Genomic DNA, 72,089 nt, shown 5'->3' with positions numbered 1-72,089 from the left:
GCCCGAACCTCTCACTCACTCACTCACCGACCGACCCCTCACTCACTCACTCACCCACTCAACTACCTACAGATACACACCGATATGATTGAATTGCATGTCACCTATATGTACAGTTAAAAAGAGTTAACGAGACCTATCAACATAATATTTGAAAAATATCAAGGAAAAATATTATCATTATACTTATGAGAGCTATATCATTCAGTCTGCTCGATATGGGAGCCCCATGGAAGCACATCATACACCAAAGACAAGGCAGTTTGCTTCATGTTATAAATAATTCAGCCTAAAACAATGAGTGTAATGATAACAGACATGGCGACAAGGTCTGTAGGACCCGATGTTTACGATATCAAACAGTTCATGGTATCTAATTCCACAACTACCTTTTAGTAATGAGCAACTTTATCATAGGCAGGGATAGGCTGGGTTGTGACCTTAGGGCTGTGAATATGTTGTGAACTTTATGTTGATTAAACAATTACCTTCAGAGGACAAATCTCTCAAAAGCAATGGACATTTGTCTCGTTAAAATGGTAGTACTATGGTATCCCGAAAATGGGATAAGATAATTAACAATATTTTTATCAAGAAATAAATTGTTGAACACATGGCTAGATATTAAATTACATGTATATCTGTGGTCGAGTGAGTGAGTGAGTGAGTGGAAGGGTTAGTGAGTGAGTGAGTGAGTGAGTGAGTGAGTGAATGAATGAGTGAGTGAGTGAGTGAGTGAATGAGTGAGTGAGTGGAAGGGTTGGTGAGTCAGTGATTGAGTGGAAGGGTGAGGGAGTGATTGAGTAGAATGGTAAGTGAGTGCAGGAGTGAGTGGAAGGGTGAGTGAGTGAGTGAGTGAGTGAGTGAGTGAGTATACTATTCGAACTCACATATACCCATCGAACTCGGGCCTTAGCGTGACGCACGAACGCTTTAACCCACTACCAGAATTAAAAAGTAAATAATTACCATTTTGTTCTCTAGTCATCGATGTAATGACATTGGATCATGGACACTTGCGATGAATCGATAGTCGATCAATCGTAACACCCCTATACTTCGGCAACGAGAGCAATTCCAATAGCTCGCGACGGAACTGGTTGAACCTCAGACATTGAGGCCTTTGACAAATAAACTGTAAACATATACGTCCATATAATGACATGAATCATGCATGTTTATTGTCCCCCAAGGGATTTATTTGACTAAATGTTGGAAGTGCCTGTGAATGTATCGGCGTATCGTGGTGGACCGGCGTGACAGACACATTTGTATTTACATCAACGCCTAACAACCGAAGAACAAATCTTAATGTCATTTGATTAGGGCTCCACATCAACATTTCGTTGATTTAATTGCTCTAAATACAAATTCGTGTAATGAATTTCGCATTTTACGAGCGAACAGCACTTTTTTCAAACGACCAAGGGGATTCACTATAAATATAAATTGACATACACGTCTGTTTTGGTCCCGATAATTCAGTTGATTCCACAGAATTGATCCATAATGCACATAAACGATCCCCAATGCTGGTATTTACGACGTATAAACATTTTCCACCTCATTTTTCCCTAGTGTATGGCGATGCGAGCTTCCTTATACGATCAGTGATTATTGATAGCTGGCCCTCCTACTGCAAATGGTGTGGCATTAATGCGCTTTAACATGTCAAGTAATTGATCCGTGAGGTTTAGCAAGGAAGAAAAGATGAGATTGATTTTGCAGCCACTGTTATGCATGCAACTTCGTCTGATGAAATGGGCGAACAACTTCATATTTTCATATTTTGTTTTAAATGGACGGGATCCAAAAACAGTTCGTTATACGTCAGTTCGTTATAAACGCAGTTAAGTGTATATTAGAGACTTATAATAAAATTTCAAAAATATAAATTGTCATTAAAATGCACACATGACATATAAATGTTAATTAAAAAATAACAATAGTGTTTCGTTATTTTTATTAACAGCTTCTTATCTAATAATAAATCTTGAAAAACACAATAGCCTGCAGCCTGGGTTTGAATAAACGCGATTCAATGATCATGGAATATGTTTATTAACCGGACTAGGAAATCGATACTTATATCAGTCAAATCGAGTCAAATTTCATTTTTTCTGAACGTAATTAGGCTATGTTCACCGCGCGTTAACACATTTTCATAGCCATAGAATCAATCAAGTAACATACTTTGATATCTGGCAACACTAAAACGATTCCAGTAACAGCCACACAACATGCGCCTGTATTGGTTAACTGACCAGATCGCACTGATTCATCACATGTACTTTCACAAACACACGCCTGTAATCAAGGCCTGTAATCATGTAATTATGTAACCAAATTAATTTGAATAAGCCATGGCTCAGATATTTGTCCCCTGGCTTAGCCAACTCACCCTGTCCTGAAAACCTTATCTGAAAGCAATTAATGGTCACCAGGTCATTAGAACGAACGGGGAATGACATGTGATCTTGTGTACATATCGCCTCATCTCAATTAGTCATTATCATTAGTGTTAGGGACAGCTGGTGCCAGCATATTATTATACATGATGATGAGTAATGGTCATTTTTCATAATCTCATTATCGGGACGCTTCACAGTGAATTGAAAAAGATCTCACAATGTGTCGAAATATTAAAACCTATCCTGTTACTGTTTACGAAGGGACATTTGCTCAAACGACTGACGAGGAGATAAACACACATATTTTTATTACAATTCTTGAATGTGTAATAATCTAGCTGCATATAAATTATGGGATTTTACGTTTATTTTGGTATGGCTTGTTGAAATATTGACGTTTGAGGATTGCTTTTCGTACAATAAAACACTGCAGGGAGAATAAACCATGAGGGGCCCCGAGTGGTTTATTCTCCCTGCAGTGTTTTATTGTATGATAAACAACGACCACGAGTCGTTTATTTCTTATATGAGATATCAACAACCTTTTTAAGGATGTCAGTAAATTGTACATGGCATTTACCCGTATTTAAATAATGATGACTCCCTGAATATAATCCGACCTCGGCAATGTCAGAAAACTCATTTTTATGTACAGGGGTGGGGCATGGTTAGTTTGGTATTCTCACAATTTTTGCGTCGATTATCTGCACATTTTCTCCCAATACCCATTGTCATATCTCTCCCAATATTATGTGCGATCGTTCGGCCATTGTGTTCATCTGCGTGATCCAACTACGGGGGGCAACTCACACTAGACACTCCCCTCTAAAAAATAACGTCGCCCAATTTACGACGTCTTAAGTTTCAGGTGGGTTACGGCTGGTATTTCCTGCATAGTCCCCACGCCGATTATCTGTACCCTTTCTCCTAACACCGATTGCCATTTCTCCCACATTCCGGCTATTGTGTTCATCTGCGTTGCCCAGCTACATCAATGGAGACAACTCACACTGGACACTTCCCTCTCAAATATAACGTCGCCCAATGTACGACGTCATCAAGTTGAAATAAACCACGCTTCGCCCTCAATGTTCTTTGCGAACCGTGAAGATCCGGGGTGGAATAGGTCTTCAGCAACCCATGCTTGCCGTAAAAGGCGACCATGCTTGTCGTAAGAGGCGACTAACGGGATCGGGTGGTTAGGCTCGCTGACTTGTTGATGCATGTCATCGAGCCCAATTGTGTGGATCAATGATCATGATATCAATCACTGGATTGTCTAGTCCAGACTTGATTATTTACAGACCGCAGTCATATAGCTGGAATATTGCTGAGTGAGGCGTAAAAGCAAGCAAGCAACCAACCAACTCAATGTTCTTTGCGATTAATCGCGTAGCAATATAAACACATACACTATTGAAGTATGGAGAAAACGTATGTGATTTGGCCTTTAAATCGTTACAGCATTTACAACGTTAGCAGAGACGGGCTGCAACTAATGACTTGAATAATGCGAGGTGAACGAGATACACTGCCTCGTATCGCTACACGCTGGTGCGCAATCGGAGTGGAAACCTCTATACCGTATCTTTATTATGACAGGATTTGTATGGATGAGCCGCAGGCGGATCTTAACTTCAGAGTTGATCAGTCTACAGCTGCCTCTGCATTTTAATAATACTGCAGTTCATTACATCTTCCTCTACGTTTCTTAAAGGGGCCGAGGAATTCCATGAGAATTGGTCGATATGAAACTCCGACATTACAATTTTAGTGCAGAGAACGCAAGATCACGCTTGTACCGTAATTGCAATATTTGTCAATAATGTTGTACTTTGACGACGTGATCATGGTGTTAAACACTTAATATAATTATTTAATGAAGTAAAAGTACTGACGATTTAGTGTCGTAAATTCGTGATGATGTGTGAACATGATGTATGGATGCTTTGTGTTGGTCAAGTGCAGTGCAGTAGTGTATGCAGTGTATGCCTTTTGGGAGGTAGATATTGCTTACGAGTCGGATGGGACTGATAATAATAATAATAATAATAATAATAATAATAATAATAATAATAATAATAATAATAGTGCATTTATATTGCGCCAGATTCCATTCACCAAGTGGATGCTCATAGCGCTACACTATTTTTACCCCGGTCAATGGATCAGTGAGCACTCGATTTTCATTCTCAGCTCCCTGGGGAGTATACAACCCAAGCTGCCTGTGAGGAGCTAGAAGGTTAACAGCCACATTACCATCCTACCGGGTACCCACTCACTGCTGGGTACTGAATTTATACAATATATCTATTTTAGTTATCGTGGACACAAATCCGGTCCTCTCTAATGTCTCATGGGCACAGTTCTGTTTCCTCTAATGTCTCATGGGCACAATTCTGTTTCCTCTAATGTCTCATGGGCACAATTCCTTTTCCTCTCATGTCTCATGGGCACAATTCTGTTTCCTCTAGTGTCTCATGGGCACAATTCCTTTTCCTCTAATGTCTCAAGGGCCGAATTCTGTTTCCTCTAATGTCTCATGGGCACAATTCTGTTTCCTCTAATGTCTCATGGGCACAATTCCTTTTCCTCTAATGTCTCATGGGCACAATTCTTTTTACTCTTATGTCTCATGGGCACAGTCCTGGTTCCTCGGATGTCTCCTGGACACAATTCTGTCTCCTCTCATGTCTTATGAACACAATCCTGTCTCCTCTCATGTCTTATGAACACAATCCTGGCTCCATCTTATGTCTCCTGGACACAATCCTGGCTCAACTAATGCCTCATGGACACAGTCCCTGCTCCTCTAATGTCAAATGAACACAATCGTGGCGCCTCTTATGTCTCCTTGACAAAATCCTGGCTCCTCGGATGTCTCCTGGACACAATCTTGGCTCCTCTGATGTCTTATGAACACAATCCTGGCTCCTCTGATGTCTTATGAACACAATCCAGGCCTCTCTGATGTCTCCTGGACACAATCCTGGCTCCATCTTATGTCTCCTGGACACAATCCTGGCTCAACTAATGCCTCAAGGACACAATCCTGGCCCCTCTAATGTCTTATGAACACAATCCTGGCTCCTCTGATGTCTCCTGGACACAATCCTGGCTCCTCTGATGTCTCCTGGACACAATCCTGGCTCCTCTCATGTCTTATGAACACAATCCTGGCTCCTCTCATGTCTTATGAACACAATCCTGGCTCCTCTTATGTCTCCTGGACACAATCCTGGCTCCTCGGATGTTTCATGGACACAATTATATCGCCATAAATACATGTCCTACAATAATATCAGTAATGTATTCAGGAGCGTTTTGCTAGTACCAGCTGGCTTGGGGCTAGGGTTAAACAGAACAGTTCTCGCATTAAAGTAACCCCACAGGGTACTTCATGAGAGACAGGGTTGTGTGTTGTAGGCTGTAATGTCGGAGAGGCTTTGAATTGTCAATTATTCCATGTTTTGGCAACACAAAAAGTGTGTGATTCCACGGGGCAGCAGCACAAGCTCAACACAGACTGTGTGTCGGGCAACACTAGATCCCTGATGTATGTTTGTTGTAAATGAGGTATCATACGACACCACTACTTAGATGGTGCCATGGTACGCACATGATGGCTCCCCACACAGAGGTCCAGCGGTCTCCAGCCAGTCAGCCACTTTGTAGACGAATAAGAAATATTTATCATCATTGACTAAATGGCATATAGAACCAAGAGCGTTGGGACAAGTAAGACAAACAGTGGCAGCTCTGATATTTTAATCACAATTACATTCACATTTAAAATTATTGAACATTAAAAGCACAATACTATTACGCAATTTCTCTCAGGAAAATTGTTGTACATGGGAAATAACTAAAGCAAATGGTTCTTAACATACTGGATGCTGTATGTAGGCAGAATCGTGAACATGATACAATCGACGAGCCACAGATTTGAAGAATTATAATATTCAAAATGATATTCTGGTGAATCCACGAACGTATATTCGTCTGTCGATTCTGAGAAGCTTCATCAACCCAGGGTGGGGAGGCGCTGGTGTAGCCTAGTGGTTAAAGCGTTCGCTTAACCGCGCTAAGATCCCGAGTTTGATTCTCAACATAAATTTAGTTACAATCTGTGAAGCCCACTTCTGATGTCCCCCGGCCTGATATTGCTGGAATCGTGCTGAAAACAGTGTTAAACCGTACTGACTTTCACATTCGCAAGGAACTATTAATTGTTCCATTCACTGGCCAATGGATCATCAACTACGTTGCGCTACGTTTAAACCTAGATCTTAAAGCATGTTTGGTACGATATAGGACTGTAAAAGAGGGTTGTTAATCCATCCTGTCGATATTGCCTCTTTGGAAAGTATTTATTCGCTATTGTTACACATTAATATGTACCCTGGGACTAATATCCCCGAGACAACGTCAAACAATTATAGTGAGAGTCATCTTCGGGGATAATACCAGCTAAAACCTCGTCCCTAATGTTTGTCAGATATGTGGCACCATGAACATATATGCACCATCATAAACTCATATGAATACTAAACATATTCACGATACATTTTTTGAGATCACATCACAAACGTCCCCGAAAGTACTTTGATGCGTCTGTGAAAAGAACAGACCTGAAACCAGCTGATCTTCGTTTGTTACTTAGCGGGGGCACGGGTGGCCATGTCGTCTAAGGCGCCGCGATTCGCTGTGCAGAGTTGCGTCCCTGGGGCACGCCAGAAAACTATGATTGTGGGTTCGAATCCTGGTTCGCCCCGATTATGTTTCTAGGTTTGTCAGCACCATACCCGTGCTCGTGGGTTTCACCGAAGTGGTAAACGTCTGAGACCTGCATCACTTCGGGCTTTCCTCCGACATTAAGCTGACACGCCGCGATATAAGTGTAATACTGTTAAAAGCGGCGTTGAACCCAACTCACTCATTGTTACTTAGCCTTTTGTAGCCTCTGTTGGAAATGTATGGACTGCTGTAACAGTTGGTTACATATTTTATATTATATGGGATAGAATATATATTTTCTTTTGGCAAGTGTGGTTTGTTTGTTTGTTGCTTAACACCGCACGGGTGGTAAGCTCTTTACAATTAATAGTCTATGACGACATATCTTATTTGACGTCATTCCTGCGTCATTGACTATGGCGGCATTCTGGACAATATTCTAATAAGTAATCTTCAGACTTTGCAGTGACACATTTTTGTGGCCAGGTAACGTGTTATTGTTATTGTTATACAATATTATTAAGCTTATTAAATTCTCTTAACGGTGCTTCAAAATGAATGACATTGATTCATAGATCTGAAATTATTTACGGCAAATGTTCTTAAAGTTTAAGTTTTTTAAATAAAATAGTTGTCACAATTTTGATGTTCCGAAAAGACTTGAGTTCTTGAGCCAGGGTATCCTGCAAGACACTTCACCTCGATCCATCAAATCGTCCAAGAAAAACTAAAATGATCACGTAGGACTTCGACTAACGACCTTCGGAGCAGATCATCAAAACTTACAGTCGCTCATTCCACAGTGTGAACCGGGGTAGAATAGGTCTTCAGCAGCCCATGCTTGCCGTAAAGGGCGATTATGCTTGTCGTAAGAGGCGACTAACGGGATCGGGTGTTCAGGCTCGCTGACTTGGTTGATGCATGTCATCGATCCCAATTACGTGGATCGATGCTCATGATGTCAGTCACTGGATTGTCTGGTCCAGACTCGATTATTTACAGACGGCAGTGATATTGCTGGAATATTGCTGAGTGCGGCGTTAAACAACAAACCAACCAACCAATCATTCCACAGTGCCTTCACTGAACTCCATTATAACTCAATACAATTAATTACTGAATGGCATCACTCAATTCAAAGGTGAATCGAAGTCAAGGTCAAGCACAATCATCAGCTAGTGGTTTCTGGGAGGTTGCAGCGTCCTCAAGCTGTTGGTAATAGTCATTCCATCACGTGTTTTAATAAAGACTATTTTCCTTAACTCAGCTGTGAGATGTTCACAAATCAATCCGCGCCAGCAGTTGATTGCATCTCGTGGATGGGCCTTGTAGCCTTGGAGGGGATGAGTCACTATTGGAAACCTCGGGAAGATGTAAGGCCGCATCTACCTTGGAGTATCAGAAGTGTAAGGTACAGGGCTTAGGCGACGCCTCCGTATGGATTCAAGGAGGCCTTATGAAACTTTAGTCAGATCATCATGACTGATGTCACCCACGAAATGTATTAAGTGTCAAATGGAGATTTCAATCGTCAAAAATTAATTTTCCTGTTATTGTGTGATGATTCTTTTTGGTCTGTTCACGCCCTTCCATGTATCTTGTATTCTCAAAGCAGCGTGCGTATGGGTCAATCTGACATGTTCATCCATTAAATGTGATTGTAGAAACGATAATGAATATAAGAAGATATTAGTAATTTGTGTCAATGTATTGACTTAACCTGTAGTTGCTTGTATTCCGTAGAGGTGAATGAATGTGTCTTGTGTCCAGTTTCAGATATAATTATGTTAGAATGTCCATTAAAAAATATGGAATAATTTGTACCTGTAACAAAGCGATCAGAATCGCATTAAAATTCCATTACCTGATCCATGGCGTCAAGGGGATGTCATTTCCATTCATAGAGATAATACCATGCTGCCTTGGGAGCATTAGCATGACGTATTGCAGCAGTAACATAGCAGAGCTGTTGTGAGATAAGATCATCATTTTTACAATTCATTTTAATCTTGACATTTTGCATTATTTTACTCACTATACGGAAATTAATGTTATTTTTATAGAATGAGTACATGAGTAATTGTAGCCCTTTTTAAATGACTGAATGGTATCTACTTCAGTTGAAACACGATACGAATGTCTAATTTAAGGTTAATGTTATTGCGGAGTGTTTAATATCACGGACACATGCTTATGATTCAGCCAGAATCGTACAATGGACTCTGCTTTCAGACGAAATTTTGTATGATCATCGACAGAAATGGGCTTCACACATTGTACCCATGTCGGGAATCAAACCCGGGTCTTAGGCGTGACGAGAGAACGCTTAAACCACTAGGCTACCCGACCATCCCCAACATCAGTGACATACGGTTAATATACCTTCTTTAAATAACGTAATAATAATAGTTGGAACAATAACGCCCTTATAACGTTCATTCACGTATCACATTGGTTTCACAACCTGGTTGCACGTATTTAATATAAAGCATATAAATGATTTAAGCACAATGTGTTAAGTCGAAAGGCGAACGGCGATGTAGCTATTTTTGGACAACTTATTTAGATTTGATAATCAACTTACATATATAATTTACAAAAAGAATCCATCATGTATAACGAGGTACATTAACTATTTAGATAGAAAGTTCTTATCAAACTTCCTTCTCCGCAGTATTTTTTGCCCATTACCACTGCTGTGTGGTAGCTATGTTATTTATTCCTTTGCATAGCCAGCACAGGAAATGTTGATAGAATTCCGCTCGTCAACATGACAATGCTGGTAATAAAACTCGATGAAACATGAGTTCCGGCGGGGAATTGATTGTGGAACTAAAATGCATCGAGGAAACAGACACCTGAACGTACATGTATCAGGCATTCAAGAAAAACCTGTTATTTGAGAAAGGAAACGCCGCACGTTGTGTCTACAGTTCAACACGACACTTCCTCACCCACATGTAGTTGTCAGTCGACTGATGCACTGAGGAGGCCTATTCCTTGTCTTATGTAACTAATCAGCGGTTCTCACAGTGAAATGTTTGTTTGTTTGTTGTTTAACGCCGCTCTCTGCAATATCCCAGCTATGTGACGTCGGTCTCTTCGATTCACCTTTGAATTGAGTGATGACATTCAGTATTTAATTGTATTGAGTAATAATGGAGTTCAGTGAAGGCACTGTGGAATGATTGGTTGGTTGGTTTGTTGTTTCTTCCATCAGTTCATCCGTTTGAAACTTGTTTTCAAAAGCTTTGAGTACTACTCTACACTACTTTTGCGATGTGAGTTTGTTTGTTTGTTGTTTAACACCGCTCTCTGCAATATTCAAGCTATGTGACGGCGGCCATTAGTTGCAGCCCGGCTCTGCTAACGTTGTAAATACTGTAACGATTTAAAGGCCAAATCACATACGTTTTCTCCATACTTCAATAGTGTATGTGTTTATATTGCTTCGCTATTAATCGCAAAGAACACTGAGTTGGTTGGTTGGTTGCTTTATGCTATATGACGGCGGTCTGTAAATAATCGAGTCCGGACCAGATAATCCAGCGACTGATATCGTGAGGATCGATTCACACAAATGGGATACGATGACATGCATCAACCAAGTCAGCGAGTCTGACCACCCGATCCCGTTAGTCGCCTCTTACGACCAGCATAGTCGCTTTTACGAAATACATGGGTTGCTGAAGACCTATCTACCCAGGATCTTCACGGGTCGTATTATACTGCAGTTTTGGTAATATTTGTGTTGTATTGCAATGCTGATAATCAGGTGTATGCATTCTATTGCAACGTTGGTAATCAGCCGTACGTACTATATTGCATTGTTGATAATCAGGTTATGTACTGTATTGCAATGTTGATAATCAGGTGTATGTATAATGTTACAAAGTTAATTATCAGGGTATGTATTATATTGCAAGGAGTATCTCGTTTCATTTAAAGTAGGTGATCTTTGTGTCGATGTTATGTTCTCAAAAACGAAATAATTGCTGACACGACGAAGATCTGTTCATAACTTTTCTCTTGTTGATTATGTTTGTTCATTTCGAGACCTTTACCGAGGGACTTCAGGGACTCAAGAAAGAGTGGGAAAAAATGTTTATGTTCTGTAAAGTATACATATTTCAACACTGCCAGCGTTATCTAGTGTGGACTGAACGTCTGCGGAGTTGAAGATCTGTGGTTTGACCCCCCGTCGCGTCATGCCAAACGATGTTAATAGATGGTACTTGTTGTTACCCGGCCTTGCGCCAGATATTAAGGAACATAAAAAAAGCCGTGAATATACTGTGTCTGAGTGGTGTACCTATGGTAAACTGTGGCATTAGTCCGGACTAGCACACACAAACTCGCGCGCACACGCGCACGCACGCACGCACACACACACACACACACACACACACACACACACACACACACACATGCATCGCTATATAAGAGCAATAATCTTAACCCCCAATTCGCTTCACCTCACCGCACATTTCAACATTAAGGAAAAACCCCAACAGGAAGAAATTAACAAGTGTATATATACATTGTATAAATGTATGAATAAATAATTACGATACATATACTGAATGACATAATAAAAAAATTCTCCTTAAGTCTCTAGCATGTTTAACAATGGAAAACTTTGGACAAATGTTATAATATATCCATATTTTGGCCTGATTCTACCTCGTCGTTAGTACTTGCTTTCTAAAAAAACAACCAAGTCCGTTATACGAGCTGGGGGTTACTTTTGAAATAAAACTGACAAAACCCTTTCTCTGATTGTACGGTTAAGGCCATATCGTGAGCATGTGTTTATGAATCACTATCAATTAGGGATGATACCAGGTGTTCGCGAAAAGGCGTATCCTGCCTCTCCGGCGGCACACGTCACAAACACATGAAAAGGCAAGTCATCTGTTCACACGCAAAAACATAAAGTACAAGTCAAAAATAGGGAATTGCATTAGGCATTAGTTTTGACAGTGATGCGTCAACTTTGCAATTTCCTCCACATATCTACCATAAAACATTTTGAAAGCTTTACTTGGGCCCGGATTGTTGTAACCTTGATCAAAACACTTTTGAGCAAGAAACGCCCTTGACGCTCATTGAAATCTGCGTAGAAAGTGCATGCTCCCTTGTTCCTAACAAATGTGAAATGTAAACACCAAGGGCAGGAGCTGTGGGAATATTGCTCGACATAAAGGGAAAGGTGGCAATTGGAAAGTTAAAGTCATCCCTTTTGTCATACAGTCTTGAAGAGAGTATTACGAACCCAGCGCGGAAGGAGCATTGCCAAGTTAAACGAACTGCCAGACAGTGTGGATTAATTTCAGAAGAATGTCCCTTCAGAAGACTCTCCTTGATTACTAAATCAAAAGCACAGACAGGACAGGAAGTAACACGAGTGTACTATATCTAAAGGCGGACAAAAATGTGGTAGCTATTTGAAGAGGATTTATCACACATTTCCTTTAACGATTCCGAGGCATTTCGCTTAAGGTATTTTATGCAACATATCAAGTTAAGTAGGCTATTTATCATTGAACGGTCACATGACATCCATCATGGCGACTATATCCCTACATGTATTTACAAAATTAACATGTTGATTTCATAACCAGACCAGGCTATAAGGAACAAGGTAAAACCTTTTGAGTGAGTGTGTGAGTTGCGTTTCACGCCACTTTTTACAGTATTACACCTATCACGGCGTGTCAGCTTAATGCGGGAGGAAAATCCGAAGTAATGCAGTTCTCAGACGTTTACCACTTCGGTGAAACCCACGAGCACGGATATGGTGCTGACAAACCTAGAAACATAATCGGGGCGAACCGGGATTCGATCCCACAATCATAGGTTTCTGGCGTGCCCAAGGGACGCAACTCTGCACAGCGAATCGCGGCGCCTTAGACGACTGGGCCATCCGTGCCTCCTAAAACCGTTTGAAGTGGATACAGAAGTGGATATTTTGTCATGCAAAATACGTAAATATTCATACGTTTATAAATTATTTGGGCTTATTATTTTGTTCACATTTTGTATATATATGGAGACCGTTGAGTAATAGATTCCGACAAAATCCCAAAGCCGTAGGCCCAAGGGCTTTGTTCTTTGACTTTGGTCATTGGTCACGTGGTTTGGCAGCCATATTGGATTCAAGGGTTTCACAGCGTCTTTCGGGTACCTGTCTTTAAATGCAAACAACGTTTGAGTCCACTGCATGAAATGCTTTCAAACTTTCTGAGAATTGCCTCCATATAGAACACAACAAAGAAGCCTTTTTTGGATATCCTTTTTAGTTGCGGCAACATATATTGAATTTTGATTTTGATCATTTTTTTCACCGAAATTTCACTTAATAGATCATATCTTGTAAGGTTTTCCACAGAAACTATTGATAGTTTACATGAAGTTAGTGTGCCATATGTACCTCATGTTTTGTTCTTTGGCTTTGGTCATTGGTCATGTAGTTTGGCAGCCATATTGGATTCAAGGTTTTCACATTGTCTTTTGGGTACCTGTCTTCAAACGCAAACAACTCCGATTCTTCTGCACGAAATACTTCCAGACTATTACGTATTTTCTGCATTAAAGACTTCAACTGAATCATAAGGATGTGTTTATGAGCGTATCCTGCTCGTCCCGTGAGGATCCGGGGTAGAATCGTAAAAGGCGACTAACGGGATCGGGTGGGCAGGCTCGCTGACTTGGTTGATGCATGTCATCAATCCCAATTGCGTGGATCGATGCTCATGATATCAATCACTGGATAGTCTGGTCCAGACTCGATTATTTACAGACCGTCGTGATATAGCTGGAATATTGCTGAGTGCGGCGTTAAACAACAAACCAACCAAATCGTCCGGCTGCACATGGTCACAAACACATGCAAAGGAAATTAAAGTGTTAACCTCAAAAGCAACACGGAAACACGTGATGAGTCAAACTTGGACATGTCCTCCACATCTTGACTATAAAACCATTTGATGGTTTGCAGATGCCTTGCCTCTTGTTACCCTGATCAAACAATGTGTGCAAGAGTCGTATAACGCTCTTTGAAATCTTCGTAGAAAGAGCATGTTCAATTGTACGTTGTGAAATGTAGAGACCAATGGCTTGAGCTGCTGGAATATTGTGAGACATAAAGTAAAGTTGACTATTGAAAAACTGAAGTCATACCTTTTTGTCATACAATCTTGTGGAGATTTTTTTTTATCAATCTGAATGGTTATGCATAGATCTACGTATGAACCTGATCAGGCGAGCACGGGTTTGGTGCTGACAAACCTAGGAACATGATCGGGGCGACCCGGGATTCGAACCCACAATCATGTATGTCTGGCGTGTCCAAGGTACGCAACTCAGCACGAGTTTCGGCGATTTAAACGATATGGCTACCCGTGTCCCCTTGATTGACACTGAAAGACAACCCTTGTCAATAGAGACTACCTACGTATATGGCGATGTGTCAATAAACTTTGTTGAGAAAATGTCCCAAGATCTTTACACTGTGTGAAATGTTATTTCATTGATTTGTTAATCAAACTGATTAATTCTTGTAAAAAGATGTCTCTGTCTTGATTATTTATACTTTTTTAAACATAAACTATACCAGATATCACTTCATATACATCTTTCAAAACGTGCGAAGCATGGATGTTTTTGGGTAATAATTAGAATACCCCACCTGATACTCGTGGTAATGGAAAATATGTCCCTCGCGAATTTGATGTATTTTGTTCCCAGCTAAAGGTCGTAACGAAGTATAAGTTAAATTCATCCGGGACATATTTTCCGTTATCAGTCGTATCTCGTGGAGTATTCTCTAAAGGTTTTATACATTCTCTACAATATAAATAAGAAAACTACGCAATAATTAACAAAGAACAATACAGAACGAAGCGTGGTTGATTTCACGATAACACATTGTTCTATCATGACGTCATTTCTCGAGATTCGAACAAGCGCTCGCAACTTGATGACGTCGTAAATTGGACGACGTTAATTTTGAGAGGGAAGTGTTTTGTGAGTTGTAACCCTTAGGTGTAGCTGGGCAACGTAGATAAACGCAATGGCCGAATGATCGCTTCCAAAAACAGGAGACATATGACAATCGGTATTGGGTGAAAAGGTGCAGATAAGTGGGAGTATATGCCGAAAATACCAACCGTAAACCACCTGTTCGTAAAATGAGGCCGGGTTTATTTAGGAAGTCATTATTATTACAATTTGGGTAAAAATCTTTGCTTGTACATAATATCAACATACTTAAAGAGGTTGTACATAATGTCGAGATCTCATATAAGATTTGTTTGTTTGTTTGTTTGTTTGTTTGTTTGTTGCAATATTCCAGCTATATGACGGCGGTCTGTAAAATAATCGAGTCTGGACTAGACAATCCAGTGATTAATATCATGATCATCGATCCACGCAATTGGGATCAATGACATGCATCAACCAAGTCAGCGAGCCTGACCACCCTATCCCGTTAGTCGCCTTTTACGACAAGCATAGTCACCTTTTACGGCAAGCATGGGTTGCTGAAGACCTATTCTACCCCGGAAACTTCACGGGTCTATATAAAGAATAATTGAAATATACACACCGACCACATATAAGAAATAGTTGTGGTCGGTGTGTATATTACAATAAAACACTGCAGGGAGATTGCGCCACTCATGGTTTATTCTCCCAACAGTGGTTTATTGTACGATAAACAACTCTCACTCATCGTTTATTTCGTATACATTAGATAGTCCTTTCTGTTCTCACATATCCACTATACTAAAGTGATTCAAGAAACCTTTAATATTTTGCCATTACTATGGTACGAGACAATTCTTCTGGGAAATCAAATAGTATTTGCTATGATGTCTGCTGAAGTGCAAGAAAATGCATTACTCGCCAGCTTCATCATTTCGCTCAACTGTGCATAAACTGCTTGGAGACCATTTGATTGGATTATCTGCTCCTGGGAATACGTCCATTACTAACTAAAGATGTCAACAGGGCTACTGTTAAGGCGGCGAATAAACGTTGACCTATTTGTGCGAGATATGGCAACAAGGGAAACGTATGTTTTACAGCATTTTACGACACCAGAGTGTCATCACTAATTTTCAGTGATACATTCATATAATTTTCGCCGCAGTGTCCTTTTGCGTCCAATGGTGTCTGGCAGATGATCGAGACTTACCTTTCTCTGGTTTTGACGGTTTATATTTGTTCCAGTGTTTACACAATACATACAAGAGTAAGTGAGCTTTGTTTAACACCACCTGGGACAGTATATCGGTTATAACACTTCGGTTCAGTTTAATGCAGGACGACACATAAAAAAAAAGTAGTACTCCATGCTGGACTCAATCGATAGGAAGATAGATAGAAAAAATAATTCACACATTTTCTGAAAATGCCTTTGCACGTTTTATGTTATTCCATAAAAAACGAAAGTTGTAGAAAATAACAAGGTTGTGAACTTTTTATCTCACAAACTTATGAAGTTAAAATATGAGTTTGATGTTTTTAAGATCTTCATCTATCGAAATTTTGATTTCAAAACGATGTGAATCATTCGATTTTTTTGCATCTTTTAATTATTAAGATTGAATCCTAAAGTTTTGTCAACGTGCAATGCTCGGAGTCACAGGGATAAGCACCTGTGGACAAGTTCCCAATTTTCTTTCTATTCACCACAGTTGCGTACGTTTTTTTGTATGAATCTGCAGTGTCGTCAATAAAAGCAACGAAAAAAACCCGTCCCTTAATCATAATAAATCTTTGCTAAAAGAGTCCAACGTACAAGTCCGACATACAATCAGTGTGTGTTTAGGAATCTCCCTCAAATAGTGATGCCACAGGTGTTCGTGAAAAGGTGAGTGTTTATATATAGAGAACCACAGGTGGCTATTAATGCTTTCCAGCTCCGATTCAAAATGTCTCAAATGTAATTTACAAAAATCTAATCTAATTTTACAAGGCCTTTCACGTACATGTACACGGCGAAGTAATCGTATGAAATATCACCGATTGGGCATTTGTTGTTTGAGTGCATGATGTTTCTGTTTGAGAGGATGGTCCAAATTATACAAACATATCGTAAGGGTTTTTTTTCCATTGGGGGCGGTCGGATAGCCTAGTGCTCAAAGCGTTCGCTCGTCACGTTCGATTCCCGACATGGGTACAGCGTGTGAAGCCCATTATGGTGTCCCCCGCCGTGATATTGCTGGAATATTGCTAAAAGCGGCGAAAAAGCATACTCACTCACTCACACACTTTTTCCATTTGATTTATTATTTTTCTCATCCGTGATTAGAGATGTTAGAAACTGATATACCGCCCATTACCTTTGAAGAACATTTCTTTATTATGATGAAGACACTAAATGTGAAAATCGCTCAAAATCTACCTGTATTGGTGTTTAAATGGCTTAAAGAGCACGCTTCGCATAGGATATTTATGATTAGAATTTGACAAACGTAAAATGTGAGGTGATTCTTTCCCTCCCATAAGGACCGCCTCCGTGGTTTAGTGGTGGAGCGTCCGCCAGGGGAGCGGAAGGTTCGGGTTTCGATCCCGATCGCGTTATACCAAAAGACGTTAAAAGATGGTACTTGTTGATACCCTGTCTGGCGCTCGGCATTAAGGGGCTAAAACAAGGACTGGTCGGCTCGGAGTCAGTATACTGTGTCTGAGTGGGGTATTCATGTGAAACTGCGGCATGGTATCTCAGTGAGCTAGCACTATAAATCGGCATCAGTCCGGACTAGTACAAGCAGCCACACACACACACACACACACACACACACACACACACACACACACACACACACACACACACACACACACACACGTGCATGCACGTCGCTATATGAGTGCAATAAACATACGTATCCTAATTTCTTTTATAGTTTACTCTACATTTGTAAGCAATCCTTGAAATGAGGAAAAAAGGTAACAAAACTCTCATAGTGAACTATTTTACTGAGGACAACAAGACCAATCAGTTCAGTGTTCTTTTGTATCTTATTTCGTTGAGGAGAACTTTACCCTGAATGTCAGACGGAGGCAAGGGGTGCGATGCACTGTCAATTCTTGCATCTACCTCTTCCATACAGAGAGTTTTTACGAAAGCGTAGAACACTATTATAACTTTGCTCATCCAACATTTACGGCATAGTAAGATCATGGAGATATTCTATTGCTTCGTCTCTTGAGATACACGTGTTACATATCATAAAAGACGTACTTAAATGTAGATAAAATGTGTCTTTTTAAGAGAAATGTGAGTGATTGATCTTAAGTTTTTAACACACAGACCAGGTAGATATCAACACCACAATGATTCAGAACCCCACTAAATGATTGTCGTATATTGTGTACTTAAATGTGGTTTTAGGGCGGTCGTTTTGCTATAACTGTTTTGTAAAAGGGGTCCTGCACATAGAAAGAGTATGTCGCCAACCTCCCACGAAGATGCATCAGCCACGAAGTAGACAATTAAAAGCGCCCCCAACGAAGCAGACACTGAGATACAGCGGCGACGAACCAGACACAGGGTTGCACTGGTCCCGAACCTGACACTGATATGCGTCGGTGATACCCAGACACATACACGCATCTGCCAAAAACCAGTCACGGCCACGAACCAGACATGTACGAGATGCTTCGGCCATGTACCAGGCACGGAGATGCGCCGGCCACGAACCAGACATGTAGAAGATGCTTCGGCCATTAACCAAACACGGAGATGCGCCGGCCACGAACCAGACATGTAGAAGACGCTTCGGCCATTAACCAGACACGGAGATGAGCTGGCCACGAACCAGACATGTGGAAGATGCTTCGGCCATTAACCAGGCACGGAGATGCGCCGGCCACGAACCAGACATGTACGAGATGTTTCGGCCATTACCTAGACACGGAGATGCGCCGGCCACGAACCAGGCACGGAGATGCGCCGGCCACGGACCAGACATGGACCTGTATCAGTCATGAAGCAGATGCAGAGAAGTATTGGCCACGAAGCAGATTCAGAGAATTATTGGCCATGTAGCAGATACAGAGATTAATTTGAAAAGCAGAAGGTACAGAGAATTATTAGCAACGAAGCAGGTACAGAGGGTTATTGGCAATTAAGCAGAAACAGAGGCTTATTGCCATTGAAGCAGGTACAGAGAGTTATTGGCCATGAGGCAGAAACAGAGGCTTATTGCCATTGAAGCAGGTACAGAGAGTTATTGGCCATGAGGCAGAAACAGAGGCTTATTGCCATTGAAGCAGGTACAGAGAATTATTGACCATGAGGCAGGTACAGAGATTAATCGTCAATGAAGCTGGTACAGAGAGTTATTGGCAATTAAGCAGAAACAGAGGCTTATTGCCATTGAAGCAGGTACAGATAATTATTAGCAACGAAGCAGATACACAAGTTTATTGTCCATGAAGCAGAAACGGAGAATTAGTGGCCACGATGCAGACACAGAAGATGATTGGCCATTAAGCAGACTCACTCCTGATCAGTTCCGCTGGGGCAACAATCATTTAGAGATCAAAGCTCGCATACAAAGAGTCCGCTACGTTCGTGTTTTACAATATCCATATATCATCACCTCTTTGTGTGAGAAATACAAATATGCGAAAACATTGGCATTGCATGACAGACAACCAGTTACTTGACAAGGCAAAGTTGGAGAAAACTTTTTGTTTTCCCACTATGATACGATGTGACACTTGTCGCCACATGAGGTGATATTTCAACTTGAAAAAGAACTCAGCTGTTAAAAATAACCCATTGCGTTTCTTATTCCAAGAAGAGGTTACTTTGTAACTTTGTAATTCATTTACACTTGATAACCAGTGTTCATTATAGTGAATGATCTCCATTAACCGTCGGCAGTATTTCATCCACAGTAGTGAGTGAGTGAGTATTTTTTACGGCGATTTTAGCAATATTCCAGCAGTATCACGGCGGGGAACACCAGAAATGGGCTTCATTGTGGAGAATCAAACCCGGGCGATCGGCGTGACGAGCAAACGCTTTAACCGCTAAGCTACATTCAGTCATAATCAGACCGAATAGGCGGCATATGCATTCAAAGTTAAACATGAGTTTTAGACCTTCAAGTTGTCCTTGTGTGCAGGATTTCATGGAATAGTAAGCAAGTTAGTTTGATTTAACGCCATCTGAACAGTAATTCAGTTAAATCAAGCGTGGAGTAAAGTCCGAAGTGATGCCGACTTTTTACGTTTACCACTTCGGTGAAACCCACCAGTGCGGGTATGGTTGGTTGGTTGGTAGGTTATGGTTGGTTGGTTGGTTGGTTGGTTGTTTAACGCCGCACTCAGTAATATTCCAGCTATATGACGGCGGTCTGTAAATAATCGAGTCTGGACCAGACAGTCCAGTGATTGATATCATGAACATCGACCCTCAATCCACCAATTGGGATTGATGACATTCATCAACCAAGTCAGCGAGCGTGACCACCCGATCCCGTTCGTCGCCTCTTACGACAAGCACGGTCACCTTTTAAGGCAAGCATAGGTTGCTTAAGACCTATTCTACCCCGAATCTTCACGGGTCGCGGCATTGGTGCTGACAAACCCACGATCATATGTTTCTGGCACGCCAAAGTGACGATATAAACTATGAACACTATGCATATTACAGCAACTGAGACTAACGATGAACGAAAAAAATTAACCATGGCAATATATATTTGGAGACAAAATAAATGATTCAGACCAATACTTTTTGTGGTCTCCAGAGACACACAAAAGTTGTCGAGAACAGATAAACACGGTACCCTATCCTTCATGGATTGTGTTTGTTTGTTTGTTGTTTAGCGACGCACTCGGCAATATTCCTTCTATGTGACGGCGGTCTGTAAATAATCGAGTCTGGACCAGACAATCCAGTGATTGACATCATTAGCATCGACCCACGCAATTGGGATACGATGACTTGCATCAACCAAGTCAGCGAGCCTGACCACCCGATCCAGTTCGTCGCCTCTTACGACAAGCACAGTCGCCTTTCACGACAAGCACGGGTACTGAAGACCTATTCTACCCCGGATCTTCAGATCTTACGTATTTCCGGAATTACGAACTCGTTAACACTGTAACAGAGTTGTCATAACACACCCATCCTCCCACTCAAGTATCAACCACATGACCTCCCGTGAAGTTGTTTCCTTGTCGTTGTCATCTCTCTGTACTTGATGACATTGTTCTGAAGCGTTAATAATTGATGTTCAGTTCACCGAGTCTGTTGTAACTCTGTTACTCTGAATGTGAAGTTGTTAATTTTGTCTTCTGGGATACCGCGCACTAGACACCCCATGAGATAGGTGTAACACAATGAATTAATGTCGCAGGTGTGCACTAAGCACAAATGTTATTACCTTCTGTAAGGAAACACAATGTTGCTTTGGGCAGTCCCAGTTGCAATTAAAGTTACTGATCTATGGACATATCCATTTTAGTTTTTTTTTAAAACAAACAAGTCTTGTACGTAATAACATTAAAGGGAGGCGAAAAGACAGGCTTTTTGTAAGATATGATAAAGTTAACAAATTCAGGGTAACCAATGTGGTCATGTCTGATCTGGGTTGTTTGGTATGTTGTTTTACGCCGCACGCAGCAATATTCCAGCTATGTGACGGCGGTCTGTAAATAATCGAGTCTGGACCAGACAGTCCAGTGATTAATATCATGAGCATCGATCCACTCAATTTGGATCGATGACATGCTTCAACAAGTCAGCGAGCCTGACCAACCGATCCCGTTAGTCGCCTTTTACGGCAAGAATGGGTTAATGAAGACCTATTCTACCCCGGATCTTCACGGGTCTATCCGATCTGGGTCAAGGACATGTCAAACATGAAACGTTTTCAAAGAACTTGTCGGTGATGTTTTCTTCACATTGACCCTCATCGTGTTTTGTCTGTTTCATCGACGTCATGTATTTAGCTTTGTCCAAACCATTGTTTGGTAACAACGCTCAAAATGCCGCATCGTTCAGAATAATGTACGCGAAACGCATTACGTTAATGGGTTTTCAATGCCGTATAGAATATAGATTCTTGACTAAACAAACTGCACTATAAGTACATATGCACACTACAACAGTGAGATGGGGTCAGTCTCCAATACGTCCTGATAAACAGCCTTGATTAACTGGGCACTATTGGATCTGAATATCTCTTCTAACAAGAAGCTGGAAATCTCTGCAAGAGCCTATCTTCTTGTGCATACTTATTCTCTTTTCAAATTATCCCTGGAAGCTGATTTAAAATCCATTCGTCTACTATGCATTGAGCGGAAGTCATTTAAAGGGCAAGTTAATAAAAATAGGAACATCTTCTCGAACTAAACGGAAAGGTGATTACTGTGGTTCTTTCAAGTCGTTTAAATGGTTATTAAACGTTACATTGTGCGCCCACGTTAACGCGTAACCGAGTAAATCCAATACCTAACAACGCAACAACAACGATTGTGCTCGCCGAACGACTAAAACAGTAAACATGATGTATCGGCTTTTTATATGACGTCATGAGATGAGGTGAAATGGGGTTTAACGTCGCGTCAAAGATTATTGTACTTATATAGCGACGTGCATGCACGTATGTGTGTGTGTGGCTGCTTGTACTAGTCCGGACTGATGCAGATTTATAGTGCTAGCTCACTGAGATACCATGCCGCAGTTTAACATGAATACCCCACTCAGACACAGTATACTGACTCCGAGCCGACCAGTCCTTGTTTTAGCCCCTTAATGCCGAGCGCCAGACAGGGTAACAACAAGTACCATCTTTTAACGTATTTTGGTATGACACGGCCGGGGATCGAACCCCGGACCTTCCGCTCTCCGGGCGGACGCTCTACCACTAGACCACGGAGGCGGTCCTATGACGTCATGAGTACCAACGTTATGATCGGTTCGTCCATGTTCTGTGCAGTCTGACGATGTTTCAGTTTTGAAGTATGCCAATGATCCCTGAAACATGTATAAAGACTCAAAACCACGTACAGTAAGAGGCGACTAAAAGGATTGGGGGTCAGGCTTAGTTGATGCATGTCATCGTATCCCAATTGTGTAGATCGATGCTCATGACGTCAATCACTGGATTTTCAGGTCCAGACTATTTACAGACCCACGTCAAGTAGCTGGATTATTCCTGAGTGCAGCGTTAAACAACAAACAAACAAACAACTACGTACCGAGTTATTGGTGAAGGAGAATATTTCGGAATATTGCGATTTCCTAGATATATCGCGTTTACACTGACATAAACGCGGCATGTTAACTCCACTGTTCAAATATGTCGTGTGTTATGTTACGCTTGATAAATTACACCACAGTATACGATATTATCACCTGCATATAGAAGAGTAAAAGATGTAATCAATTGGATCTTATACTCAGCAAGATTTCCTCGTTGTGAAGCATCTTCATTGTGCTGGCGGATGAAGGGCTTTTTTAATTCCGTGCAAAAATATTAAGTGACCTGGGTGCCGTTGTACAAAGCAATCTTAGCGCTTAGGTGATCGTAACTCCCATACCTTAACATAGACTTAAGACAGTCCCAGCGCTAAGGTTGTTTTGTACAACGGCATCCACCAGCAGAAGTACCAATACACGTTTGTCAATGAAGAAGGGGGCTCTATGTTGGACGTGTGCCTACGTGTGTACTTATCTAAGGCTGCATTCATTGTATCGACGCACTGACCACCCCATTTTACAAAGGCGGCGACTGTTTGCAATTGTGTGGATCGATGCTCATGATATTAATCACTTGATTGTCTGGTCCAGACTCGATTATTTACAGACCGCCGTCATATAGCTGGAATATTGCTGAGTGCGGCGTTAAACAACAAACCAACCAACCTATAAGAACCTACAAATGGAAATATTTATGTCAACTGTTTTGGATTCCACTACCAAGTTAAAATGGACTGACCAGATGACGAAGAACTTTCTAGTTGTGGATCTCCCGAAATAGACGCGGTACTATCAACATGTGTCATTTCCTTTAAGAAAATGTTGCAATTTTGCGAAAACGTGCATAATTGTTGACTGACCAGGAGCCCCTGGAGACAAATGTAAAAATATTTGGTCGATCACAATTAATATTATTACATTAAAACTAATCTTACACCCTAACTTCTTCAGTCGGATTATGTTTCCTTGTAACTGAGGAAATGGTATGATGAGTGTCTTGACAGAATCTCAATGTTGCTAAAACGTAAAAAATAAGGCCTCTGACCATTAAATTACTAACTTAGTAATCAACTCGACAAGCTATACAGTAAGTACTTAATCAGGTTGGTGATCAGGTCAGGTTGTCGTTGTGTCAGTAAGTTAGATGACTGCCCCTGAGAACTTTTAAATGTTAACTTAGTTTTACATGAGAATCAAATTAGGCGCGTGTCATTTTATTGAAATATGAACATCTATTCCCATTGCTTAAAAATCTTGACGTTCTGAAAATGCCAAATGATAATAATCATTTTATAGACTAAATTTAATGAACTTCGGTAAATCTATTTTTTTCCTCTTGGTTGCAAGTCCATAAGTGAAATTATATGACTTCCATGAAGATTTCCAGGTTATTTTGACGCCCAAGCAAATGACAAATCTATTCCCGTGATCATAAGAAATCTCTGCCGAAAGAAGAGACCGTTCTATGATTTCGATTGTATCATGGACATGCATTATGCCTTTATGAATAGCTATCAAACAGTGATGATACCAGGTGTATCCTGAGTGTACCCTGCGCAACCAGTGGCACCCGTCACAAATACATGCTAAGGCAAGCCTTATGTTCATCTGAACAAAAACGTGAACAAAATATGCAATTGTTCAATGATGTCCTCGACATGTCTACCATAAACCTTTTGAGTGACTTACTTATGACTTAGACGATGTAACCAAAATCAAACATTTTTTAGCAGGAACCGTTTGACGCTCTTTGAAATCCTCGTAGAAACAGCATGCTCGATTGTACCTCAAATGTTTAGGAATATAATCATTCAAGCCTGGATCTGCTGGAATATTACTCGACACGAAGGGGAAGTTGATGGTTGGAAAGTTGAAGTCATCCGTTTTGTCTTGCCAATTCATTGGGATAAGTGTATTTTTCTGAAAACTTGCGAAAAAAAACAATTCCTGAACCAAGCTGAATACAAACAGGCAATCTATTAACTATTCTAGCATAACATTTTAAGATCATACATCACCGCGAAAGAAACTAGCTGATTACAAACAGGCAATCTATTAACTATTCTAGCATAACATTTTAAGATCATACATCACCGCGAAAGAAACTAGCTGAATACAAACAGGCAATCTATTAACTATTCTAGCATAACATTTTAAGATCATACATCACCGCGAAAGAAACTGTGTATTTATATGCACTTCTGTCATAAACTCTAACGGTATACTCAAAGTGTGGCAATACATTTCAGACAAAACTTGTGAAATGTAGACACCAAAAGGGTCTGTGGGAATATGGCTGGACATACAGTCTTCACTAACTTATATTGTAATAATTTCTACAAACCTTGCGGATCATAGAAACTGAATTGCCAAGGGCGATGTCAAAATTTCAAATATGACAGTAATTACACTGGACATAGACAAGAATTATGGATCATAATCTTTCTTTAAAGCAGCTAAGACTTCATGGAGAATATTCCTAACTCTGTCGTCAGAAAGGGAACTGATTCTTCTGCAGTGTTGGGGAGTCTTCACATTCTCCGAAAAGTTCTGGGTGGGTTTGAGAAGTCCCATTCACTGTCTGGGCTGCGTGTAGGGGTGGCAAGGGCCTTGAGCTGATGATAAGCCTAACCAGCCTCACTGTGCCAGAATCACCCAAACCCTCTTTGCTGCATTTTTTATTTTAATCTGAGAAGATCATTCAATGAATCATGACCCGATAAATATGGAATGGCGACCTAGAAGGATTTCTTTTCAGCTCCACTCATTTTAGGGATAAAAACACTCGGCTTATACTCTCTGTATATGGAACTGATATACGATAATGTCACTCTAACTCCATATTTACCTTGCGTGACAAATACGTGACCTTGTATATCGTAATCAATCACAAGACATTTGCTGTCCATTCACACCAAATAATTATGTCGTTCATGGAAGTAATATGTATGAAGAAACTGAGATAAAATCATGTCTGCCGCTAAAAATACATCGATAATACAGTTGCTAATTGTTCACTTTGTTGCATGTGGAAGTACTTTCAATGATTATGTGTAGTGCCATTCCGTTATACGTGTTGTGGTGATCGTTACTGGTAGTCATCGATACCGGACTGTATACACACCGTTTAGCTGATGGAAGTGCAAATTTGTCTTTTTCAACGTTGTACCCTGTACGACATTTTATCTACACTTGCAATGTCATGTAGTTGTCCATTCGGCGGGCCAGAAACCTAATATCTTGGGTTCGAACCCCAAATTCGTCCTATTAATGTTCCAGGTTTCTGAAGACCATACCCTTGCTCGTTGCAATTGGTTACATAAAAGTGGTTAACGCCAAAGGTCTGCAGCACTATCTATATGAAATAATATTACACTGGAGTTTTATAATTTATTCATTATTTATATTATTATAAAATTATATCACCAGAGTTTTATAATTTATTCATTATTTATATTATTATAAAATTATATCACCAGTTGTTTGCACAAGTGCAAATCATATCACAACACATAACGTAACACGAAACAAACTTCCAGTAATGCTAACCTTAACAAATAGTCCCATATCAAGCTATTGTAAATGAAATACTGTTCAAAGCGACGTTAAACCCAACTCACTCGCTCCCCAGTGTTTGTGACGGTTGATCTACAGCAACAACGACAGTACATTATCACAATATGAGTACACTACTGTTCGAACAAACGTCCCTGATAACGATTGCAGTGTCGCAGGACTTGCTTTTCATCTTCCAGATCATAATTATAAAACTATAAAACTATAAAAAATGGGCGTTTTCCTAAACAATACACACATATTTAATACATATAAGAGTCACAACCGAAGAGGACAGTTTATGCTACATTAGATTAATGCATCATCAGTAGCTGGGACTACGATTTGTTGTAAATGTCATTTTAGTAATTAGTCACAAACAAGTGTTCTTGACCTTGTCATTGACAAACGATACAAAAGTACGACATTTCCCCGAAGGCGAGTGGGTGGCATATCATACTTACATCCATCACGATTTGCCTTAAATAAGTTATAGGCTTAAGTGTTTCACTACCCATCACAACACGAAGATGTATTTTTAATGCGTTTCTGGTCGATAAATTTGTTGAAAGGGCGTTTTAGGCAAATGGCCATGACAGTAACTGAAACAAAGATATATGTATTGGTTTAAAATCGACTGATAATAATAATGTGAATTATACGTACTGGTTATGGTTCTCCAATATATCAATATAAGTTTTGAATTGATTGATCGTGTTATATTTAAAAGAACTAAATTTAGTGTCATCTTGGCTCAATATATTATGTAGACAAGTTTTAATCGATTGATAATGAGATATATACATGTATAAGGACTAAAATAACATCATTCTTCAATATATCTGTGTGATTATTTAATTGAATGATAATGATAGATTTAAAAGAACTAAATATCGTTCTGCACGAAAGCAACCACATCATATTGACCTTCTTTGACAAATAGAGAATCTCACCCGAGTGTCTTTTGATATCAAATATATCAACACGAGTTGATAAAAGTGGAAAAATCCGAGGCTTGCCGAGGATTTTTGCCACTTTTATCAACGAGTGTTGATATATTTGATATCAAAAGACACGAGGGTGAGATTTTATTTATCATCCAACATCATTCTTTCAACTTTTTCAATTTGTAGTCAGTAATTAGCAGTGTCTTCAGTGTAAAAAGTACTGCAAACAGCTTCAGTAGCAGAGCCATTAGTGATGTCATTTGATTGTGACGTCATGGTAACCAGTGATGTCACAATGGTCTGCAAAGCATTGTGATGTAATTTCATTGCAGCGATATCTACAGTGTAGATATCGCAAAAGCGATATCTACAGTGTAGATATCGCTTGATCTCATCCAAGCGATATCTCCTGTGGGAGCCAGTTTTGGATGACAAATAGATGTTTCATACATGGACCAGCATTGATGGTCAATAACAAGAAATCCTCGAAAAGGATCTGAATGATGTCATAAGTTCAACAGGTTTTCAGCTATCTGAAACATGTACATCTACTGTAATATATGTATATAATCCACAAAGATATACTGGATATGGTTTACAGGATACCGATGTGGAATTTGTAAATATGACATTAAGGCAAGAAGTAGGCACCCCCAAGCGCTCGCTGTTCTGTTTCTTGAAACACATGAATTTCTGCTCGGATTGTCAAAATCAAAACATGGTAATTTGGCCAAGACGTTTAACTTGATATCGTTCAATCATTCTCAAATAGCCAGTCCCCTCCCACTGATTTACCCGAACGAGAAATAAACGACACCAGTGAAATCGCCTACTCTGTTTCATATTTAGATCTACAATGTTTGTATAAAGATTGACAATAAAGTGGATGACTTCAACTTTCCAAAAGTAAACTTTCCCCATAATATTGTGTCGAGCAATATTCCAGCAGCTCCAGCCTTTGGTGTCATTTCATAACGTTTGCGATACAATAGTTGTTTGTTCAGGGTTACGACTATGCTTGTCGTAAAAGGCCACTAACAGGATCGGGTGGTCAGGCTCGCTGACTTGTTTGATGCATGTCATCGATCCAAATTACGTGGATCAATGCTCATGATATCATAAATGGATTGTCTGGTCCAGACTCGATTATTTACAGACCGCCGTCATATAGCTGGAATATTGCTGACTGCGGTGTTAAGCAACAAACCAAACCAAAAAAGCAATCACGGCCCTTGTAAAGCTTTCAAAAAGGTTTTATGGGAGACATGTGGAGAACATAGCTCGACTCATCAGTAACCGATATGATGTCCGAAGCAATTACTTATTTTGAAGCATACCCAATGTTCCCGATTTGTTCAGACGATAACTTGACCTGCATTTGCTTGTGTTTGTTTGTTTGTTGTTTAACGCCGCACTCAGCAATATTCCAACGATATGACGGAGGTCTGTAAATAATCGAGTCTGGACCAGACAATCCAGTGATTGATATCATGAGCATCAATCTACGCTATTGGGATACGATGACATGTATCAAGCAAGTCAGGGAGCCTGACCCGTCAGTCGACAAGCAAGGGTTGCTGAAGAGCTATTCTAACCCGGATCTTCACGGGTCGTATTTTCGTGAACACCTGGTGTCATCACTATTTGATAGTGATGTATAAAACAAATATTATTGTCGGAATCGCACATCTGTGCCCACGGGACTGCCACTGATAGGTAAACATGCGGATCCAGAGTTTGCATTGGTGCATGGTCGAAACCAAGTGACGCGTAAAGAAACCTATTCATTTTTTCCCACATGAGGATCACACTTGGCTGTTTAATACAATGTCATTTTATGAATAACAGATCATGATTCATATGACTTGTTTTTGTATTATTGGCAATACTACATGCGACACGCCTCTGACTGAAAAGCATTTACCGTTTGAGAATTATCCTTCGTATCCTATCTCTGTTATTATGATGTATATTACCTTCGAGTCAAGCAGGATGCCTCTTTTGAACCGAACCTAGTCCGAGCCAGCCGTCGATGTCTTTCGTTTTATTAGAAGATTGAATTTAATATAATCTTTTTAGTCGTTTAGCTACAAGACGTTTCAGTTTTATTTGAGACGGGAGTCAAAATACGAGTCGACTACTAGTTGTATCGCCCCTTGTATCTTTCAATCATATAAAAATCTAACATTTCATTATTAGCGCCGTGTCATTTGAACCAGAGTAATGACGAAGCTATGGTGAGCGAATAGATCTAGAGTACTTACGTTACAAGAAGCATTTAATCCGAACCTTATTAATGTGTAACGTTACCTGATTCTCCACATACATGTAGTTTCGTATTTTCATCACAAAAAAACCCGTTAAGATCCGGGTTTGAACAGGTCCTAAGCAACCAATGTTTGCTGTAAAAGGCAACTTTGTTTGTCGTAAGAGGCGACTAACGGGATCGTGTGGTCAGATTCGCTGACTTGGTGGAGGCATGACATCGTATCCCAATGTCAATGGATCAATGCTCATGATATCAATCACTAGATTATCTGGTCCAGACTCGGGTATTTACAGACCTCCGTCATATGGCTGGAATAATGAACATCAAACAAAGAAACATTTCAAGAAATGAAAAGTATATGGCAAAATATGCACGAACATATTGAAAATAAGCGTGTTTAATACTAGTTTCAAGTATCCTGCTGCATTGTTGACGTCCTGTAGCAAGCACTGTTGACAAAACAAATGTCAATGTTTATGTCATGGGTAATGACGGCAGGCCAATGATCAATTTTATTAACATCAGATCTTAGTTGTCGCTACCGCTTCACTAAAGATCTGAGGACATCTCATTACAGGTCAAATCAGAAAGACCTTTCGCCAACTTTGACCGACCAATGAAAGGACAAACAGGAACGCGACATTAGTTATTTTGATAGCAGGTTCCCCGAGCTAGTTTCAAAATGGCGCCTTTCATTCTACACTACATTTTGATAATTTAAAAAAAAAAAATGAACAAAAAAAATTCTGCAATGGCTAATAGATGGCTGAGATTTCTGTGGAAAGTCTCTTCGGTTTCAAATGTTTATCCCATTGAAGTGAGCGATAGACGTGTATAGCATTCGGAATCAGTCGTATAGCCTGTGCTTGTCCTCAGATCTTTGGTGCAGCGGTAAGATCTGAGTTTTAGATTGCGCTAGTAATATGTGTCGTGGTCAAGCACTGATTTATGTTTAACACAATTTTCACTATAGATAACAAAGATTTTTCAACACTGCTTATAATATAGTTTGGACTATAAAGTGATTACTGGTATCAAGTACAATATCACTCTCGTTATACGCGTTTCGCTTCGTTAAACATTGGTGTCACAATCTCATTTATACTCACATCGCATTTCCAGCTGAATAACACGCGGTGTCGATAAGATACCATTTACGGGGAAAATATGAAATACGAAGTGATCACCTGACGAGTTGAGCTTGATAGAGTCAATCGTCTGAAATAAGGTCTTGATTAGGGCTTTGCAGGTAATCGGCGACTCTCAAAGGTCAGCTGTCGCCCCGGACGTTGCAGATGCAGGAATTTACATGTATTGTCCATATTTACTATCTTTTGCAATGATGATGATTTCTAGGAGCATGCTTCGTGTTCAAAGAGAATAACGAATTAATGTGCAATACTCAATTTTGAATGTTAGCATTAAAAGGAACGCGTTGTTGACGCGTTACTCATGAGTGAGTGAGTGAGTATGAATTTACGCCGCTTTTAGCAATATTCCAGCAATATCACGGCGGGGGACACCAGAAATGAGCTTCACACATTGTACCCATGTCGGGAATGGAACCCGGGTCTTCGGCGTGACGAGCGAACGCTTTAACCACTAGGCTACCCGACCGCCCCTGCGTTACTCTTGAAAAACATGAACAAAAAATTAATGAATGAAAGGTTTCACACATTGCATGTGACGAATCGAACAACGCTGGAACCACGGGCACTATACCCCGCCACGCCGACCCCGTAATAAAATTATTGTACCTATTCATCACCATGACAGGGTCCCAGTATCATATGTGACCCACATTTCGTACTGACACACATATTGAAGAAGGGTTGTCTCGAATCGCAGACCCGTGAAGATCCGGGGTAGAGTAGGTCTTCAACAACCCATGCTTGCCGTGAAAGGCGACTATGCTTGTCGTAAGAGGCGACTAACGGGATCGGGTGGTCAGGCTCCCTGACTTGGTTGATGCATGTCATCGGTCCCAATTGAGTGGATCGATGCTCATGATGTCAATCAATGGATTGTCGGGTCCAGACTTGATTATTTACAGACTGCCGTCATATTGCTGGAATATTGCTGATTGCGGCGTTAAACAACAAACAAACAAACAAACAAACAAACAATCAAACAAACTCACATCGCAAAAGTATTTAGTACTAAAAGTGAAAACAAGTTTCAAACGGATGAACTGATGGAAGAAACGATGATCGTGGATTTACATTTTTTTATTCAAAGAACACATATTCAATTTATCAACCTTTGATCATCATGATTCCTATTGCCTATTCCAGCCGCCCCCGTCAAACAAACCGATTTCTCTTGATATCGATTCTGTCATGTTTCTAATTATAGTGAGTGAAAGTGTCAGTTATCATAAATATTTATTACCAATATGTTGGCAGCTATTAAGCTGCCACAAGATCAAGCAAGTACTATATATTAACACACTAAACCTTTCTTGACCTCAAGTCGAGCCCCAGATTCTTTGTTTGTTTTACCAATGTTTGTGGGTTTAACCAAAGTTTTACATCTTTGGTGTTGCTCAAACATTATTATTATAATATGTGACCCACCATGAGGTAAGGGACCTTATGGGTGAAAAATCATAGTTTGACTTTTCATTATATTTCAAAATTACGGTATCTTATTTTTGTACAGTCCACACATTTTTGCGATCGTCATTGAAGTAAGTTGACGTCAAACGTCTGTATGACGTAACAGCACAATTGAATCCTAGCACATTTAAGGCCCCATTTCTCCTGGTGCGTCAAATATATTGTTTTGACCTTTCAGTAATGTAAGCGTTGGCGGGGGAGGTGTGTGTGTGTGTGTGTGTGTGGGGGGGGGGGGGGGGGGGGTTAGCTAAATATAGTGAAACAAGAAATGGTTATTTGATTGTGATGTATTTGATAACGCAACGGGTATCACCATAGCATCGTGTTTTGGAACTTGTGTTTGCAGTGTTTCGGCGACTATTGCCACAGTCTAGTAACGTTTTGATAACGTTTGCAATGTTTTGGTGAAACTCAATTTTCAAGTGAATACCTTTTTTTGCCCGACATTTTAATTTAAAGAATAATATTCAGTGATCACGGAGTCCTTTCATTAAAAACCACGTAGGCCCCGGCTGAAAATTAGTTCCCTATGTCTCAAGTAGCAATATATTTAACTGTCGTTTACCGTTCCACTGATTACTTCCGCAACCTATCCAGTTGTTTTAATTCCCTCTTAAAATTGGTTCCTGTAGTATTGTAGTATCTATAGCTTCTAAATATAGTTGATACCGGCTTAAACCATCAAACAAACAAACTTTAGAACTTTCTAACACCTTTCCAGCACTATCCCATTTGTACATCCAATCTCTCAAGGACAGTGGGCGTCAACTTCAATATATCCTGGCACAGAAAGGTCAGAGCCCATTATAACAAAGAAAAGACTCAGGTCAACCATTCAAGATTCCTTGATAAATGCGTGGATGGGTTGTCCTCAATTACTTATTAATCGTTATCATGTCTGTACCGTGGGCCCGAAGCGATCAAAACACAACATATTGTCGAGTTCACGTTATCAGTGCGACACTGATATTATGCTTATCTTAGAAAAGGATTTGTTCAATAGAATTGATATGATGGGAAAATGACTGTTTACTTTACATGTCGCATTAGCTCACTGGACCGTCTTTATTAATTTTTGTTTTTTGGAGGTGGGGGGGGGGGGGGGGGGGGGGGGGGGATATAATGTAATGCGGATACTTAGTTGTGAGCAAGAAATATACACATAAAAAAGAGAATTTATGGATGTCAACTTCTTAATTATGAGGAACACGTTTTCGGGCTATATGCTTACTTCTTCACCATAATAAAGAAGTTTACATCCATAATTTCTCTTCCTTATGTGTATCACTTCTTAATGCCTTTCAAAGACAAGAAATATACACGCTGTAATGTAATTATTGTAAATGTCATTTTTTCAAAAATGCCTTCCGAAAATAATTGAGATATTCTTTTCTGTTTCCGCGGTGATGTGATCGTCAAATCAGCTGTTTCAATAATTGAATAATCACTGTGATTTCATACGTCTGATTGAGAATCACAATCGAATGTTTTCTAAATTCATGGTAGAATTATTTTTTGAGTCTTCTTCAGGTAAAACCGCTGATGAACAGGAAGTGCGTGATGTAAACCTGGAGGCCGGCAACTGTGGATAATTGCGTCTTAATGGTCATGTACCAGATGAACCGTCTTGAAGTGTTCAAGCGTCATACAATGTTGGTAATTAGTAAATGCAAGCGACCTGAACATGGAACTCTACATATACCGACTTGGAAAGGCATTTAACCAAACAGGTATTTTAGAAATATCGGATCATGATTTTCAGCTATGCACCTTGCTACCTTGCAATTTATTGTTTTTAAAATGTCGTTTTCTCAATGTTTGCATGAAATGTCTTAATGACGTTTTCGACATCTGGAACACGGGAAATGAAATACATGAATATTCCAGGCGTGGTTTCAAAATAAAAGCGGCAAAACCCTGTAGGCTCAGGTTAATTTGTGGTCCTAGTTTGCTTCAGTAAAAGTGACATAACCATTTACATTATAATGAGAAATCCATGTTAAATGCAGTCCGTTGTGCTATTCCGACTACATTTATAAGTCATTATCAGTAAGTGATGATGCCAGGTGTTCGTGAAAGGGTCATCGTATCCTGCCCCAGCAGTGGCACGTGTGACAAACACATGCAAAGGCAAAGGCAATTTTTCACCCGAAAAATACACGGGAACATATGACCCACGTCAAAATACGGAATTGCATCAGACATCATGTTTGTGGGATAGGACTGATTGATGTTTGATAGTGACACATTAACACATGGTCATGATATAGTCGAAATTGAACTATGTAATCTGCTTTCAGTAGAGTTTTCTCTGGTTATGGAAATGTTTTTTGCCGCTTTATTTAACGTCTAGATCTGTGCAGGTTTTCTCTGTGTAAAACTCCCATTCATACGAGAAGCACTTAATAGGTCAATAAAACGCGATTATAATTATCATTGGCTTTCAAACTGACACATGATTATTTTATGCAAATTTTGGAAATACATTACTCTACTTACGTGCCACCGCAAAGCTCACTATTACTCTTTAAAATTTAACTTATATGTACTTTTATGTTTATATTTTATCAATTTTCTTATCTCATTATACACGGGCCTGGTTAGCTGATTCATTGATACATTGGCTAAAAGGGCTATCTTTTGATATGCCAGTTCCTGATGCGTCTGTATCGTGCTACCATATACAAACCTCTTGTATATCACGTGGTATAGAAAACGGTTATTGTACACCATGTACGGCCAGTGCGTCTGTATCGTTCCTGATGCGATGATTGTTTCTAGTAAATAAGCATAATATGATTATCGAGATCTACCAAGAAGAAACTCATCTGTCCGTCTCATGTTTCCATCGACATACTTCACGTAGATTATAACAAGGTGTCTGTACATCATTGTGTCCATCTCGTGCTACCATCTACAAACTTCATTTATATCACGAATATTAGAGCAAAGTTTCCAAGCACTAATGTGTCTGGCTCGTGTTTCCATCGACATACTTCTTGTATATCACCTAGAACAGAACACGGTTTATGTACACCGGTGTGTCTGTCCCATGCTACCATCTACAAACTTCATGTATATTACGAAGAATAGCAGAAAGTCTTTACGGTTTATGTACATCATTGTGTCCGTCTCGTGCTACCATCTACAAACTTCGTGTATATTCACGAAGATTACAGCAAAGTTTCCAGGCACCAATGTGTCTGGTTCGTGTTTCCATCGACATACATGTACTTCACGTATATTTCGTAAAATAGCACAAAGTCTATGTACAGCAGGTGTGTGTCTTGTGTCATCATCAACTTACTTCATGCATATACGTAGGATAGAACACGGTTATTGTACACCAGTGTGTCTGTCTCGTGTTATCTTCAACTTACTTCATGCATATTACGTAGAATCGAACGCGGTTATTGTACACCAGTGTCATCATCAACCTACTTATTGTATATCACGTGAAATAGAACACGGTTATTGTACACCATTGTGTCTGTTTCGTGTCATCATCAAACTACTTCTTGTATATGACGTGGAATAGATCACGATTATTGTACACCAGTGCGTCTGTATCGTGCTACCATATACAAACCTCTTGTATATCACGTGAAATAGAACACGGTTATTGTACACCATTGTGTCTGTTTCGTGTCATCATCAAACTACTTCTTGTATATGACGTGGAATAGATCACGATTATTGTACACCAGTGCGTCTGTATCGTGTTATCATCCAACTACTTCTTGTATATGACGTGGAATAGATCACGATTATTGTACACCAGTGCGTCTGTATCGTGCTACCATATACAAACCTCTTGTATATCACGTGGTATAGAAACCGGCTATTCTACACCATGTACGGCCAGTGCGTCTGTATCGTGTTATCATCAACACATCTCTTGTATATCATGTAGAATAGAACACGCTTATTGTACACCAGTGTGTCTGTCTCGTGCTACCATCAACACACTTTTTGTGTAGTATCATGTAGAATAGAAGATGATTATTGTACACCAGTGTGTCTGTCTCGAGCAACCATCAACACACTTCATGTATATCAAGTGGAATATGTAAAATGGTTTCAGTACACAAGTGTGTCTGTCTCGTGTTACCATCTACATTCTTCATGTGTCGCCCATAGAATATAGAACAGGGTTTCTGTGTGCAACTCTTAGATTTTTATTTACCACAGAGGAGCACGGACGATTAGTTTTGAAGACAAATTTATTTTAAAATATTTTCTATTTGCAGAGACAAAAATAGAAGAAACGGATATATCACGAGATATATAATGAAATGTACAAGCGTATAATCACCCGCAGCTCTAAAAAGAATATACACCGCCAGAAATGCCACATAAATATGTTTAAGGGGTGAAACAAGCTAGAATCCAAGTAATGTTCGTAATTCCATACCTATTTTATGTGCAGTATATATAATATTGGCAGCAGGCGTTACGTTTCAAAGGCAAAATCTGATGGTGTGTATTCATGAATCTAGCATTAAATAAAGTGAACAAATAAACAACATGTCCAATGCTTCTGATATTTTCATACAAAATGAATTCTAACAAGCAAACGAAATAACAAACAAATCATTATGAAAATAGGGGAATGTATAACTCTGAATTGATATAATGGACAATCTCTATCAGACAACCTACATTGTGATACAAACGAAGAATGAAAAAGGAAATGAACATCATAATCTCTGTACAATTGTCTATTCTCAAATATCACACTTCATGAAGTTGAATTCCTTGGTTAAGTGGCTCTCTCCCTTTCAGCTGGACACCAGCATGATCATGATAGTTCTTTCTTGTCAGTTAGTTGAAGGAATTTATCTGTATCCCCGGACGGAAGTGCTTGTTTGTCACGTGCCATATGCATCATTTCACGTGATGCACCAATATAACATTTCTTCTTTCACGGATTTTATTTACAATAAATGAGAGTAAACTTAGAATGTTTGTACGGATGACGGTCCTACGTTTCATATTATAATGAATGTCACACAAGGATACTGTTTATCTTGTCACGAGTCTTGAAAAAAATGTAGATTTTTTTGTCACGTGTCCTCTGTTGTAAGGTAATATCCCGCATTGTGGTAAGAGCAGTTCCACTTGAATTTCCGCCTTCAGTCAAAATACTGCATTCCATTTACAGGTATGTTGTCAGTTTCAGCATCAAAGTTCCACTCACACTAGGCGTGGGTATCTGCAGAAGAAATGGGGTATCAGTACATGGAGTTGAAAACTAATTAGGAATGGATAAATAACTAAATTTCCATAAGTTCCTTGGTGTTTTTGTAACATATATTGAACAAAAATAGTTAGGGATCACGAACTATCTTTTTAATCGGACAAATTTAAAGAAACTCATTCTTCAAATAATATCCTCAAAATATTCATTATCATAAACATTTTTGTTTAGTATATGTTCGTATAAAATATTTATATACTCAAACATAACATCCTCATTCAAAACCTCTGAAGATGGTCGGTTTCATAGCAATCAATTATTTTCTGTGTTTGGTTGTTCGCTGGTACAGTAAACTACGGTTATAACGAACACGCTTATAACGAACTAACGGATATAACGAACTAACTTTTTACTCCCGATTATATGCTGTAGTTATGCTTTATATATGCTTACAACGAACTACGGTTATAACGAACTAAAATTAGAAGTCCCTTTGAGTTCGTTATAACCATAGTTTACTGTAGCTGTAAGTTGTTGGTTCTACCTACAGCTGTTATTGCTGGGAACAGCCTGAACAAGCTGGGGGTGGTCTCCTAGCTGACCCATGATCCCACTCAAAACATACATTAACATGCTTACACTTTCAGAGAGACGGGGTTAACGCTGCTTTGAACATTTGTTTTCTGTTATCGGGGCGTGTCACGAAGGTGAGAAACTCCAAATGATGCAGGTTTGAGATAACTGACAAAGAATCAGATTGGAACCCGCGATTAGTAGATTTTGGCACGACTAGGACAAACAATTATTCTCAGCAAGTGACGGTGACTTTAATTACTGGACCAGTCTCTGTCCCATCAGACTGTGAGGTTCAATATTTGAGATTTAAATCAACGGCTTTGGTCAGCCCAACAAATTTGTGTGAATGTTATTTCACATCACAATCAGCCATACCCCAGCGTCCGTAACTAAGCGATTGATGAACAAAGTCATGCAATCAGCCAAGTCACCGAACCTAAGAACTCCTTCGTTACTGTGGACCTCATCATCATCATCATCATCATCATCATCATCATCATCTTCAACGTTTTTCCAATAAGACCGCTCACAGCGGTACATGGTGTACAGTTACAATATGTAGCAAATATATTACAGATTACATATATCACCACGGGAGTACTACTGTGGTTAAAACAACCGGACAGATTGGGGTAAGAAGCAATGTAACAGCTAATGTATAGCTACTGCCATCATACTGGCGACCTTCGTCCAACTGACTGGACACAAAGGGTGAACATCGCATCAGCGTCCAACCAAACACTGAGTTAGTAACGTCAGATACGTACACAAGAGAAGAAACAAAATACACATCTACTTACGTTCAACCTCTTACACCGTGGAATCCGAAGTGTGGTTGTCGTTTACTGTTGAGCAAAGCGGAATCTGAAAAAGGTAGCAAAAACATAAGAGAACCGCCCTCTTCACGATATTCTGCAAGGTCAGATATTTGTACAAGAGTGAGTCTTTAAAGCTTAATGAGATAGACGATGAGGATGCACCTACTTATAACAAACAAACACGGTTGTCAGTTCAGCATGCACTTATGTATAGTGACATCTCGTCAACTGGAACATATTTAACCTCGTTTACTGAATTTCCTTTTAACCTCAACTCAAACTTCTTTAGCCTCGTCAGCTCGAACTCCTTTAACCCCGTCAACTCGAACACCTTTAAGCTCGTCAACTCGTTCTCCTTTAAGCTCGTCAACTCAAACTCCTTTAACGTCGTCAATTCAAACTCCTTTAACCCCGTCAACTCAAACTCCTTTAACCCCGTCAACTCGAACAGCTTTAACCTTGTCAACTCGAACACCTTTAACCTCGTCAACTCGACCTCCTTTCACCTCGTCAATTCGGCCTCCTTTAACCTCTTCAACTCAATCTCGTCACCTCGAACTACTTCAATTTCGTCAACTCGAACTACTTCAATCTCGTCAACTCGAACTCCTTTAACCTCGTCAACTCGACCTCCTTTAACCTCGTCAAATCAAACCCCTTATCTCGATATTTCGTTTGTGCCGTTCACAGCATTTCATTCTTGATCTTTATCGATGACATGGTGCAATAACGACACCTGACTCACCCTCGATTATCTAGTGAATTGTATCGTTATTACATTGCAACAAATACCCTGGATCCATTTGCAACCACAGCTTCGTTTCGGGTGCGACGTCACCCCTCCATCTATCTTATCACTAAGTACTGCACTTCTATCGACTGTTAGTGTAATTTGATTGGACAGCTATTATTGACATGGTGTCATCCGAACCGGACTCAAAACAAAGCTATAATGGGTCCAGGATATGTGTCTCGAACTGCGGATAACTGAATGCATTTTCGATGGTCCCCCTGACTTCGCGTTAACAAGGTTTAATTGAATATACAATTCCTGAAATAAATAAATAAATAAATAAATAAATAAATAAATAAATAAATAAATCTGTTAAAACAAGAAGTAAACACACAGGGACATGTACAGCTGTTTAGAATTGTTGTTTCCAATGCTGTCGTGCTTTGTCAAAGGATTCAGAACACAACTCACCTTGGCTGAGGCTGTTGAGATCAGATGCTCGGAAGGGTAATCCTCTAGCTCGCTCTTCGTACATATCCAAAAGATCTCTTAACGTAACAAAGGCGGTGGCATGATTCGTGCGTTTTCCTCTGCTTCCAACATATCCGAATCCTAGTTCTGTCCTCTTTCCTCTGCTGCCAACGTATCCAAAACGCTTGTCTTCGATGAGGTTCCTCCTGTAGCCTGCGGGTGCTCGTCTGAGTAGGGACCCAAAGCCGTAGGTTGAAGGACCCGCACTCCAGTTGGGATCGGGTGGCGCATCGAAGGCAAGGTTGAGGTCACCCGCCCGCTTCTCTGCTACTGTTGATTGATAGGCTGGTTGTAATAACTGCAACGTAAGATTATATAGCCGTCACAATGATGTGTTTTGGAAGTGTGTTGATTATGTTATAGGTCACATATTAAGGAAAAAAGAAATTAGCCTTCGCACTATCCCCTGTCTGTCCATCTCTCTGTGTCTCTCTCGGTGATTTGTTTTCTCTGCATCTGTGCCCAACCCCACTAACAGGACTAACCTAATAGTCTAAGACGCTACAGTTCGCCTAGTTGCGTCCTTCAGACGTGACAAAAATCTATGATCGTGGGTTAGAATCCCAGATTCGCTATGATTCTAGGTTTCTGGCAACTCCTTCTACATGAAGGGATGGGGTCGGGGGCGGTATGGTAACCGGGTTGTTAAAGGATTCGCTCGTCAGGCCCGCAGCCCGGGTTTGATTCCCATCATGGGTATAATGTGCACTCCGTTTCTGAAACCCCCGCCGTGATATAGCGGAAATAAATGCAGCGTAAAACCCAACTCACTCAGTCACTCACTCACACTCAATCCTACATCAAGCTGACACAACGTGATATAGCTGGAATACTGTACAAGCAGCGTTTAACCAAACTAACTCATTCATATTCATTTCTATTTCTAAAAATGTTTTCTGCATGTAATTTACCTTGTATAGACTTGCAGCTGTGTTATCATCTAATGCCTCTGCGTTGACCAATGCGAGAAGAGCAAATCCTGCCAGTACAAATATCACACCTTGGCTTGAGGACATGTTTGTTGAAGGTTGCTGGAAGAGGAGAAAAACGGAATCAGTAAAATGTGGTAGTATGAATACTATTGCAGTACATGTTGAAAAAACAAATGTTTTGACAGAAATAAAATCTGTAAAATGAACATATATAAGCAAATTTAAGGACCCGTGAAGATCCGGAGTAGAGTAGGTCTACGGCAACCCATGCTTGCCATAGAAGGCGACTATGCTTGTCGTAAGAGGCAACTAAAGCGTTAACGGGATCGGGTGGTCTGGCTCGTTGACTTGTTTGATACATGTCATCGTATCCAAATTGCGTGGATCGAGGCTCATGTTGTCAATCACTGGATTGTCGGGTCCAGACTCGATTATTTACGGACCGCCGTCATATAGCTGGAATACTGCTGAGTGCAGCGTTAAACAACAAACGAAACAAAAATACAAAATATTTGCTTTGAGTATCCGCATGGTATTTATTAATGGATGAATGAATTAGTTAATTAATGGACCCTGCAATGTAAGTCAACCGAACGTTGATATCATTGATGCATACAACAATCCTTACAAATACATTTACCACAGCTGGAAGTGTGAGTAAGTTAGTATAGTTTTTCCCCTCTTTTAGCAATATTCCAGCAATATCACGGCGGGGGACACCACCCAATGGGCTTCACACATTGTGCCGATGAGGAATCGGACCCGGGTCTCTAGCGTGACGAGCGAACGCTTTAACCTCTAAGATACCCCACCGCCCCTATAGCTCGAAGGATGACAGGCAGTTGACATAGTGGCACTTGTTTAGCTCACGCCGCCAACACATGTCGCGACAAATGCCAACAGGTGCATTCATAGAGAATACGAATTGACAAGAAAAATGCACAGATAGAAAAATAAATCTAAATCAAAGGATAGAATACATGTATTTGAACCATTAAATCCGTGTACATATCCACCAGTTAATCACACGTCCTTAGACACAGCACTTGATGTGAATACCATGATTACATCAACACCTGGTCTTCAAATAAATTAATTCAATATGTATTGCTGAGAATGAAAATCGAAGGCACACTTTTCCATTGACCTGGGTAAGAGCCCTTTGGGCATGCTTTCAGATGTGAATTTGGCGCATTATAAGTATGCTTATAATATGGGTAAAATGTAATCTTACATAAAAGTGGCTACAAAAAAAATAGTTGAAACGCTTTGTGCGGTATGAACCTGTAATAGGTACATTAATAATGCATTTTTTAAAACACAAAATACAAAAGACAAGGCTTTCCCTTGTAGCTCTGGTTGTGTGTGCTCTTTGTTTCCCAGCAACCCATATTGTTAATACATAATGATAGCAACACTAATATAATGAACTCCATAAGACCAATATGTATGTCTGTGAAAAGCTTTGTGACTTTACAAACATATGTAAATGGTTTTGTAATGAACTGGTTGACACACACATCAAACCAATTAATATCACAAAGAATAAATGTGTTCATCACAAATAACATAGCATCGTGTTTGCTGAATACTACTTGCAAATGAAACCTGTCGATCGAAACTTATCATACATGTACAGGACGCTCACGGTTAACTGCGCAAGTGTATGTACATAAACCTCCACCACATACCATGATCTTCATTGAGAGCATGTCGGAACTACGAACTAACACGGACCAGTAAGCACATGCTGAAAAATATACCATCGACCTTCAAACTGAAAATGTGTGTACACTGTTAACAGTACCCGCCTAGGTCTGTTGTTTTGATGTCTATGTTGTTTATACTATTGTGCTAAATGTTGCTAAACGCGTACGACAAAGGAGCAATTACAATAAAGGTTCGCCCACTTCTCCGTGAGGCACGCTACATGCATAAAATACATTCAGCTGTGTACGACATTAACTTGTTTTCTTGCGTCCCCTAGTGCTTTTCCGTAGGACATCAATCAGGTGTAAAACATTTTTTATAATTCTCTGTTATTCTGATGAGCTTGCGCTGCTGTCGTTGTGATTACCTTCTTTGTATTCAAAACTTGTAGAAAGTCTGCAGCAATGTTTTCCTTATAATCTGATTCCTCATCTAATTCGTGAACAAAGATATTCAATTAGAGTCATGCGGGCGAATAATCGATCCGAAAAGCGGGGATTGTTATTTTATTACATATTAGTCTGTCATAAAAGTATTTTCTATTCATGTGAGATGATTTAGTAATTAACGGGTTTTATTGTTGTGTAATAGTAGCTGTAAAAGAAGCGCCACAGAGCTATGAACGTAAATTCCGTTCAGTCATCATAGAAAACTATTCAACACAGCCTCTGCTATTAATGTGAGGTACAGTTATCTTTATCTTAATTTTCATTTCAGAAAAGCTTTACGTGGCATTAACAGAGCTAAAAATGATGTTTGTTCTAGGAAAATGTAACTAACCCATACCATAAACGATTGACAATATGTATGCCGATATGAGGATCAAGAGGGGCGTGCATAAAATTTAATTAGTTCTGTTTGCTACTTGTTTAACGTCTCACCAGCAATAGTATAGCAATATGACAGTGGTCTGTAAATAATCGTGACAGAATCTCTATCAGCATCATGGCCCAATATGATTATTCAGTTTGTCACGAACTATGGATGACTCGATGATCTTCGAGTTAACAAGGTGCACGTATCACTATATACTCAATGACCTGGAACATCCGGGTTAGAATAGGTCTTCAGCTACCCATGCTTGTCGTGAAAGGCGACTATGCTTGTAGTAAGAGGCGACTAACTGGATCGGGTGGTCAGGCTCGCTGACTTGGTTGATGCATGTCATCGTATCGATGTATCGATGCTCATAATGTCAGTCACTGGATTGTCGGGTCCACACTCGATTATTTACAGACCGCCGTGGAATAGCTTAAATATTGCTGAGTTTGGCGTTAAACAACCATCAAACAAACAAATTAAGTTGCTGATAATATGTGTAGTGTTATTTAAAGGTACAGACGCATACAAGTAATTAATTGTTGCTGTTTATAGTTTCAAAGACGCAATTCACAAGGACGTAATTTCGAATACAACACCAGCGCCATCTAGGTTTGCAACACAGTTGACGCCTATATGTGCTGAGCTCGTTTTGCAAAGATTTCAGATCAGCGCCGCACTCTCTGGGTGTATACGGTTGCTTGGTGATTACTCGGCTGACTGCGAGGCAAAACACTTCTACACATTTTCACCGATTTAAGCTGGACCATCTAGCACTAACAACTCAAGTCGCCTGGAAGTTCATCCGGGCACCTAGGATGAATCAAAAATACCCAGCGGCTCAAAGAGGCGGATTACAGGACAATAGATTGCCAGCCATCGTCAATTTTTATATATCCTTCTGGGGAAAAGTGAAGTAAGAAGCTAATTAATCGAACGCATAGTTGCGCAAGTCGACAAAGGACCCCCTTTCCTGCGGACACTACCGCAGGGGATAGATCACCGTTCTTAAGGCCTATTCTGGCCAATATTTGCAAAGCAGAGAGATTATCGTCCGTCTGCAGGTGACTATATATTAAAGAAATGCACTGAAAGAACAAGGTTATCTTAAGGTTTCGTGCATGCAATGAGAACAAATTATTCCAGTTAAGGCAGTCGTATATATTATGTTTTTCTGTTATTTTAACCCGCATTTCTCTAGATGTAGATTATGATCATATAAAAACAAAAGCTCTGTAACTCATTTGGTTTTCATTTCCATTGGAATCAGGATAGCGTGTGCTAACCACATCGCAAAGACGTGCAACTTAAGGACAGACAATAGTTTACTTGCTATTGGAAACTTCTGCCCAAATTGAAGCCATAGTGGATTAGAAAACCTTCAAACATGTGGGCAAACAGAACTTGTTGATTTGACAAATGTTTGACCAAGCCTCGTGCTCAAACTCTCATCAATCACCTTGAACGTAATTCATTCTGCTCCATTTGGTAATTTTATTTGTTTTTATAAAACCTTTTAAGACTTAAATACTCGGGTCCTCCTTTGACGTTAAAATGTATGGGAACCGAATGAAAACACGGTCGTTAATGGTCTCTCATAAAACGCCATTCTGACATGTTTTGAAACTGGTGTATTTTTGTATGACTCTTCGAATGTTCCGACAAGTGACTTTAGTGTTATATATTTAGTTCAAATAATCACACAGCAACATATCCTAATTCTCATGCTAAAGCCCTTTATTTAGCGCAAATGGAATTTCTATGTAGAAATCAAGGTTACTAAAAGCAGCAAACCATGTCGGCATAAACACTTATGATCGTGCCTGCTATTCAATGGACCTAGCGAAACATACATGACAGGAAATCGGCGAGTTACATTGTTACGCTACTTTGGTCCTAATAATGTCTAGTAGTTACGAAATAATCCAAGGTCCTTCCTTTTCCATTTTTAACAATTCCGAGCACAACATGTTTATCCCTTATCAATCTAAGTCAATAAATTTTGTTTTTGAACCCTTTTCGTTCTTTGAATTTAAAATCTTTCTTAATTATTTTGTAATTCTGCAACGATTATACCATATCAGTTTTCTCGGGTTTTATTCCTTAGGAATTTCATAGCTTACATGCGACTCTCTGATTACACCTTTGTCTCTTCTCTCAACAATTGCTGTCTCTCTTGCCATATACTCTCATTCCTATTGCAGTCCTACATAAACAATTCCCATTTCCCCATCCTTCCGGCTAGAGTTTGCATCCTTTTCGTTCACTATTTTCTTCTTCTTGTGTTTCTCTCGCCCTGTCAGGCATAGCAGACACGTCGACACGACAATTATCTAATAATGCGCTACCGCCAACGCCAAGACGTAGAGAGCAATGATTATTTGTCATGATTTGTATCTGGAATCAACAAGAAGCTTACTGATGGTCGATCATGTCGGACTCCTAGATAAATATAAGACGCATCTTGCGACACATTAAGTCACAAGTCTTTGTCTGTGTCATTGTTTATTGCTCCCCTTTTCACTGTTTGATTGTTATTTATAAACACATGCACATGCTGTAGTCGGAATCTGGCTTTAGCAGCGATTTCTTATGATTATGAAAAGGGTTAAGTCGATTGTATTATTATACATTACAATACATCGAGATCGGCACGCTTGAACCTATCACAAATAGACATTGATTCGTTTCTCTCACTTGAGACAATATATTCTTCCTGCTAACATGACTACGTTATCTATTCTATAACTGGTAAGTATCTTTAACTTGAAACAGATAAAAAGGAAACCAGTGAAACCGCCTCATCTGTTTCATAATTAGATCTATGCATGAAGATTCAGTGTGTCAACCTGTCCACAAGACCGTGTGATAAGAGGGATGACGTCAATTTTCCTATCATCAACCTTCGCTTTATGTCGAGCAATATTCCAGCAGCTCCAGCTCCACATTTCGTGAAGACTTTCTCAAAAGTCTCATGTCCAATATATCTCTAAACCCTTGTTTGTGAATGTGACATGTTCATAGCTGCTACTTAACTACTACGATAGACATGATACGTAGCGACGATCGAGATGCATAATTTGGATTTCCTTAAACAACATATTAACAATCAACTTCCCACTTCCCAAAAGGTACGAAGACATAAACGTGCATTCTATGAAAACAGGCACCATGTATACTAGTAACTGTAGGTGTTATTGCCTTATAATCAATAAACAAGAAGAGTATAGTATGATTATTGCTTAATGTTGTGTGATCAGAGTTACGGGATTCAATACCTCAGTAAAACATTCCAAATGTTTCATAGTAGATATTTCCAGTTACATAAATGATGTCAAGTGGAGTTCCCTATTTTAACTTGTACCATATGTTTCCATGTTTCTTCATGTGAACACTTGACATGACTTTGCATGTGTTTGTGACGGTGTTACTATGTGAAAGGATGCATATACCTTTTCTCGAACACCTGGTGTCGTCAAAAATAGATAGTAATTCATCAACACATGCTCATAATATACATTTCATGGAATAGTAAGAATAGAAAAACTGACTGCTTTAAGCAGAGCTTTCCTTTGATTATGGAAAGGGTTTTGCCGTTTTGTTTACAGATGTAAGACTGTTTCACCATTCGAATATGGCACATGTACATTGTTTGCTCAGAGTTGAGTGACAATTTGGCGATTATCTGTCCCAAATAGTTGAAATATGACACATAATATAAGTTGAGCCAATCGAGGACGCAGAACTAAATAATCCTTCAACAATAAGAAATGTGAATAGGTAAATGTCAAGTGTACATGTAGCCATACCCTTCCGCAGAGGCTTCCATATGAAATGGCCGGAGGTTTTGATTTACCTATAGCTTACTTCATCCAAAATACATATGCCCTTTCTCCACTGATTGTTTTTCACAACTTCCATTGCTACTTCTTCGGTTACACTTTATACATCTTATAAACAAATTAAAAACTTCTTTTGTTGTGATGTATGAACTCTTGTATATTCTGTTACAACCACAAGAACTTTTCTGGTGCTGAAACATAGGTGATACTATTACTATTACTTCTACTACTGCTGCTGCTACCACTACAACAACAACTACTACCACACCAACTGTTACTACTACTATGACTACAACATTACTACTACTACTACTACTACTACTACTACTACTACTACTACTACTGTGGTTACTTAGATACTGCTACTACTACTACTACTACTACTACTACCGCAACTGCTACCACTACGTCAATGACTACAGGAGTACTACTACTGTTACTATTCCTCCTATCACCACTACCAACACTTTTGTATTCTGATATTGAACTTTAACTGACTTCCGTACTCCTGACGTCAATGGTTATCTTCTTACCAAGGAACATACATAATATCCAACCCGGAGCCGGTCAATGAAACGTTATTTCTGAAAATCCATAAAGTACATTAATTGAAAGACATTTGAGAATATATGCTGAGTCATCGCTGATTAATAGTCTCCAACGGCTAAACTTACATGCACACAAACGCGCGCTTAATAGACAAACATGCGGCACAGTGTTGGCTCCGACAGAGCGTCCTGGCCATTGCCTAAGCCTCATACATTAAGGCATTCAGGAATCCCTTCAATATCAAACATTTTCCGGACTTGTACTATTCTTACCCCTATAATATAGTTTGAAGGATTTACGATAAGTGTGTAATCGGTTTATAATAATTCCGAGTTTCACTTAGTGACAGTCCAGCTTATATATAGTTCTCGAGATTGTCCATATCTCGTGCATTAGTGTTATCAACTGAATCAATTGCTTAATGTTTATCGATGGACAATGTGAATACGAAACATGTTTTGTCTTTTGAGCAATATGTGCATCTGGTATGTTGACGTTGTCACGTGTATCCGCTTCCAATTATGAACAAACTGCTCACATGAAGACAAATCTGTTACAAGAGCAGAGGATGCCAATGTTTTCTTTGTGAATAATGAATTTCGGAATTAACGAAAATATTAACGTGTCTTGAAGTATGTTTAACTATTTTAGATATTGGAATGCAATATATGTGTTGTCCGTCATTTAATTGTTAGGTATAATGAAATGAATACGCGAAGCTGATAAACAATTTGTCCTTTCCCTGCAAATAGAACAATGTTTACGCACACGGTATGCCTGTTCCACGTGATTTCATTTGAGAGTATAACTGTATGTTGGGAAGTTAAAACGCCTGATGAATTAGCACGTATGTTCTGTGTATTTTCACTTTAAATAGACATTCTCGAACATCATTTGTACACTGTGACCAACTGTCTTCGAATTGCAACCACGAATAGGTATTAATAAGATGTTATAATCAGATAACTGCCTGGTTGGTGGTTAGCGCCAAGTATGAGGCTTCGCAAACCTTTGAAATGCTGGTTGTTTTATCAAAGTGATCGATCTACTCGGCTTCTATACGTTGGTAGGTTTGGGTATTTCTACATCGTTACCACAGCAGCATTCGGTTGACGTAGGAATCAGCCAAAGATAAATTTACTTAAGGAAAACATCCGCTTCTGCAGATGATTTGATAACATGCTTGAGGATGATTTGTTTTCAAATACCTTTCTTAGTAAAATTATAAACCTGTTTCCACTAACCTTCTCTCACCCAACAATCTTATTGAGGTACAGATAAAAGAGAAGAGGATGTTATATCAGGAACGCATTTCAAAGGAAAGTATAAGGCATACCTTGGAGCAAGTGCCCATTTATTAATGTGGACCCAGACACTCGAGGCTTAGGCATCAGATCCAAGGGATTGCCGTGTGAAGGGGAAAGTCAAATCAAATCGGAGAAGGACAAGGGGCTGATGTGTTAAAAGCCCATCACTTATCTGTTTATGCCGCTATTGATTTGGTTGTGAGGAAGACATGTATGTTGTGCTCACGGCGCACTGTTATTATTTCAAAAGTAAATATTATGGGTCCACCAAGGTCCAAAATGCTTTCATTATAATCTAAGATTGAATGGGGTTATTTTACGCCACTGTTCCAGCACTGTAGGGGTAAACAAAACATCTGTACATATCATCCACATACTGTACCTTAATATAGCATCGAAGAAAATCGGCGTGACCAGCAAATGCTTTATCTTTAGGGTACCCCTAAAGCCCCTCTAAATCCAAATGAATTCCTGGATATTTTTAGTGCAAGATTGAAAAGGGTGTAATAGACAAATTTGGAATATTAATCACTAGTACTGAAATCCATTACTAACCCTCATTTTCCACGTTTTCACATTAAATCTATTCGTAATAGGATTTTCTACGTTTCTATATGCCAAAGGAAGCCACAGATATGTTATGTAACACTTAAATGTAATTACCCGACGTTATTATCCTTAAATCACTTCATCAATTGAATTAAACGCCGTGACTTTTCCGTGAGAAGACACATTTAGCCTGAAGAAGAACCAAGTCAAGAATCTCATCGGCGAAAAACAAATCAGAGATAATATCATCGCTCACTTGAAAAGACAAGTAACAGCTTCCCCTTGGCATTCTCGTGACCTTTCAGGGAATCTGAATGAAAACGAACGAGTCAGAATTCTTTTGAAACATCATTTACTTGTGTGATTATAATCACTAATTGTTAAAAATTGGATTCCATCTTACCTTTTTTGTGTTATTGTTCATTTTGTATGGTACTGACAATTTAGAATCATATCACACACACATTCTTACATTTCGTCGCCTGGATGTGACATGTTAAGTTGTCATTCAAGGACCCTGTTAAAATGCCTATAAAATTCAAAGACATTTAAGATGTACATAATCCCGAAACTGTCACAACCCCCTTCTGCTTTAAGTTGCAATGAAGAGAGGGGTGTTAAAGATGATAATTCTCAATGCTCCTCAAATATTCCATTACATAGCTAAAGGGGCTGAATGTTTCAAGGGGAGGGAGAAGGAGTGAACCTTTCCCAATACAGTAAGCTCTGGGGTTTGAGGTAACTGACATTGAACGCTTTTTTCACTTTCATCCTGACATCTTCCCGTAGGAATGCTGCAGAATCTAGTCTCGGAAATCGGCAATACAGCATGTAATTTAGACACAGTATCTCTTGTGAAGCATTGTCTCAACAATAGCTTTGGCGTCTGGATATGTCACGGCCCCAACACCTTCTTTGACAGGATTGTAGCGTCTGGTAGAGTTAAGCTGGCGCCCGATGACATGGGACAAGAGGACCAGGCACGCTCAGCCATCTCAATACACCGCTTAACTGGTAAGCGTTGGGCTTAGAAGGTTGCCATTCTCTCAGCTGTGTGGGTAACAAGAAGGTAACGAGCACCCACACATATTCGCAGGGATGTTTTCGAGAACTCTGTTTTGGAGATCACTAAGAATATTTCAAAGGGATTACTTTCAGTGGGGTAAATATGAAATAGCGACATTGCAAATACATGTTTATCAGCTATGTAATTGTAAACATCCTTGTTAATGAAGACCTACAAAATATTATTTTATGTTTAGGTGGGCAGCTGTAATATATTACTTTAGATCTAATGGGATTTCTAGAACGCAGAGGGCAGTTTTAAATGGACTTAATGGGGGGGTCTTTTCATCCGTGGGAGATTTCTAAGAGATTGGCCAATGATTACATTCCAGTTATAACTGAAAGACTGAGTGGGTGATTCTGAGAAAGGCCGGTTTCCCTAGTCAACAGAACAAGTGTATAGTCGACGCAATACTGATTTACCTGTAGCTATTCAGTGTTCGCACAAATGCCAAGTTATACGTTTAGAGTATCTAATGTTTTGTCTCTGGATGTCAATCATCAAATAAAGTAAATAAAAACATCATTCCCCTTTAGGCTAAGAGGAGCTTTCGTTTCAAAATGATTTGACGTCCATGTTTATTTTAGATTGGATGTACGTGAAGATGAATTACTTCATGGTGAAAAGTAGGGGAAACGGCAGAACAGTATTTTGCTTTGTACAATTGCACTGTCATCAATTCTGCAACCTTTATTTCTGGTTGTGTCAAACGGAGAGTGGGCGGCTTATGCTAAAAAATCTCCGAAGTGTCAAATCCTGTCCTTTACTCGTACCAGGATCCGACGATCGTGGGTTCGAATCCCATATTCACCCTGAATATGTCCCTTACTTACAACTGATAATCACCATCGTTCCCATGCTTGTAGGTTTCACCTAAATATTAACTATCTAAGACCTGCATCATTTCATGCATCACATGATGTCCCTTCACATCATGTTTTTAGCTTGTTTATTTATTGTTTAAACTCGTACTCAGCAATCGTACAGCAATATGACGGCAGTCTCTAAATAATCGAGTCTGGAGCTGACAATCCAGTGATTGATATCACGAGCATCGATCTACGCAATTTGGATACGATGACACGCATCAACCAAGTCAGCGAGCATGACCACCCGATCCCGTTAGTCGCCTCTTTCGACAAGCATGGGTTGCTGAAGACCTATTCTTACTCGGATCTTCACGGGTCTCTTCCAACATTAGGCTGACACGTGGTGATAGAAGTGAAATTCGGCTCAAGAAGGCATTGCATTCAATTCACTTACTCATTTTACCTATAAAGTGGCACCCGATAGCAAATGGCTGTTATCTCAGCTTGAAGATGCTAGCTGTGAGCGTCTTATACAGAGTCAACTGAAGATGTACTGAAACAGCGACCCTGGCAACAAAATTGTCCTGCCCCCTGGGGCTCATAGGGATTTACCCCAACAAGGGAATCCTTAGACAGTGATAATGTTATAATCTGTGAACACTTCCCTGTGGCTGTGCTGATGTAAAATATAGTCAAGTGAGTGATCCTTTGACAGAGTGAATGGGCCAGTTCTCCTCATAAACTAGTCATTCTCAACACATGAGCCGGTAGTGGAGATGATCTATGTAATGCATTACATGGTGGCAAGTAGTCCCATGTGTTGGAAGTTTATAACCCGGTAAGAAGATACAAGGAATGGAGGAACTGCCTGGCTAGGTTTTGATTGAAATATAAATCCGTAACAACTGACTTGTTTTCGTAACCAAGAAACTAACATCAAACTTGTTGTAATAAAACATTTATGAAAAAAGGTCAATATGTAAATCAAAATATTCAGATAACACAGGGAAGATGACAAGATTCGAGTCCGTAACTAACTAAACAAACATATTTCATCTCTAACTTTTTTGGTTATTAATGAACTCGAACACGAGAAGACATCACGATAAAAGAGATAGCGTTCACTCTCTGGCAACATCTTAATGGGTTTTCCTGTGATGAATGACATCTAGGCTATTTAGTGCTATCTTGATGGTAACTCTACTGTTGTAGGGAAGGGTACGTATTTAAATAAATAGGTTCGTAGTCGGCGTTCTCTCTATAAACTATTTACATACACGTATCACTTCCATGAACCAAGTGACTTATACAAATGTGTAGTCATAAATATCGTAGAAGCAGAAAGATCAAATTGTATTGGTCTTGCGGTAAAGTGAAAGCGTCAGTTTGCAATCTGGAAAAAAAGATGTATCTATCATGGCGCTAAGGCATATAAAATGATGGAGTGGTGACGTCTTCAGGGTACAGAAGAACTCACATGTTGTCTACTCTGGGGACGTTTTCACCCATTTGCCTTTTCACATCCTGTGTAGAGTTTTGTCAGGGTCGGCTGGTCTCAGGTTTAATTCATGATTACCACCGTTATGATCTTAGGATGTTAGTCATCATACTAAAAAGTGTGTTGACAGTATTTACAATAATTGGTTTTAAGCAGTTTTCAGCACAGCGGGGAATAACGTGAATGATTTGGTTGATTGATTTGTTGTTTAACGCCACACTCAGCAATATTCAAGCTATATGACGGCGGGCTGTAAATAATCGAGTCTGGACCAGACAATCCAGTGATTAATATCATGAGCATCGATCCACGCAGTTGGGATCGATGACATGTATCAACCAAGTCAGCGAGCCTGACCCCCCGATCCCGTTAGTCGCCTTTTACGACAAGCATAGTCGCCTTTTACGGCAAGTATGGGTTGCTGAAGACCTATTCCACCCCGGAATCTTCACGGGTCATAACGTGAATGACATTTCAATATGAAGCAATATCAGGAATCAAATCTCTATACAGGAAGACTGTGGATACGTACATGCTTAAGCTACGTTTCAGATATGACGAAAATTGTCATATGGATGAGTTCATACAATAATGATACCCTTACATGTATCCTGCGATTGCCCTAAAACGTATGGCAAGGATTGTCACATAAACAAAGTAGTTGTCCTTCAAGTAGAATAATTGTACCCCGACATTCTAATACACGCCTCTCCTCTTCAATATTGTTGGAAAACGTGCCAATTCTTAGAAGCTCGTTGTCAGGACGAGTTGTAAAACCTTTCAAATATTGGCTACTACCAACAGTAACCTAAACTGAAGAAGACGTCATGACGAGATAGGAAAGTGTTCACATGGTTGAACGTTCAGTACAACATTTGTATTTCTTACATAAACTAGCAACATTTATTTCTAAAATTTGTTCAAGTGTAATAGTAAATCGCCCTTGACTTTAAGTTTCTCTGTCAGCAGTTAACTAATCTGTCATGGGCCTGGTGCCATTATTGAATAGGTCGACACCCAAAGGAACTGTTTGGCATAGGTATTAATAGACTGCAATAAAATGGAAGCGCACACGACTTCCCCAGGGAACAAGTACATCCCGGGTTCTTGTGAGTGTGAACTTGATACACTGTAAACTAATGACATTGACATATCATTAACGAGAAACGGAGCGGTTTATATCACTTTCTACTAAGATATGTTTTTCAAAACACTTTTGATGACATTCCACTTAAACGTAACATAAGTTAAATTCTGGTTGTTCTTTTTCTATGTGTTCAAGCGTTCTAGTTCAAGTAATAATTAATTTGGATGAGTCTGACTGATGTTGTTTGTCGCTTTTAGCAGATTGATCATAAAAGCATTACAGGGTATATCGAGAATGTGGGAGTTGAACGAGGCACTCAGTGTCACGATCGAACGCCATACCCATCCGACTACCCAAGACGCACCTTTATAACTTTGAGAAAATCGATTGTTTGTCCATCCATAATTGACAAAAAGAGCCAAACATGACACCCGTTGGGATTGTCAGTCCAGGAGAATGTTTCACAGCGGATAATAGACGTTCCCGATGCCTAGTTTCATATTTCACATTGTCTTAGAGTCTTCCCGTTGTAAGTAATTACCATGTTAGTATAAGTAAAAGTCTGCCATACAATGTTGCCGCTCATATAAAAATCAGTTCTCTTTTTCTTGTTTTATCGGTGTCTGCTTGAAGTGCATTGAATGGATACACTCGACATTGACATTTAAATGACATTCTCTGTGCAAGTGGTTGGAGAAACAACTATTCTGTGTAACAACATGACTTCTTGAAAATGTGAAAAATAACATTGTCATGTTTTACACGTTATAATCGAACTGACAATATCCGAAATATTTTTGTTTCGTGATATTTTTTTTGCATGCTAATATATAAGTAGCGGACATCTGATACTTTTAATAATCTAAACGCGATCTTCATACATCTGCAAATATAAAACCTTCACAAAACAAACGCCTTTAAGATAGATGATAAGTCATCGCACCCTTAAAAGAACATATCTGAATTGTTTTTGAACTAATAAAGTTTCGAATCCGGGAACAAAACGAAATATGTCAAAATATTTAATATTAGATAACTTTAAGTAACTTTATAATTGTATATCCACTATCCAAACCTGTTTGTATTGAAATCTTAACACGTTCGCATGGTTTAAGGACCCCCTTCTATGTTAAGCATTAAACCTTACCTTTAAACGTTGAGGGGTAATGTGGCGTTAGCCGGTAGTTGTCTCGGTTCCCTTGATGAGTGGACAGACGTTCCTTCGAGTCTGACGGTGATTCTGTACTAGTGACAGTCTTTATACAATGCTTTCAGAGAGGCATCGATCACACACGCTATTGAGGTGTTTTCCCACGCAAGGCTAGGAGACACGCAGGGGGCGTGGTCACAGTGCTTGTGTTGGCTGCAATCGCAGTGATATCGACAATTCGACAAGACTAATGTGGCGTATGCCAACTCAAAACCTTTGGGGATTTGCCGTTTTAACTTATGGATCCGTGATCATTTCAAACATGAGGACTCGCCACGATATATACATGTGACATTTCACGATGAATATGAATAGACAGCTGAAAACGGAAAGTGATTTCACCAATATCATTACTTTGGGATGTAATTATACGTGTTCGGAAGAAGTACTTTTTAAATGCGTATTAGTCGTTGATATTTCCTACCTTAGAAATAATGATCATTGTGTCTATCACCTATTTGTATTAAGTGCAAGACGGTAGTATTGGAATATCGAAACGGAATAGTTTGGGTGGTATTTCACCCTTTACATATCTGCTTCCTTGGATTGGACTTGGTTTTGGGTGCGGATTTCGTCTTTCCCAAAGAATGGTGTATTATAAACGTTTACCATTCAAATGATGATTGATATATTGAAGTACCTTAAGTATCTGCGTAGAGGTATGTTATTTGACGCGTACAAATACATAATGGACACATTTAAAATGTTTGCACAAAACATATACAGAGTTCTGGTAAAAATCAATAATTTCTGAGGTTAATAGGTTCGAGAAAGGTTTAGTGGGCGTTTAAACGAGTAAAAGTGTTATAATGCAGCCCTAGAAAGCTTCAAATGGTGAATGGAACAAACCTCTGCGAGGAAACAAACCCGAATTTTGTGCTACCTTGGTAGCGGCAGTGATAACAGGTGCGGCATAAATTAAAGTATTTAATGGATTATTTGAACTAACCTTTCATTGACTGGCTCTTGGATTGACCTCTTTTATGTTTATTGGTTAGAAAATAATCATTGTGGTCAAGAGTACTGACGACAGTTGCTAAAGTTCAAATCAGCATGTAGTCATGTTAGTATATGTAGTAGTTGTCGTTGTTGGTAGTAGTAGTAGTAGTAGTAGTAGTAGTAGTAGTAGTAGTGGTAGTAGAAGTAGTAGTAGTAGTAGTAGTAGTAGTAGAAGAAGTAGTAGTAGTAGAAGTAATAGTAGTAGTAGAAGAAGTAGAAGTTGTTGTGGTAGTAGTAATTGTAGTAGTATTAGTTCTGTTGTTGGTAGTAGTAGTCGTAGTAGTAGCGGCAGTGAAAGTGATAATAATTAAAAATGCATACAGGCCTTACTGGACATGTACACGAACCATACATAATGCTGCAAAAAGCCGTCATGGCTATACCAGTAACACTTCAATCATGCTAGATATTTGACACTTCATTTGCTTTCATGTACCAACGTGTATCTTAAATATTCAGTTGCAACAATATGTATTCTACTGTCAACGACAATAATGTTAGCTGCCGCCTGCGTTGTCGTCGTGAATTCTATCAGAGATCACATTTATATTAATGTCAAGTTATCTTATTCGTGTCACACCTCCTGACAAGCGCTGAATGTTCTTCTCAATAGTCATGCTCCCCCTTGCAACCTAATCTAGCGAAGTCACACATTGTGTTATTGTATGTCAGCAATTATGTTCCTAGAAGGCACTGCTGTCACTCCAGAGCACTATCTTCGAACTACTAATTTTATAATGGATACCTCTAAGGTTAAGCGATCGTTCGTGTTCTACAACACACCACAGACTTCATAATTGTCCTCCCAAGGTGAATATGGCCCACATAGCGATTTCAGTTCCCCATGTTCTCGAGCATCCTGTGTTGGTTCTTTAAACTTTGGTAATGCTTACAGTTAATGTGAAATAATAGCAACGCCTTTACGCGAACACATGGTATCATCACTTAGTCTATTTGATAAGGATTCATGAACACATGCTCGTGATACAGCCTGAATCTTACAATGGACAAATCTATTTTTATGACTGTGGAAAGGGTTTTGTCTTCTTGTGTAATATGTAACGTAAGGTAATATGTCTGAAGTTAGAATCAAGATAACGTCTTATTGTGAGTGAGTGAGTGAGTGAGTGAGTTGGGTTTTACGACGCTTTTAACAGTATTCCAGTTATATCACAGCGTGTAAGCTTAACGTGGGAGGAAAAGCCCCAAGTGGAGCAGATCTCAGACGTTTACCCCTTTGGCGAAATCCATGAGCATGGGTACGGTGCTGATAAACCTAGAAACACACAGCGAATTGCGGCGTCTTAGACGACTGGGCCACCCGTGCCCCCGAGTATGGTGCTGACAAACCTAGACACGTCTTATTGGACATTGTACAGGATTCAAATTTCAAGGAAAAACAAGAGAAAAGTAAATGTGTTTTAGTTTGATTTGTCATTCATTTGTGGACCCACAACATTCTCCTATTCTCCACAACAATTTTCTCAGAGTATTTTGATATTTATTGTATTATTACATTAAATTTATGATTACTCGGTTTTTCACATTAATTTACATCCAGGTGCTTTATACATAAAAGCCACCCATTGACATACAAATGATCATATATGTGTTAAAAATATCAGAAATGAAAACCTTCCACACATTTTGGAGAAATGAATCTTTGTATTACCGTTTAAATAAGTAATCCAAACATTGCTTTACACTTAGTTAATAGACTACAACGCATAACGCCAGAGAACAACCAGTCTCGATTATCTGCCGAAACAGATCCTATTGCGCGTAAAAGACAAAATAGTGATAAAAATATATGAATGGATCCCTGAAAATCAGTGATGGCAAAAGGTGTTCGGGGATGTCTCGTCAGTAATAGAAATACCAAACGTACACGATAGGTCAAGTGCACAACATATACAATGTATTTGGATCCATGTCAAGGTTTCGTTGAATAATATTGATCTTGAAATAGTTAATAGTGGCACGTGGAACTGTGCACAGCGCGCAGGTAAATGTTAACCGTCTGGTGCCTCATTAGGCACCCTTGGATGTATATTCCCTTGGGAACTGAGAATCAAACATTCAGTGCACAGTGATCTCCCGACCGGGGAAAAATGACAGCGCTTTGAGCAAACCAAAAGCATGGCGAAGATGGTAATATGATGACTGAGCCACGCATTCATGTCGCTGAACTGTGTCAAAGCTGGGCATCCAATGACACTGCGTTGGACAGTCTCTTTAAAATCCTTGCATAATCTACATAATTACATGTTGAGTAGAAGTGAACAGAAAACAGAACACTTTTTGTTTCACGCTTCCGGCCAGCTGACTTCATCCAAGCGAAGACTGCGGGGTTGCTGATCTTCTCAACAAAGTGCACATAAACTCGAGGCTGTAGTCGTTTAGAAAGCATTACCTTGAAAAACCGAGCATCTGCCAATTTGAGACGGCAGTTCGCATACTTGGCAGTCATTTCTGTACCGTGCAGTACTACAGAATCATTAACAAAATCAGCCTTTGACATTGAGATTGTCCCAATTGGGAGGTACCAAACCTAAGGCACCGAGAACAATGGGGAGTCGGAAAACTTAGTACTTGGGATGCAAGTGTGACATTTCGAAAGCAAGGTCAGCATATTTGTCATGTTTTTCCTGAATCTTTTCAATCACATTAGAGTCAAAAGGGACAGAAAATTGAATATTATACATGATTTAATTGGATTTATCAAAAAGGACAAGAACAGGTTTGATGGCCTGGATACGTAGGAGGCTGTAAACGGCCCTATTCCAAAGAATTTGGTATTTGTCATTTTCAATGCCGCCCTCTACATATTCAGGGTCGTACCATGGATGGACCTCTGTGTCAAAACCACAAGCATGGCGAAGACTGTAATAACATGATCGAGCCACTCCATCATGTCGCTTAAGATACTGTGTTTGTGCCAAAGCGGGTCAGCCACTGACAATGTGATGGACAGTCTCATTAAATTCATTGCATAATCTACATTTCATATTTACATTTTGATGCAAAATAACACATTGACGGTTTCGAGTTGGAAGTGACTGGTCCTGAGCAGCAAACAAAAAAGCCTTCTGTTTCATTTTTCAGGTCAGCCGACCTCATCCAAGCGAAGGACTCGATACAGTGGTCGTTCAGAGAGCCTCTCCTTGAAGAACTGAGTCTGGGCCGATTTGATATGGCACTTCGCTTGATTGACACTCATTTCTTTACCGTCCAGCAGTACAGAACAATCAACAAAATCAACACTGACATTGAGATTATGTCCCACATCCTTGGCTCGTTTAAGAAAACTGTGGAATGCCTTGTTTTCAGGATTATCAGACAAATAAATCTGTGCAAAAGTGCACAATACAGCTCTATCATGAAGGGCCTCCACGTTAATCAAACCACGCCCTCCCATTATGATTGGTGAATATAAGCCTTGATGGAAGAGCGAGGGTGGCGGGATCTATTGTCCGACATGATTCTTCACATGAGGGTGTCAATACCCTGAATTTCTTGTTTCGTCCAATCAACAACAGCAAAAGAATACGGAAGGACGGGCGCAGCATAAGTATTTGTGGCTTTGACTTTATTGCTAGCGTTCAGCTCTGAAGACTAGATTTTCATTATCATTATTATTATTATTATTATTATTATTATTTACAGAGTAAAATAAATAATGAAGCAAAGAGGGTTTGGATGATCCTGACACAGTCAGGCTGGTTAGGCTCATCATCAGCTCAGGGCCCTTGTCCCCTCTACACGCAGCCCAGACAGCGAATGGAACTTCTCCCAGAAAGCGCTGCCTAGTCAAACCCACCCAGAACTTTTTGGAGAATGTGAAGACTCCCCAACACTGCAGCCTTCTGCATTACTCAGACTGTCAGAAGGGATGCATTCCTGGTAGCAAACCCGGTACTCTCCCGATGTCAGTCAACAGATTGGGAAGTGCCAAACCTAAGGCACCGAGAACAATGGGGAGTCTGAAAACTTGGTACTTTGGATGCAAGTGTGACATTTCGAAAGCAAGGTCTGCATATTTGCCATTGTTTTCCTCAATCTTGTCAATCACATTAGAGTCAAATGGGACAGAAAATTGAATAAATTATTATATATGATTTCATTGAATTTATCAAAAAGGACAAGATGAGGTTTGTTGGCCTGGATACGTCGTATTTATCATTTTCCATGACATTTCTACATATTCAGGGTCGTACCAAGGATGGACCTCTGTTTCAAAACCACAAGCATGGCGACATAATAAAATGATCGAGCAACCCCATCATGTCGCTTCAGATACTGTGTCTGTGCCAAAGCTGGGCATCCACTCACAATGTGATGGACAGTCTCATTTAATTAATTACATAATCTACATTTCATATTTACATTTTGATACAAAATTACACATTGACGGTTTCGAGTTGGAAGTGACTGGTCCTGAGCAGCAAACAGAAAGCCTTCTCTTTCACTTTTCAGGCCAGACGACTTCATCCAAGCGAAGGACTCTGCAGCATTGCTGATCTTCTCAACACCCTGCACATAAAGTCGTTGCAGTGGTCGTTCAGAAAGCCTCTCCATGAAGTCTGGGCCGATTTGCATATTATCATTATAATTATTATTATAATTATTATTATTATTATTATTATTAATAACGTACGTTGTGAAACCAGTTGAGTTAGTAATAAGATTATTAAACCAATAATTTTGTTTTGAAGGAGCTTTTATTTCTCACATTCTTCCGTCTGTTAAATCTCCTCAATTGTTAAAGCCATTGAGTAATATTACTAGTACTGTGAACCGGCTGCCCATAGATTTGTTCCCAGTAGTATGATACACGATGGTTATAAACGGTTCTACAGTGTAAGCGACTGTCACGTCAAATTACTCTCTCGCTATCGATCTGCAAAGTCGCATTAATCCTTCCAGGTTACAACTGAATCGATATGGTTTGTATGTATTAAGTTCGAAACGAAGATGATGAGATCGTGTACTTTCCTTTTTTTTACTGAATTTCACAAATAGTACCAATAAATAATGAACTGGCCTGAGTTTCATTAGTGTATGCAACTGTCAACATTTTGCTGACAACCGATAAGTTAACCATATATTTATGCTTCTCCTCTCAGAATGAAGCAGAGAAACAACGCCTGCCTCTTTTAAGGTCTCAGAATGACTTGGACAATATAAAAGTATGTGTCTGTGCACCATACATATATCAGCGGCAAACTCATGTTCTCACAATGACCCGGCCAAATACCATATCGACACTGGCAGTACTGTATCTGAGTTCCAAATTCTTTGAATGGCCCATCAACACAAAGATACACCTCTAATATAGCTTTTTTGGTTTTAGGCCTTCGGTCAGAGTTGCTGCATCAGTGTGGAACCAAATACAAGCCGCTCTTTCGCTGTCTTCATCCATCTTGTACTGCACGTATCAATGTAAAATAAATCTGTCTAGATTACTCTCCTTAATATGAAATATTATTAAGTCAATATTATTAACTTATTAAATTGGACCTTGATATTATCAATATCATTATTATTGCTTATGGGCTTTAGCTAGAGGAAACGAAACCTTAAAACCAGTAATACATACATCTCATGACAGTAGCTTTCTAATGCTGGATAAAGTAACATTGCAGCTTGGTGAAATGAAAACGCTGGTTTCTCAAATGGCGTTTTCAGTGATCATAATATGTTGGAGGTATCACTGACTTAACAATGAGAAATCCTTAACACAAGAATATTGTTTAGAAGTTCATTCTGTGAGTTGTGTAAGAGATTCACTTGACTTATCAACTCATGAATACACAATGCCATTTCGAAAGTGGTTAAATGTAACAGGCGTTATACATGTATTTGGGATAACACTGCCTTAGAAAAGTCCCATCTGGGATTCGAAGCCACACTCTCAGATAGAGGCGCCAATTCGCCAGCAAACAAGGTCAGCGATCTATCCCACTCATTCAACGAGGGTTCCACAAAAGTGAAAATCCGACAACTGGTCTAGATGACGTACTTTCTGATAAGTGTAAGTTGGCTTGGTCCCCTTGACCGAAAGCTATGACAACACAATGCCATTTAGAAAGAGGTCAAATGTAACAAATGTTATATTTGGGATAATACCCGAAAGGGATTCAACCCAAAATAGTTCTGGAACGTGTACTTTACTAAGGAAGTGTTATCCCAAATATATCATTTATTACATTATCAACTCATGTGTCCAATCAATGTTATGACATTCCATTGATCTCATGGATCCAATACTGGAATGATCACATAACCGAAAAAAAAATGATGTGGCATGATCATTTGCCAAAACAATATGGCTTTGTTGGAAAATATGTCCTTTAACTTTGACGAAGCCTTGTAAATTATTTATAAAAACGTATATGTCTGTCCCCTTAAGACTTTTTTCAACCTCTCTCAACAAACTATGGGTATACTTTATACCATCTGTGATGAGGGCATATGTATTGTACGAAACATCAGTGATTAAGTCCACTGAGCTTATATTGAAACTCGGGGACTTCAGCCCACCAGCAGAACATTGGCCCAATTCAAGTGAGTTCAAAACGCCAACGCCAGAGAGTAATTAACCAGTTTCGATCATCTGCCGAAATAGATTCCACTTGGTGCAAAACATCTTTAGAGAAGTAACATAAAGATACGATGTCTGTCTCACCTGATGGGTGAGGGGCTTTGATTTAAAGTCGCTTTTAACTGCATTTCAGTTATATCACGGCGCCTTCCACCCGTACTGGATCCCCGTATCCCCGATGAGGAGTAATATGAGACAAGTTTATCTGTATAGCAGGCCTCTTGACCCAAAGCATGTTCAAAGCGTTACGGTGCGCTGATACGCATACTGATACACCAAAAAACACAAGTTTATTGACACATTTCATGTACGTACAGTTCCCAATTATTATATTGGTAAATAGCTTTTTAGATATAAGGAGAAACTTTTAATGAGACAAGATTTTGTTGATGGCATAAGCTGCAAAACTCTATCTCTGATAGGATACGTTTAATAAAAAAAAGTGGTATAACGGTTTTTTTCTGCTTGACATAATGCGGATATACACGGAAGAAATGGAACACTCTTCAATACCATTTCCATTACAATGTGTGCATAACAACAGTTTCAGATCAACTTGCATCTTTAATCGTTGATGCTGTATATTCAACCAATGGGATGAGGAACGACACAATAATCGCAATAATTTGCATAGCACATGTCGGATAACATCTTATGGGGAGTGAATAGTATGTTTTTACATAATATTTTATGAGGATTATATAGTACATGTACACATAATCTATTAGGAGGAGTATGTAGTACATATAATATGGCATAAGGAGTACAAAGCACATCTATGCTAATCGTAAGAGGCGACTAACGGGATCGGGTGGTAAAGCTCGCTGACTTGGTTGATGCATGTTATCGTATCCCAATTGCGTAGATCGATGCTCATGATGTCAATCACTTGATTGTCTGGTGCGGACTCGATTATTTACAGACCGCCGTCATATAGCTGGAATATTGCTGAGTGCGGCGTTAAACAACACACAAACAAAACAAACAAAACATAGTACATCTTTACATAATATTTAATGAGGAGTAAATATACACATAATGTATTATGAGGAGTATATATTATAGTACATGTACATGTATTATCTGATGAGGAGTACATGTGCCTTCCGATGACGAGTGAACATATAAGGAGTACACATAGCATCTGACTGAAAGTAAAGTGAGTGAGTGAGTGAGTTGGATTTAACGCCGCTTTTAACAGTATTCCAGTTATATCGCGGCGTGTCAGCTTAATGTGGGAGGAAAGCCCTAAGTGATGCAGGCCTCAGACGTTTACCTGAAAGTAAAGAGTACAGATAACATATACTGTGGACATAATATCATGATGTAAAATGTGACGAGGATCGATGCGTACATATAAAGATGAGATATAACGAGCATATATAACATATAAGGAGTATATCTAACATGAAGAGTAAATATGACATATGAAGAGTATTTAACATATGAAGAGTACATTTAACATATGATGAGTATATTTAACATATGAAGAGTACGTTTAACATATGAAGGGTACATTTAACATATGAAGAGTACATTTACATATGAGGAGTACATGTAACATAGGAAGAGTACATTTAACATATGAAGAGTACATTTACATATGAGGAGTACATCTAACATAGGAAGAGTACATTTAACATATGAAGAGTACATTTAACATATGAAGAGTACATTTAACATATGAAGGGAACATATGACATATGAAAAGTACATTTAAAATATGAAGTGTACATTTAACATATGAGGAGTACATTTAACATATGAGGAGGACACATATGTGTGTGTGTGTGTGTGTGTGTGTGTGTTTGTGTGTGTGTGTGTGTGTGTGTTTTAACGCTTTTGCAAAACCGAAATATAACAACATAGGCGTTCAAAGTGAAACTAAGCAGGGACTGTGTTCATTTATGTTCATGTCAAATTAATTTGAGACATAGATATACGTAACGGGAAATACTTTTCAAATATATAGGTGATGAACAAGCTCAAACAAAAAACAAATAAAATAGTTTTACCATTTGTCATACTATGATAAATGTTGTTCCGAATATCGTGAACTTTATAAAGTGATGGGTATGTAGGAATGTACTTTCTAAAATGAATTTATTTATTAGTTCCGTAAAATGTTTTATACGGCATAGTGAAGATTCATAATGGGTAACATTCGTTGATATACTAATGACATATGTCATCCAAAACTGGCTTCCGTGGGAGACATCAGTTAACATTCCATGGCTAATCTCTCCGCTGAAGCTGGTTACCTGAACGGTTTTCACTCCATACACTGTTATTACCGTTTACAAACTGAGATAGTTGGAAGAATGATTTTGTATGATAAATAAAATCTAACCATTGTGTCGCCTGATATGAAATATAGCAACACTCGTCGATATAAGTTTGAAAATTGGTGAGTACGATTTCTAGTTCTAAATTATTACCGTAATTAAGGGGGATACGTTATATATCAAATGATGAGAATGGTCGTGTGTCTGGCACATCTGATCCGGAGAAGCAAGGGCTAGAAATAGAGAAGCTTCTCACATGTCGCAACAGACTAGATCTACCAGCGATTGCCGGCTTGATTCACGCCGGAAGTTGCAGTCATTGGGCACTGGCTGTCTGAATTGCCTGTTTATCACACTATGCACACCCATTAGCACCACAATAAACGCATGATGTGCCCGTGCACATGTATAAAGATGTAATGAGGTCAGTAATCATGTCACAATGGCAATGATACGACGCTCGGATTCTGGAGGCCAATATATCGATCAATCAAATATGGCTTTATAACATGGCTACAGTTTAAGGATCGGGCGCATCAATAGAACCGAGATGAGTCAGGAAAGGTTAGGCAGTTGTCATTTGTCAACACCAACATCCACCTCAGCTATTTGTATCGCATAGGTCAAAGGTATCCGAAACAATAGTGATTGCCGTATTCGTTGCGTTACGAGTATTTGTCGGAGACTGAGAGGAGCGTCGTGGGGGACATTCAATAATAATCAAGGACCCTTTGTAAATACTCCTGTAGTGTGAATCGGGTTATTTATGTCTGTATGTAAAGGTGTTACCAATAGGATATCCAATATCTATTAATGTACGTGCGATGAATCATCCAATATCTATTTATATACGTGCAATGAACGTCAATTTAAACTGACACACTGAGCTATAACTTCATACTGCTATGAATGCCCCAAAATGTAGGATTGATGGTTGCTTCCTTCTCACTCTTAGATCACAATATTGACACTCCCTGTTTCCCATGCTTTACCGTCGTTCTGCATATGGATATCGGTGTGTCCATGGCGAGGTTCTGTAACTTTACTTAACGATGGACCCGTGAAGATCCTAGTTTGAAATGATCTTCAGCAAACTATGCGCGTAGTAAGAGGAGACTAACGGGATCGGGCGGTCAGTTGCGTAGATTGATGCTCATCATGTCATTCACTAGACTCGATTATTTACAGACCGCCGTCGTATAGCTGGAATATTTCGGCGTTAAACAACAAACACAAAACAACATACAGATTACAACGGAATACTTAGGGGTCGCTATTAGAACATGTAACAAATGGGTCAAATGTATAGCTATAGATGCTTAAATGTCCGTCTTTGTTGATTTTCCAATGATCAACTTTCCGTTTATTTCGAGCAATATTCCTGCAGCCCCAGTCTTTTGAGTTTCACAACTTTTGATGTACAATCGAGCATGCTCTTTCCACCAAGATTTCAAAGAGCATCATAAGAATCTTGCTCAGAAGTTTTTGTATCAAGGTTACAACATTGAAGGCTTCAGCAAGGCTTTCAGAAAGGACATTTCCATTTTTGACGCATTAGTGACAGAAAATGTTCAATGCAGTTCCAAATGGTAGCGTGCACCATATGTTGCCCTTGCATGTGTTTGTGCCAGGTGCCAGGTGCCAGGATACACATACCTTTTCGAGAACACATGGTATCATCACTATTTGATGGTGATTCATAAACACATGCTCGTGATACAGTCGGAATCGTACAATCGCCTCTGGTAGAGATTTCTTATGAATATGGTAAGGGTTTTGTCGCTTTTATTGTCTAAATCATAACATTTCTAATCACAGAGAAGTTGCGAGTGTATTCTTTTTGTTCTTGGCTGTTGGTATTTTAAGAACCTTCATATGGAGGGGGCCTGTAAATAGTCTTATCTGAAAAACTGTTCTAGTGATTGACATTATGAGCAACCTCCCACGGGGTACGATGAAGCGCAATCAAGTCACCGTGCCTGACCACCTGATCCACTTACAAGCATGGGTTGCTGCGGTCCAGTTTAAACCAGCAATCCCCCAATCAAGCACATGTGGAAGCGATTCAACCATCGTCCATCGGCTCGTTGTGGCGTGCCAATATTAGAACCGCCGCCATATAGCTTGAATATTGCTGAGTTTTGCGTTAAACAACAAACAAAGGACAAACAAAGGGTCGATATTTGGCCACAGTGCCGATAGTATAAGGTTATCACAGATCTTCTTGTTAAAATATTAAAAGTCCAACGCAAATTAAAAATAAATATATACTACTCAAAAGAAGTTAAAGACCACTCAATTCTTTCATATTACTATAGTTAATATTTCATTACATTTCTCAATGACGAATTAACTATAGTAATATGAAAGAATTGAGTGGTCTGTAACTTCTTTCGAAGACAATCAATACATAAATGCTGTGCAAAAAAACATCTTCACGTGAAAGTTAGCTGATGTCGTTCACATGTGATCTTAAATGTATATCAAATAATAATTATTTTCTGTTGATAATGGCTTTATAAATAGCAAGAAATTTCGAATGTGTTGTTTTCACGCCAACATAAGGTTAAACGTTGCTGGAGGGATGAACAGGAAATGTATTGTTGCATAAACCGTCGACACTGTATTGATATATTGATAGACACGCGTTTATTATTCTTCTACAAGCATTTCCTTCACATCCTGGATATGCCATTTACCTTATTATCTGACAGATTAGGAAACGCACGCCCTGTTAAGCATCAAGATAGCATCACAGCAGCTCATATTATGTTTTCAAACTCCCACGTGATTCGTATCTACTTTATCTACTTTAAAGTTTAATCATGGAACCCTATTGTTATAGATATTTACAAGTACTAACGACCACTTTGTATTCCATGGAGGAGATAAAGTTAAACTCACTCATTCATAGAGAAGATAACAGATATGAAACATTATAACACTATAAGATAAGACGCAGGACAAAGGGTAGAGTTTATATGAATAAAACAATTAAAAGGTTCTTAGATAAACAAATGATAATGGGACCCACCTCTTGATGTGGAAAGAGGGGAAAGGGGAAGGGAGGTGTGGAGGTGGGTGTGTGGTTGGGGGTGGGGGGGGGGGGGGGGGGTGGGGGGGATGGGTGGGGTTGGAGGATGTAGAGTACGTGATAAGATGATCTAGACAAGTTTTCAAAACGTTTTATGGCATGTGGGGAACAAATTTATTTAACGCATCCCTCTTTTGACTTGTGCCATATGTTCCCGTGTTTTTGTTCAGATGAACAATTGACTTGACATTGCATGTGTTTGTGACACATGCTCATGATATAGTCGGAATCGTACAATCGGCTCTGCTTTTGGCAGAGAGTTCTTATGAATATGGTAAGGGTTTTGAGGTGTTTATTTAAATATATGAGAACAGCTAACATGGCATATATACGACATATTTAGTGTACACTCTAAATATTGATGCTATATGATGTCATTACGCTGATCGGGTATATCTTTAAAAACAGATTTCATATGTCATATTAGCCAAATCTTTATACGTACATATTCAACCTTATCGATTTGTAGACATCGAATGTCTCATCTTTATGGTAGTATGATATTTCGTTGAATACCTTGTCACAGTATTGTACCTTTACGTTGTACCTTTAAGTCGTGATTATGTCTCTGTGAATGTTTCTCTTTATTCTGTTAGGCTGAGCTTTATTTCGTCCTGTATGCCAGTTCAATTTAATTGACTAATAACAGATTCAATGTCTCAATAATATTTATACTCATATCTCATATCATATCATGCCATCTGGAACTCCGCGAGACTGGACTTGTGAGGGTATTATGGCAATGACGTCAAGCTGATGCCATATCTGAGCACCTGTTTAACATTGCGATAACGTCATCTCAGCTGTTCTGTGCACATGGCTGCGTTATTAATCATTAACCAAAAAGATATCACAACTAATATCTTTTCTGAGTTATTAATAATTTGTTCTTCTGGGTTTTTTTTTAAGTTGCAGAGTCAAGACAAAAGAATGATAATGATATTTCTTTTTGAAAAGTGAACAATTGTAATACGGTTACATGATGTAGAAAATGAAAGATGACAATGAGTCCACACAACGAGCTTTGAAACCTTTCTTCTTCTGGTGGACTTTTGACGAAAGATAATTGGGTAGCATGTTGCGCCAAGAGTATAGCACACGTACTGTACTTAAAGGTACCTGGTACATCTGTTTTACTAGGATAATGAATTCTCAGGAATATGTTTGTACACGAACTTGTGTTGCATAAGATGTGGTTGTGTGTCCAACAAGGTGTCCATGGGTCAGTGGTAAGTGCTTATCTTCTAATCTCGTTGTTAGCTATCCTGTGGATTGTTTTCATCTGCTACCGATAGGGCAGGGCATGCTTACCCTTTTCGGACCGCCTCCGTGCTCTAGTGGTAGAGCGTCCGCCCGGAGAGCGGAAGGTCCGGGGTAACCAAAAGACGCTGAAAATGGTACCTATGGTTTCCCTGCCTGGTCGGCTCGGAGTAAGAGTACTGTCTGAGTGGGATATTCATGTTAAATTGAGGCATGATATCTCAGTGGGCTTGCACTAAAAAAACGGCATGAGTCCGGAGTAGCAGAGGCAGCCACAGACACGCACGCACGCACGCACGCACGCACACACACACGTGTATATATATATACACGCTATATAAATGTAATAACCTTGGTCGCGACGTTAAACCCCATTTCATCTCCTCTCACCTTACCCTTGACACTTTGTGCCATTACTGATTTTCAGCGATCCATTCATATAATTTACACTACTATGTTGTCTTTCACGCGCAACGGAAGATAATCGAGACTGATAACGTTTTGTATTCAACAGTTCATAATTAAATTTTGTTATGAAACAACAATTAAGATTTATACTATCTTTTAACGTTTCAAAAAGGCTTCTTCGTTCCTCTGGAATACACTTAACCATACCAACGCCAAATAATTCTGTGGCACTTTCAACGGATATAATGACTTCAGAAACAAGCAATGAGCTTCAGAATACAAGATATTATCCGGACCATCTACACAACCGATAACCAATGTCATAGTCCTTTCCGTTTACTTCTAAAGCACACCGAAAACTAATTGTACAAATTATGCTAGTTAACCCAAATCGCTCTGTGAATTCAGCACTATTTCATCTGTACCGAAACATATACATTTCTCCATGGAGACGCGGAATACCTATAATGGTTTGCGACAATGCAGCCATGTCTACAGGGTTACACTGTGTTGTCACATGTCTGGAGGTACACGTAGGCCTGTTAGTCATGTCGAAATACCTGTGCGACTGATAAAACCATTGGTGATGCGTCCCACATAGTAGTAATCAGGGGTTTAGTCAGCAAATTAGTTTTACGATGACTCACATGATACTTTCAAAGGTCAATGTGTCTACATAATTAACACTCAAATGATAAACGAATCGGCAAACTGCATTACAAATTACTCACAGACGTAAATGTGCATGAGGCGCTGCGCAATAGAAGGATGAATGTAGTGCGACAACTTTAAACGTACACTAAGTGTTCCTTCGCTACATCTAGACCTTCAGCACTTTGGTGAAACCTACGAACAGGACGTAACGAATCATAACAAGGGTGAATCGGGGATCGGAGCCCATTGTCACAGGGTGAGGCAATGGACGTAACTCTGCACAGCGAAGTGGTCTCACACCTACAATGATGCCAAAACGTTATCAGTTTGCGACATCTTCAACAATGAATACCCTCATGTATTAGTAGTATCTTTGTTCAAATTAACTTAAGGATGACTGAAATTCTGGCACGGGTGGCACAGTCGTCTAAGATTGTTTCTAGGTTTGTCATCGCCATACCCTTGCTCGTGGGTTTCACCAAGTGGTAAACGTCTGAGACCTGTATCACTTCGGGCTTTCCTTCCACATTAAGCTGACACGCCGCGATATAACTGGAATACTATTTAATGTGGCGTTAAACCAAACTCACGCCTCATGCCAAATGCTGACGTAGGTAGAGGGCGAATTTCTCTGGACAGGTTATTCTATTTTAGGCGATGCAGAAAGAGGCATTGGTAGATTAGTTTAAAGGGTTTGAAGAGCCATACACTTCACTATATTACAGAGGTACATACATAAATATATCCATATATGGTATTGGTTTTCATAAGTCAATACTGT

At 39.5% G+C, this 72,089-nt stretch overlaps 1 protein-coding gene across 1 annotated transcript; it reads right to left on the bottom strand.

Annotated features, from left to right (window-relative positions):
• Positions 1-36,943: 36,943 nt before the first annotated feature.
• Positions 36,944-56,106, bottom strand: LOC139465249 (uncharacterized). The gene is made up of 5 exons (XM_071246925.1): positions 55,942-56,106; positions 41,538-41,657; positions 40,567-40,924; positions 39,345-39,408; positions 36,944-37,983 (listed from the first exon to the last, which is right to left on the bottom strand). Exons 2-4 carry the CDS (start codon positions 41,640-41,642, stop codon positions 39,347-39,349), a joined length of 525 nt encoding a protein of 174 aa, XP_071103026.1. The 5' UTR covers positions 41,643-41,657; positions 55,942-56,106; the 3' UTR covers positions 36,944-37,983; positions 39,345-39,346.
• Positions 56,107-72,089: the final 15,983 nt, after the last annotated feature.

This window comes from Haliotis cracherodii, unplaced genomic scaffold, assembly GCF_022045235.1.
Source record: "Haliotis cracherodii isolate W230 unplaced genomic scaffold, xgHalCrac1.p SCAF_18, whole genome shotgun sequence".
In the NCBI taxonomy this organism is placed as follows: Eukaryota; Metazoa; Mollusca; class Gastropoda; order Lepetellida; family Haliotidae; genus Haliotis; species Haliotis cracherodii.
Note: the sequence above shows the minus strand (reverse complement) of the source record. Positions and strands in the feature narration are given on the sequence as shown.

Excerpts from the sequence above, each read along its gene's own strand:
- LOC139465249 (XM_071246925.1), bottom strand. The coding sequence starts at position 41,642 with ATGTCCTCAAGCCAAGGTGTGATATTTGTACTGGCAGGATTTGCTCTT. Across the intron at positions 40,925-41,537 it reads CAGCTGCAAGTCTATACAAG|TTATTACAACCAGCCTATCA; the intron begins GTAAATTACATG and ends CTTACGTTGCAG. Across the intron at positions 39,409-40,566 it reads TCTCAACAGCCTCAGCCAAG|ATTCCGCTTTGCTCAACAGT; the intron begins GTGAGTTGTGTT and ends TACCTTTTTCAG.